Raw genomic sequence first — 62,324 nt, 5'->3', positions numbered from 1 at the left:
CAGGTGTCACATCCATATTAAAGAGGGGACAGAGCAAGGGTTCATTTGCCTGGCTCGAGGTGTGACCAGAATTCACCTCCAGGAGCACTTGTAAGCAGGGCTGTGAAGACCAATTAGTGAATCTGATCTCTCAGAGGGAAGGGCCTGGGTGGGGGGTGAAGACAGCAGGGCTGGGGGTCCTGAGCCATCCTGATTGTCCTTTAACAGAGCACCGTGCCTCTGCTTGTGCAAGAGCAGGGACTGTGCTTTCCCCAGGTCCGTTCGTGGGGAGGCACCTGAACTTGCCCGTCCCAGGGGGCAGTTGCTGACTGTGTGGGCCAATGAGCAGAGTGACTCTCACAGCTTCCGAGCTGACCAATTTCAAAGGTCCTTCTGCAAAGCCCAAGTCTTAAACTGAAATGTGAAGCCAAGGTTTGCCCCAAGTAGCAAAATCCTGGACCTCCAAGTGCAGGGTGCTCGCAGAGAAGCGAGAGCTGAGGAAGGCGTGCAGTAATGCGTGGGAACATTGCAAATGCAAACAATATTGTGTTAAACTAACAAGCAAACCCAAACAAAGCACCACAGGCCCAAAATGGCATCACTTAGGCCGAGTCCCTACACTGGGGCTTAATGTGTCATCAATTGCACTTTCGACCTCCCCCAGAAATATCGTCTTAGTAGGGATTTTCTGTAGTGTCGCCAATGATTCTTCCATGTGAGACTTCTCTGTCCGCCAAAGGAAGATGAGGTCATCTGCATGATAAGATCCCTGGCTTTTCCTGTTGCTCTTCTCTGCCAGGGAAAGTGGCCTTGCCTGGAACAATTCTCTTGCCAAAAACTTTCTTGCCCCACCCTCCTATAAGAACCTTCCCTTTTGTACAACTCCTGGGAGCTTCACTCTCCTAGCCTGGTGGCCTGAATTGTTTAATAAAGCCAATTAGACCTTCAGATTTACTCGGTTGAATTTTGTTCTTTAACACAGAAATGTACAAGGCGGTTGTTGTCTTCACCTGCAGTCCCTGCATGCAGAGGGAAGCACTGTTAAGGATTTGCTATCCTTCTAGACTTTTCCCTAGGCTATCACTTTTATAAAACTGAAACCATATGTATTTTTTTTTTTAAGAGATTTTCTTTATTTATTTGAGAGAGAGTGAGAGCACGAGAGTGGGGAAGATCAGAGGGAGAAGCGGACTCCCCACTGAGCGAGGAGCCTGATGTGGGAATTGATCCAGGGACTCTGGGATCATGACCTGAGCTTAACCAACTGAGCCGCTCAGGTACCCTCAATTGTTCTTCAATTTCAATAAACGGAACCTTACAGTACATACTATTTTGTGTCTAGCTTCTTTCAAAGACATCCCTCATTCCTTTTTTTTTCTTTTTTAAGATTTTATTTATTTTGCAGAGAGAGAGAGAGCACAAGCAGGGGGAGTGCCAGGCAGAGGGAGAGGGAGAAGCAGGCTTCCCCCACAAAGCAGGGAGCCTGATGTGGGACTTGATCCCAGGACCCTGAGATCATGACCTGAGCTGAAGGAAGCTGCTTAACTGACTGAGCCACCCAGGCACACCATCCGTCATTCTTTTCAAATGTCTACATAATATCTCACAGTACTTTTGTCCTAGAATATACTTTGCCAGTTCCTATAATTTGGATACAGATAATGCAGATTTGTGCTCGAGTTTGTATGGTATGGAGCCCCAGAAGTGGGATCTCAGGGTCACATGTATATTTTAAAAGGTGGTGGAGAGATGGGGCGCCTGGGTGTCTCAGTGGGTCAAAGCAGGAAGGAGCCTGCTTCCTCCTCTCTCTCTGCTTACTTGTGATCTCCGTCTGTCAAATAAATAAATAAAATCTTTAAAAAAAAAAGTTGGTGGAGTTGCCAGCTGTTTTGGACAGCCTGTTTAGCCAGTCTCTGTGGCAGCAAGAATGAGCAAGCAAAGAACACTTAGGGCCTCTAACAGCAGGGATCCTAGATAGGGCAGGAGGGGTGCTGGGAATTCCAGCACACAGCTGGACTTAAAGGGACTCGGGGGTGGGGCCCTACTCAGGAGCAGGTGGGGCCTGCAGTCATCTCCTCTCCCAGTTGCTCTGGGCCGCCATCCCTTCAGTCTCTGCCTTCTGGTAGTCCCGTGCCTCTGTCCATAGTGGTGACGATTTCACCACTAAGGAGGCGGTGCTTGTTAGAACACAGGACACCCAGGATCTCATGGGACAGATCCATCGCAGCCCTCAGAGACAGAGGGGTTCTGACCTTTGCTCCCAGCCTTTCCCCAGTGTCTGAACAGCAGACGCATCCTCTTCTCTTCAACCTCCCTCAGTGAATATGATTTCTCCACCCACATCAGCCTCCTCTGGACATGTTTCATCACCATCCTTTCAGATTGAGGCCCTGGCTTGATAATGTTTCAGCTCATATTAGATCATTCTCTTATCTCCTTGATCCTGAGCACTATGTTCCTAGTGATACAGCTCCAGATTCCACTAGTCCAGTAGTTCTTAACTCTGGCTGCACATTAGAATCGCTTTGGAAACTTTTTAAAATGCTGGTGCTTGGGCTCTATCCCTAGAAGTTCGGATGCAAAATATTTGATGTGTGTGACCCAGAGGCTCTAGCCTGGCTTATAAGTTAATGCAAAATAAGGCTCAGAGGGACAATCCTGAACAGAGACCTTTGAGACCAGGCACCAGAGACAAGCCAGCTGTTCTCAGTGATCACCGAATCAGACCGAGGGGTGTCTATTTTCTCACTAAAGGGAGTGCTGAAAATACAGGTGCAAAGAAGGTGGAGGAAATCTGGGATCCTATGTGCATGAAGAAGGGGGAGCCCTGTGTTGTGGGGCCCAGGGGAGAGCAGGAACCCCAAATTCTTGCCCTCAGTCAGACCAGGCACCCCGGCTCTAGGGGATTGAGGAAGGTTGGGGTGTCATGGATGATGGCTCAGACCCTTCAGCTCAGTGTAGGAAATGGGGCCCCTTCCCCCCTCTTCCCACTGCCTCCCTTTCTCCCTCTGTCTCTCTCCGGGTCGGTCGCCCCAGGCATCCAGATGTGCACAGCCACGTGGCTGGTTCTGGCTCCCTCCCTACCCCCCTCCAGCACTGTGTTCTGCACAGAGACAAAGACCATCTGTCCCGCTCCCTGCAGCCGTCAGTGTGCACGCATGAGCCAGGCTCAAAGAAGCAGCCTCATGCTCCTCCTGCTTCCTTCCCTTCATGTCTCAGACTTCCTTCTGCCCCAGGGTATCCCGAGCCCTTACTGTACTGCAGAGGAGCCAGTGACTGGAGGGTATGTAGTCTTCTTCCTATCCACTGCCCCTCGCTGTCCTCTTGTGGGGTTTCTGGCCTTGAGTCCTTCCTGAGTCTCTCTATCTGGTCCCATAATTTCCTGGGCCATCAGGATTTTGGGTCCGGGGGCGAGGGAGGCGTTGCTGTTGTCAGCACCCTGTTCTGCTCCCTTCCTGCTCTCACCTCTCAGTATCCTCTCTAAAATGTCTCTTGAAGAATGTGACCCCCACTCTTGGTGTGTTGGAGGAAGGCAACCAGAGAAGCATCTCTGCCAGTCGCTGACCTGACATTTTGCCTTATTTGCTAAGATAATGTAGTGTCATTTGTTGCTAATGAATGAACGTACTATTTTTTTCTTCCTAGAGCTTTCATAATTGCTTTGAAGTCCTGTGCTCACTGATGGCACCTTCAGAGAACCTTCCAGGAACCCGAAGGGGACCAGGCTGTGGATGGAGCTCAGCCTCCGCGGGTAACCATGCTAAAGGCCTGAGTGACATGGCTGGGGTGCTGATTTCCTCGGCATCTCTATCCACCCTGCCCTTCCTGGTGTCCGTCTGCCCACTGCAGCTGGGAGGATCTGGGTCAGCGCAACCAGAGAATGCTGGCAGCCAGGGATTCTAGACCTAGGGCATTTGTAGAATGGGCCCTACAGTGCTGAGAGAGGAGGGCATTTTGCCCTGTCTGGAGGATGCATGACGAGGGAGAAGGGGACAGAGATGACTGGCAGGGTGGCAGAAGCTGCACACACCACATTCTGTCCTATTTACAAGCTTCGCTCAAGCTCCCCCTAACTCCCACCGGATCTGTCCTCTGTCCCTTCCACCCGTGCCTCCCCCCACACCTCTGCCTACCCCTTGGTGCATCACTGCCAGGGGAAGGGACAAGCTCCTCCACTGTTCTCTGGGAGTTCACTTCCTTCTCAGCCCCGCAGGTCTGGATGCCCCGCCCAGTCCTGGGCACAGAGCAGACCCTGTGGGCGGCAGGGAGGTACCCAGACCCATGAACCCTGTCTCCAAAGGGCAGGGACTGAGCCTGAAGTTTGCTTCTGCACTATCCCTGAAAAAAAGAATTTCCTAGCGAATGAGTAATGTAAATGAGGCTGCCAAAGGGTGCTTAACCTATTTAAAGGAATAATCTATTTTAAAAATCTCTTAGAAGTACCTATTTACCCAGAAACAATTGATATGGTAATTGCAAGTCATTCTCTCTCTCTCTCTCTCTCTCTCTTTGTCTCTGTCTGTTATTTACCAGAAAAGGTTCCCTAAGCTCCCTTTGCCCACTCCCTAGGTCTGGGGTAGAAAACACTACCTGCTAGCCCTTGGGGAGCTGGGGAGGAAGTGGTCTGTGTCCTCGCAGGCTGTGTCTGTAAAATGGGGCCAAGAGTAGCACCCTCCTTCTCAGGTTGGCTGAGACAGAGATGTCCCACAGGTCCGAGGTTTTGTGGGGCCGCCTCACCTGCGCTCATGCAGCATGGGACGGTAAGTCTGAGCAGAGGGCGCTGGGCTCCATACAGACAAAGGAAATGGGACAGACCGACAGGGTGGGGGATGGGATCGGGGAGGACTGCTCACTGCTCAGCTGAAGATGGCAGTTGAAGGAGCTCCAGGTATAAGAGAGAAGCAGCCACAGCCCCCTGGGTACCAGCATTGCAGATCAATGTAATCCCTTGGCCTGCAGATCGATCCTGCTTTCTCGGGGTGTAATTGGCTTGTTGGTGTTGGCTTGGGGGAGAGAAAGAAGCTCTTTCCCAGGGAGAGGAGCTTCATCAGAGGCAGCCATGGTGCCCCCATTCCTGCCCACCACTGCCAGCAGGATGATGGGGCAGTAGGCATATACCATTCTTATCCCCTCCCCAGGCCCCAGCCAGGGCTCTCCCTGCCTACTGGAGTGGGGCGAGGCAAGCCAAGCCACTCCTGGGGGTAGTCTGACCCTGTGCACCTGCTCGGGCTCTGCTTCTCTTGGTCTGACTTGGCCCCCGCTGGTGGGGGTGGGGTGGAGGGGTGGAGGGAGAAGGAGATGAGGTAGGAGAGCAAAGGACAGCATCCACAATCTGGGTACATCAGCCTGCCCAGGAAGGGAGCCTCAGCCTCTTCTCCACTGTACTGTTGAGCTCAGAGGAGGGGAGCAATTGGCCAGCAACTGGAGCAGATCTCGGAGGAAAACCCAAGAGGCCTCTGCCCCCAGCTCAGGGCTGTGTCCACAGGACTCGGTTATATAGCCCTATGGGGTTTGATCTGAGGCTAGGGACATGGTTATCTAAGCAGCCACCTCCTGCAAGGGGTAGGGCTGCCCCACAGAACGCACTTCTCTTTGGAGCCCCCACAGACCTGCCCCTCCAAAGGAGTGTGTGTTTCATTGGTGGTGATGGCGGCAGAAGCCAAGACTTTGGGGGCATTTCTCCTCCCGGCCTCAGCAGCCTCCCTTCCACTCCTGTAGTTTTCCTAATAAACACCTTTAAAATGTTTATGAAGGCAACTTTAGTGAAGAAACACAATGTTGTCTTAAAATGACTTTCTTCTTATAGGTAGCTTTGGCAAGTCCCAAGTTCCGGAGGGGAGACCCATCAGGGTAAATGGCTCTCCTTTAATGAGCTAAGCAGTGGGGATCCCTTCCCTCTCTTGGGGGGCCTGACCTCGTGGCAGGTGTGGAGCTGTGACAGTTTGACAGGGCTCAGGACGGGAATGTGGAATATGGAGGAATGGGTTAAGGGAGGGAGCAGACCGGCAGAGGCTCTTGGGAGAACTGACAAGGGAAAAGCCTGAAACCTCAGTTTCTTTGGGACCTGGGCTGTGCTCCTGGGGTGTCTGAAAAGCCCCGAAGCTGATAGCTAGCAGTCCTGGATCTGTGCCCCACTTTATTGATAGGAATGGGGAAGGGCTATGCTCTAGAAGGAAGTGACGGATGCCATGGGTTGGTGGGTTGGGGTCAGGGGCGCCCTGGGCCCCAAACAGTTGGTGGCTGAACTCAGCGATGCCCCAGCAGCCCCAGGGGCGGGGGGAAGACAGGATATCAGCACTTGTTTGGACATGTTGGAGATGGGATTCAGCAGTTGGCCTCCAGATATTTCTGTCTGGCCTTCAAAACTCCAAGGGGCCCCCACCTACCCTCCTGTCTTGCACAAAGCCCTATGCTGCCTTCTCATGTCAGCTAGGGTGTCACCCTGTCCAACCTCCCCCCGTGCAGATAGGACATAGATGCCCCTCCCTCTGCCCCTGCCCTTCCCCAAACTAAAAGGAAAACCTCTGTCCATATCTATCTGGAAAGGAGGGGAGGCCCTGGCAGAGAAACGTGGAGAGAAGGGTTCTATCGTCACCCTGTTCACGCCCAGAAAAGTCTCTTTCTAACAAGAACTGTTTTCATCACCATCGCCTAAAGCCTGGAGCTGCTCTAATTACGTGTCAGGCTGGACTCTGACAGGAAGCATTTTAATTATTAATTTGAAGTGTGCTGAGTGTGGGGATGGAGGAGGCCCGGTTCCTTCAGCTCACTCACGCCCGGCTCCGTCTGTTGGGACCTCATTAGGGACACCTGAGGCCTTCCAGGCCTCTCTGCCCGGCCGGAGCCTCTTTCCTGCCGTGGCCCAGGGCCTGCATCTCCCATGCCTCTGCCCTTTCTGACCCCGTGCTTGGCGCAGCTCTTTCCGGTTTTCCTCGTTGACAGAGTCCTTCTGCACGGAGTCTACAGTTCCTGCTATACAGATCGAGGAGACCGAGGAGGGCGGGGCGGGGTGGGAGAGGCACTGCCCCCTTCCCCTCCACCAGTCGTCTCCCCCACCCCACCCCGCCGCCGCCCGGTCACAGCTTCACAGCTCCCAACAACCCGGGCGGGGCAGAGACTTTGGCTTTTCCAACCGGAGCTCTTGACTTCTTGCCTGCCAGCGGAGGTGGCCTTCCGCCAGGCTGTTCTTCCTCTGGTGGCTTATCTTCCTACTTACCTTATCTATGGCCGTGCACTGACTTCCCTTTGATTTGTTGTCTGCACCCGCCACCTTCAAGGACTATTTGCGGCCTCCATTTACACCCAGGCATGGGCGTAAAATTCTGGGGTCTGGGACTGGACTGCTGGTCCTGTTCCGGGGAAGGGAGAGTCAGGGCCTGCCGGGGACCTGGGACATCATCTGGCCTGTTGTTTCCTCTGCCCCCAGGGAAGGAAGCCTGGGCCTCTGCTCGCTGGTGATCTTCTAGATCTGACCTCCACGTCCTCCTGTGTATCAAGGCCTGATACTCCTATCACACATCATCGTTTCTGCATTTCTGGATTCAGAGCCCCAAAGTCCCAGCCCGGGCAGCAGGCCTAGAGTTGACAAATATACCATTTCACGTGTGTCTACCTGCTGACTTGCTTCTCTGTAGCTGAAAATACCATCTGTTGCTCCTCTGAGCCCAGGGGGCTTGTGAGGTCGAGACTGTGTTCCCATCCCTGGCTCTTCTCCTTGAGTTGCTGGCTGCCAGGGGAAGCCCGGCCCCACCCTGACTGATCCCTGTCCTCCCACGCCCTGCCTGCCTCTGCCTGCATCTCCAAGGCTGCCATTCAGGAAGCTGCTCTCAGCCAGTGGCCTCTGGTTGGTTTCTTTATACAGCCTTCCTTTCTGTTAGATTCCGGGAGGGGATGGAGAAGTCATGATCCACTAGGGGAGACAACATTTATACAAGCTTGAAGTAGGAGGAGCTGTGGGCCCCGGAGGAGTAACAGAAGACTTCCCAGAGAGGGTGACGTGTACTGAGTCTTGGAGTTTACGTGGTATTTGAGTCATGGTTGGGTGCAGGAAACAGAAGTGACTGTATTTTAGGCAGAAAGAGGTTGAATACAGGGTGCCGGGTATTTACAAAATCATTGGAAGGGGTGACGGAGCAGGCTTGAGGCTGGGTCTCCAGGAACGACTGCAAGAACACCGCAGAACTGGGGGGCCCGAGTGGCTCAGACGGTTAGCCGTCTGCCTTTGGCACAGGACATGATCCAGGGTCCTGGGATCAAGCCCCACATTGGGCTCCCTGCTGGGCGAGGAGTCTGCTTCTCCCTCTCCTTCTCCCCACGGTTCCCCTGCTTGTGCTCTCTCTAAATAAATAAGTAAATAATTAAATAAAATTAAATAAATTTAATTAAATAAATCAAACAAACATTTATTTATTTAATAATAATAAATATTAATTTATTTATAAAATAATAAATTAATTAAAATTAAATAAAATAATAAAAATAAATAAATAAATAAATAAAATCTTAAAAAGAAAAAAAAAAAAGAATACCGCAGAACTGACCAACCAGCACACTGGCGAAAATCGGAAAGGCACTGTGGTGGGCTGAATATCCCACCAGATTCCTGGAACCTGTGAGTGTTATTTTGTATGGCAAAGGGACACATTGTAGTTGTTATTAAGTGAAGAATCTTGAGATGGAAAGATTAGCCTGGATTATCCAGGTGGGCCCAGTATAATCACAAGGGTCCTTATATAAGAGGGAAGCAGGAAGCAAAGTCAGAAGAGGAATGGGAGGTCAGAAACAGAAGCTGGCTTGAAGATGGAGGAAGGGACCAGCGGCCAAGGAATGCAAACAGCCTAGAAATGGGTTCTTGTCCATGGCTCCAGAAGGAACGCAGGCCTGCCGACACTGATTTTGACCCAGTGAGATTGATTTTGGATCCTGACCTCCAAAGCTGTAAGAGAATAAATTTGTTATGTTAAGCCTCTGAACTGCGGTAATCAGTTACAGCAACAGAAGAATGTGGGGTGTGGGGGAGGAATCCTTGGAACCGGTGGGCTCAATGCTGCCATAGCCGGGTCCAGGGATCAAGGACCGTGCTGCTGCCTCCCCACATTCCTGAGTCCGAAGACTGGATGCTCAAATGCTACTGCATTTGCACAACTGGGCTGCTGGCCGAAAACAGCCCAGAGCAGCCATATACAGTCTCCTAATCTGCCTTCCGAGTCTTGCCAAAGTGCCTCTAATTGCTGGAACCTAGCTCACACACAGAGCCTCAGCTGCAAGGGGGCCCAAAAGTGTCATTTTTAGCTTTCCAGCCACAGACGTCCAGCAAGGCCACTAGGAAGGGGTAGGAACGGGATGTCGGGTATTGCACAAACATGCCAGCCAGTGGGGAATAATGAATGATGACAATGAGTAATATGCCTCAACACCTGTTTGTGGGTGCACTCTGAAAGCCTCCTCCTGGCCCATGCACGGGTGTCATTGAATTGTCCCCCATAATCTGAAGAAGCTAAGCTCTTTGCCCAAAGCCCCACAACAAGCATGCGCTAAGGGCAGGCTCTGAACCCAGCTGTGCTCTACTTTAGAGCCCGAATTTTAACAACTGCACAGGACAGAGGAGAAGCAGGGTCAGTCCATGAGGGGAAATGGCCCCAAATAACACAGAGGCATGACGGAATTGGGTACTGGAGGGACGGCACGCTGCTCGTCTACCCTCCATGAAGGATGGTAGGTGGGAGAGGCAAGGAGAGACGGTAGAGACCAGCCCATGGAGGGACTCAATGTCCTTCTGCGTAATCTTAAAGGCCACCAGGAGCCACTGAAGTTTCCTCTTCCTCTTCCTCCTCCTTCCTTTCACAAGAACTTATAAAGCAGGAAGGTGATAAGTTGTTTCACATTTTGTATGTAAAGAATGGCTTACACTAGAGATTGGGGAGCTGACTCAGAGAATACACGGAGCCCCGATTCTGGTCACACATGTGGAGTCTCGATCCTGGTCACACACTGAGCCCTGATCTTGGTCATATATGGAGCCCTAATCCTGGTCCCACATGGAGTCCCAACCCTAGTCACACATGGAGTCCTGACCCTGGTCACACACAGAGTCCTGATTCTGGTCACACAAGGAAGCCCAACCCTCGTCACACACGGAGTTCTGACCCTGGTCACACACTGAATCCTGATCCTGGTCACACACTGAACCCCAATGCTGTCACACACTGAGCCCTACCTTTAGACTAGACTGAGTCCTATCCCTGACCTCTTCCTGAGCCCTAATTCTGAATGTAGACTGAGCCTGTCCAGCAGCTGAGTCCTTATCTCATCCAATTATCCCAGGAATGCCCCTGATCACTGGGGCGCTCTCATGAAAGAACGGTTCACTCAGTACAGCCGTTCTCTACTGCTGTGTCCGTGGCCCAGAGCTCACATCTTTAAAAAGCAGAGAAGTGTCATCTTCCTGGTGAAGGATGACTGGACAAAGCTTGCTTTGCACCTGATGAATTGAGGAGAAACAGGGACAGGAAGAGGCAGGGGAAGAGAGGAAAGTGAGTTTCTAGAACAGTAAGCTGCTTTTTCTATAATGAAGGGAGCTCTCATTACAAACTGGGAGCTCCCTAATAACCAGAGGGGCTGGGGGGTGGGGAGAGCAGAGTGAAAACCAGGAGCTTGCTGTGCTCTGTGGGGCCTCTCAGAGAGGGCTCAGCCCCTCAGCCCTCCCCCAGCCACAGGCAGGCGGGCTCTTAATGAGAAGAGGTCTGAGGAGACCAGGTGAGCAGGGCCAGCCCAGCCCAGGTTTCACCGGTACCAGCGGGCAGGACACAGGCGACGCTGCGGCTGGGGGAGGCAGGAGGCTGGAAGTCGGAGGAGGCTCCTTCCAGAACTAGTGGATTGGTGGAATAAACACAAGCCCTATTTGATTTGAAGATTCCTTTATTAAGAAGAAGGAAATCACACTTCAGCCCTGTAATGATGCTCTGAATTAGAAAACAAACAAATCAAAACAAAACTGGGAGAGTGCCTTGGCACTTCCAGCGGAGGTCGGACACCCCAAAGAGCAGGAATGTCAGGCAAAGCGCCCTTCTTGTCCCTTTGTCCCCCCCCCAAGACCGGCATGACGCCCCCTCCTCTTGGAAAGATTTTAGGTGTCTTGGCCCCCACTCTGGATCTGGAAAGAGGTTTGAACCATGTGGGCAAAGAAGGGCTATTGAGGGCCTGAGCAAGGGTGAGAGACCTATCCATTCAGTGGATATCCACTGAGAACCTGTGCCAGCTCCCCGGAGCCGGCGAATTATTCCTGCCCTCAAGGGGCTTGCAGTCCGCAGGAGCAGACAGCTGCGTGGGGAAAACACAGGCCAGTGCAGTAGTGAGGGTGCATCTAAGGTATGTTCCGGAAGGGGCCTGATAAAAGATGAGCTGAAGGCAGGTGGGAGCCACAAAGGAATCTGACTTGCATACCCAAAGGAGTCACTGTAGATGACTGAGAACCTCTAGGGGAGTTCGTGGGAGGGGCAGAGTGTGGAGACTGGGGAATGCCCGCCCCACATGCGTGGGACACTCGCCCAGTAATGTCAGATTTTTTTTTTTTTTTAAATTTATTTGACAGACAGAGATCACAAGTAGACAGAGAGGCAGGCAGAGAGAGAGAGAGAGGAGGAAGCAGGCTCCCTGCCAAGCAGAGAGCCCGATGCGGGACTCCATCCCAGGACTCTGGGATCATGACCCGAGCCGAAGGCAGAGGCTTAACCCACTGAGCCACCCAGGCGCCCCCAGATTTTTTTTAAGACAATTTTTTTAGAGCAAAAGTGAGGGGATTTTTTCCCTCAAGAAACCTGACATCTGTATTTTTATGTAAAATCCTCTTCAAATTCTCTGTGGGGAGCAAAGCAAGTGTTCAGACCACCAACTTCCAACCTCCGCAGGAGAGGCAGAGAAATGCCCGGGGAAACTGGAGAGTGAGTAGGGTAGGTGGGGCCCGAGGGGAGTGCCTCTGGGCTAGATAAGTTCTCAGAGCGCCCCCTTCAGCTCAGGAGGTCCTCCTGCAGCTTCCCTGACCTGCGCCCAGCCTCCAGCCAGAGCCGGAGGAACTCTTCTTGAAGGAGGAAGCGGGAGGGCGGGCCTGAACTGGGTTTTCCTTTGAGGAGGCAGGAACCCAAGGAAGACCCATCCACTGAATGTGCAAGACGGTATTCCCTGTCTGGTGACCACCCTGAAAGATCTTTCCTCTTCTCTACGCAAGATCTGGGGTGAAGCCAATCCTGAGAGGTGAAGCCCCTCATTCAGGTACCAGGGACACTGCTGTGTGCCACCCATGAAAGGAGTGTTAGGCTGAGCACCCCTGGGGCCTGTCCTAGAGCCGTCTCTTCACCAGGCTGATCTCTGGCTTCACGCTCCTGGCTCCTTTCCCAGAGACCTCCTGTGTCTCCCCACCCCACCCCACCCCCACTCCACCCATGCCTCTGGGATCACAGGCTACACTCAACCCTCTTCACCCCACACAGGCCAAACGCTGGGCTCATCACTCCCGGGAATCATCCTTTCTTGTTTGTTAGTTTTATGGATTTAACTCTCCACTCTCACCCTGGGTGAGATTTACCTCCTCCCAACATTGTCCCTAGAGGGAGTGGTCATTGGTTGGCCAAAGGGGAGAGATGGTGCCAGTGTTCTCTCCTGCCCCCTGCACTCCTGGGTTGCCAGTGAGCTTATCTTCCCCATCTCTCCAAAGCGGACTTAGCATCCCAATTTCCTTTGGAATCCTTCCCATAATCAGTATATGGCTTGGCTGCCTCCCTACAAGTTCTCCTAGGAAGGCCCTACCACTGACCCTAGAGAACCCCACGGAAGTCAGGGTCCCCTGGCCTTTTTCCACTGTTCCTCTGCAGGCTGTGACCTATAGTGACCCCCGCCCTGTGTTGCCTTCTTGAGGGTGGAGGATGGGTGGGGTAGAGCAAATGGCAGGTGAGTTGGTCCTGGAGACTGGGATTCTGTGGCATTTGTAACATGGCAGGTGGCAGGGAGGATGCCCTTCAGGGTTTGCAGCCCTGTGTGGTTGCCCGCAGCAGGATGCTCCTCCCCTCTGCATGTTCCAGCAGAGATAGGAGAGAGGGGGAGCAGCCTGCACAGGGAACTGAGAGCCTCAGGCAGGTGTGTGAGCTTGAATGTTCCTGGCAGGGAGTCAGATCTGATCAGCATGGTGCCTGGGTGTAGACAGCGTTGGCCTGAGGTCACCCACCTTGGTCCCCTCGGCTGGCACGGCTGGGGCCAGGTGAAGTGGGAGAGGTGGGTGTTGACGGTGGTGTGCTCCTCCGTGCAGCTGGCTTTCAGGCCCGGCACGTGGGCAGAGTCAGGTCTCATCAGGATCTCTGGCTAGTCCGCCTGGAAGGGGGCAATGCAGCCCCCGTGTCCCAACCCCCACCCTGATGGGAAAGGAAGGTTCTGTGAGAATGCATTGCGGGAGTGCTGCTTAACCTGTTAAGATATAATGACTTTGGAGGGCTTTAGCAATGTGCTATTTTACTTAGCAATGTGCTAATCACGTGCTGTTCTTATCCATTCATTAAAGTTGGTTCCTGTCATGAGTGCTTCTTCTGGCTAATGCTTTATTGAGCTCTCTTAATCTATTCCCCCAGTCCCAGACTAGACAGGAAAGCTAGATTCCTTCCCCCGCAGTCAGGGGGATGCAGCGGCTCTGAGGAGGGTGGTGAGACTCTTAAGTCCCTTGCTGCTGGTGCTCCCATCTTTCCCAAATGGTGCCAACCCTCTGCTGTAGCGAGGTCTCTCTACTCTCCGCCGGACAGCCGTCCCAGCCATCTGTATAAGGTTCCGCCGGCCCCAAATACCCTTGGCACCATCTTCCAGCTGCCCAAATTCTACTCCATGGCAAATGCATTCCATTCCAAGTCCCGTTTCCTCCCAGAAGTCTTTCCCACACCCTGTAACTCCTAACAAATGCCAGTTCAGCCCGGACCAGAAAAGGGTGGGCATAGATGTGGCTGAAGCCCTTGTCTTCCAGGCTCTGCTGGAGATGCGAGAAGGGGAAAGCTTACTTTGGACCTGGAACGTGTGGGGGTCTCGATCCAGATCCTGTTTCTGTACTTAGGAGCTGGTTATTTGGGGCAGGATACTCTCCCTGTCTGTGTCTCAGTTTTCTCATCTATAAAATGGTAACGGTCTCAGTTACTTGGACGGGTGTTGTAGAGTAGGTGAGATCATTGACACACGGTGTCTAACACAATACCAAAGAGGAGGTACTCCATAAACATATAGAGTAAATAATACTAGCAATGTCAAGTTCCCGGCCCCCTCAATTTCTGACTGTGCGACTTTGAACAAATTCCTTGTGTCTTCATTTGCACTGTCATCTATGAAGTGAAGATTGTGTTTCATCCAAGGATTCAATAAATAATTACGGAGCAACTTACGACGTGCTGGGCATTACTAAACCTGTCATTTACTGGTAGTTCATACTAGGTAGTCAATAACTGTCAGTTTCCTTATATAAGTCACAGCTGGACAGTGGGAGATAGAGGGGTTGGCGCAGAGGAAGGGGACTCAGGAGTGGGAGGGCGGAAGGCTATGCCTGCCTCACTTTCCCAGCTTCCTTCCTACCCTTTCCCTCTTCTGTCAGTACAGCCTCACTTTGCCTCTGGGGGTGGGGGTGGGGGTGGATGGTGCTGGGATCTCTAAATGGTTTTCTGTCCTTTCTGCCTCTTGGTCCCATCAGACCGCCTGTATAGACTGGATCACCTGTCCGTTGCCTATAAAATGGCGATAGTGGTGCCTCTTTATTCTCAGGCACTGGGGCACTGCCACAATGTCCACCTCATTCAGAGTGGTCTCCTCACCAAGCTTTTCTGCAGCTTCATGCTCCTGCCTCCTCTCCGAGGGACCAGAGTCTGGACCCAACGTCACCCCTGGCTCCTTCATCCTGAGGCCCCACACCCTTTCCTTTTGTCTTTGCCCAGCCCCCAGCCACATCAGACCAGATCCCCACGGGGGCTTGTGTGTATGCGTGTGTGTAAGCAGCGTGAGACCAGACACATATGAGATCTACAATAAAATTGGATTGAATGAATCCATGATGAATGCCCCCTCTGCAAATGGGGCTCATTCGTGATCCATTTGGTGCCAAGCTCTGTGTCAAGGACCACAGCATCGATGTCACTAATTGCCAGTGTCATTCACACTCTCAACACCTCCCTGTTCTCACCAGGCCACCTGTCTCTCAGACCTCCAGCCCCCTCCCTCACCCCCAGAGCTCCCCCACCATGGATTTTAGCTGCCGCAGATGTTGGAATGACAAGTCACTGACTTTGGGGTCAAAGCTTGGGCCATCACTCACCCTGTGCCCTCAGGCAAGTTATTTAACTTCTCAGAGTTTCATGGCTCTCATCTGGAAGATAGGCATGCATCAAATTGCTTATCGCATGTTTGCTGTGGGGAATAAATGAGATACGGCATATGCTCAGAACACTGGCCGGGCACATAGTACATGCTCAGTGAACATGAGCTATTTATGATGGTTAGGACTCCTCCTGCTCACAAGCCTGCCTCCCTCCCCCTCTGCCACGAGCCTGAGCACACAGTTGGTGGTCGGTAAAATAAGATTTCCCAGAAATAGGGAGATCTGGTGGACATACTGGGTGAGGAGAGCCAGAAACTGCCAGATGTTCATAGAGGGAGAGGGACTTGCCCATGGAGGAGCAGGCAGGTCTGGAGGAGGATCTCAGGGACAGCTGTTTCTGTCTGAAGGACAGGGAGCTCGTGGCTCATGTCTTTCACAGCTCCACAGCTCTAACAGCCATAATTCTTTTCCTGGGTGACCACATTCTGCGTTTCAAGTCACAGCCATGAGGAGCCCACGCCACTCTAAGGGAGGCCCACGTGGGTATAGCATAATTATAAGAGGAGTCAATGACTTCTTTGGCCTTCCAGAACCTCTACGCATTTTCCTCTTCCAGGGCCCCCTTGCACTTTTGGCCCATTTGAGGCAAGCAGCCAGGCGGCGGGGCAGGGAACAGCTGACAGATGTCAGTCATGCCCATATGGACTCCCAGAGCCAGAGTGGATGGCTGAGTGTGTAGCGGTGGGGAGGGGGGTGCTTCTGGGAGAGGCCAATGCCTTGTCCAGGGCTCTCTCGGAGATCTCTGGCTCTGGGCCTCCATTTCTTCCTCAGTGAAATGGGGACCATTCTATAGGTTTCTTTACCCTGACTGTTGTTAAGACCAGAAACAATCTGGCCATCAGAGAGGAAAAACAAGTCTGGGAGGTAGAAGTGGATGTTTTTTCTCAAAGCTACGTGAGTCCAGACCTGGGAAGGGACTGCCTGGCCTGCCCTGTCCCCATGGTCCGACAGGGCAGGCCCCAGCTGGCTCCTTCCTCGAGGGAGCCCCTAGCATCCATCCTCTGAGCCACATCCTATTACTGAACTGCCCAAGAGTGGCCTTGGACTGACAGAGGGGCTCAGACCCCTAATCTCAGGCTGGCCCCAGCAGTTAGCATGCCCCAGCCCACCTATGGATTTCCACCCCAGAGGCTGCACCGTGGCTAGCTCTTCAGGGCTCTGACTCCTGACCTCAGCCCAGGCCTGAAGGGAGATCCCCACCCTGCAGTCCACACATCCTTGGCCCGGCCCGTGTCATGCCAATAACACCCCTGCCTCTGTTCCAGACCGGTCTGCACCATCTTTCTGTCTCCCCTCTGCTGGGCTCAGGCAGGGGCAGTCTCAACAAAGACCCCTCCCGATGGGTCCTGGTGGGCTGTAACTCTGCCTTAATTGAAATGGGCAGCAGGGAGGCCCCCCGAGGAATGACATCCTTGCTGTGCCTTGACCACCACTTCTCTGCTCCGAGAGAGGGTCGGTGCATGGAGCTGCAGCCGTCCCAGGCCTCAAGCTGCCTTGGTGGGGAGGGGGCAGGCAAGGCAAAGCAGTGACCCAGGGACAGCTCCCAGTTGGGGGTGTGTGTGGCTTCTTTCCCCACAGCCCTCAATGCTCCTCTCCCTGGAAAACACTGGAAACCAGGTTGGGAGTCACATTGACCACAGTGCATGTCCAGTCCCATTTCCTATCTTGTCAAAGGCCCACAGCAGCCAGTGAGGTAGGTGAAGACTAGCAGCCCCATTTTCTAGACCCTGTAGATAGGCTCAGAGTGGCAAATGGACTTGCTCAAGGTCACAAAGCTGCAAGAGAGCACAGCCAGGGTCAGCCTGGAAACCACACACTCACAGGAGGCGGGGTGGCACAGGCTCTGGATTTCCGGCCAGTTACTTAACATCTCTGAACCTCAGTCTTTTTATCTGGAAACTGGGGACAGTGAGAGTTCCTCTCCTACCGGGTTATTGGGAAGATCAAATGAGATAACGTTCTAAAACACACTCAGTATAGCAGCGGCAGAGACCTGCCCAATAACGGTGAGCAGGGATTGTGATTATTGGCTCAAGGATAGGTAGGTGCTGTCCCTGTGGAGGCCGCGCCCCAGATGAAGCCTTGTTATCTGTGGGTTCCCATCTTATCTCTGCTGGTGGCCCTCAAGACCTGTTAAAGTGGGTTCAGGTCCTTGTGTGAAGAAGCGGGGCCTTGTAAGGCCTTTGGATTCCTCTCTGGGTCTGCCTCCTTGGAGAAGTTCAGGTGCCTGCCATGAGCCCTCGTTCACAGCCCCCCAGTGGCTGCCGCCTGCTTTCTCACATGGGCCTCAGGTCTACACTGGGCCTACTCAGGCCACACAAGGCACTGGCTGGGGCTCTGCCCTGAGTCTTCTGTCCCTAGAGGACAAAGCTGAGGATGGGGGCTAGAAGGATTGGGGGTGGTCGAGTCTCCCCAAACAAGCCTCCACCTAACCTAGCCTGGTTTCCAGGGTCTGGGGAAGCCCAAGCTCCCCAGCAGGGAGTCCTGCCCATGGGAGCAGCTTGCTCCTGCTCTGTGTCCTGGGTAACCCTGAGATGGAAGGGGGTGGGGTAGGGTTATGGATCTCCAGGTAAGTTTGCCTTTGGAAAGGAGACGCAAAAGTCTGCCCTGGAGCAGAAAACATGGGGAGAGCTGGATGTAAATGATCTTGGGCCTGGCTGGGGTGACCCCACCACTAGGCCTTCAGTCCTGCCATCAGACCAATGGTTAACCCTGACCTTGGACTCTGGTCCTTGCGAGCTTGCCACCTGCTGGTAAATCCCCTCCAGGACAGGGCCAGCACCAGGGCCAGAGCCAGCAGCGAGCAGCCAGAGCCAGTATGCTCAGGAACCTGTGAGAGGAATCCCATCTGATTTACATACTTTTGAACAGCCCTTGCAGGAGCCCTGTGATGAGAAGGAAGGGAAGGCGCTTCTGGCCACACCTTCTGGGACCTAGATGGTGAGGAGGCACCTCTGTGTCTAAAGATGAGCTCCGAGAAAGCTCTGGGGCCTTTGGGGCTAGATACTTAGCATTTTAAAATTTTATTATGACTGCGTTTGTTTAAATATATATATATGTATATATATATATATTTATAGCTCTATGTACCCACCGCCCCCTGGACCCTTCCCCAGCCCCTAGTTTTTCCCCTTGGCTTTCTGTTTGGCAGCCGTGTAGGGCAGCAACGTCTGAGTGCTCTTGTCTGACACCGTTTGGGTGCTGCTGTTCCTTGTGACCCTTCGGGTCTGCTCGGCGGCCAAGGTGGGGCCTGGGCGGCGTCCAGTCAATGGAGAGCGCCTTGGCTTATAGGGAGCGGGGGAGGGCTTGAGGGGGCCCACATGGGCCTCTGGACGGGGTGGCTCTGGGGACAGGCCCACCTCCTCCTCCGCCACCGCCTCCTCGCCGTCCCCTTCCTCGTCGTCACAGCACAGAGCATGGTAGAGCACTTTGTCGCTGAACCGTACCCTCTCGCGCGTGCCCGGGGTCCGCTGGGGCAGCTGGCCCTTCGCAGGGCCAGCACCGAAGGCCTCCTCGCTGGAGGAGTCCGGGGTCTCCACCCGAGGCCCATTGGGGATGGGCGTGCCGCCATTCATGAGCCGGTAGTCAGGGCCAGCCCCGGGCCGGGTCAGCTCAGGGCCGTCCACGGAGTCTGAGGGTGTGGATGCGTCCAGGAAGGAGCAGAACTCCCAGCTGTCTGAAAGGATGTCTGCCGTCATGAAGTCCAGGTGCCCCACGTCGAAGGGGCCACCCACGCCCGCCTTGTCGCTGCTGGAGGTGCTGCTCACAGTGGCCGTGGTCCAGTCGTCTGGCTCCAGTTCGAAGTCGAAGTCTGAGGTTAGCTTATCGATCTGGCTCACCACCTGGCCGGGGAAGGAGAGAGGGGTGAGGGGGCCCAGCATCACATGGGTGCAAGCACGTCCCAGTCCCACCCTGCTAGACACCTGGCTGATGACCCCAGAGGATGGTCATGGGTTTGTCCACCTGTTGAGGACCCATGTTGGACCAGGGTGAGCAGGTTTGGGCCATTTCCCACTCCTCAGTCCCTCCTTCTGGCCCTGCACCCTCACACCCCTCTCCCCCAAAGCCAGCTGCTGCTTTAGGCACAGCCCTGGTGCTCAGAGCTCCATTTTCCTTAGATCGAGAGGCAACTGTTTACCCAGGGCTGAACCTCCAGGAAGGCCACTCAGTGAAGAGATGAGCAGACCACGCACCTTTGGAAAGGAAATGATATGGGGTGACCATGAGGAAGACTCTGCCCCCGTTTTCCAAACCATCCTGGACCAGCCTATGCTGCTGGTCAGAGACTGTCCCCGTGGGTCTCTACCACCGCAACCCCACAAACCCTGGAGCCTCCTCCCTCCTTCCCTGCCCTGTGCCCTGATGAGTGGAGATCAACCCTGGCTGTTGGGGAAGGAAAACACAAGCATCATTTGGTAAGCAGTAAGGAAACCCCCCTCTCAGGCCCAGAGCCGCTTGTTACAAGCACTCAGGGGGCAGCTTGCCTGCCAAGCTCATGGCACCCAACTCACTCCATGTGAAGGGACACCCTGCCTCCATCCAGGTGGCCTGCCTCAGGACGTCCCCTCGCCTAGGCCCTGCAGCACAGAAACTGGGTTGGAAACAGTGAGGGGAAAAGGGAGATTCCATCAGAGATGTCAGAAGAGGACCGAGTAAGAGAAGGAGAAATGATTCTGACCAAAACTGAAAACAGCCAAACAATAATAGCCAAGTAGAGAGACCAAGAGACCCAAATGACCCAAGGACAGGACATACACAGTGAGTCACTGAGCCCAGGATCCAGCCCCAGGCACTTCCCTGGGGCCTTTTCCCAGGGTCAGAGCAGTCTGCTACTGAACGAACTAAGGAAGTCCCTAGTCTAACGGATGTTTATGAGGATGACCGCTGCCCAGGGATGTGCTAGGTGGTCAGTGAGGGATGGGCTAGGGAGTCCCCCAATGTGCAAGATGAAAACAAAGCCAAAAGTCATGGGCTGAGGTATTTGGGGCCGCGGGAAGGTTACTTGGTCAGGAGTTGGGGCAGGGGAGCAGTTTCTGATGGTGACTTGTTCCATCATTTTCCCTCTGAGGCTCAGTTTCTCAATCTGCAAATGGGGAGGTTGGGTGAATGGTTTATTTCCAAGGTCCCTTCCATCTCTGACATTCTAGAACTCGGTGTTTATAGGGATGACTTAAGAAGCTGTTTTGGGGTGTCCATGCCTAGGGATATCCACTCCCCATGGCCCCAGGCCCCAGGGGTGGCAGGGACCCTTGGCTGAAACCTGCAGACTGGGGGAGTTAGGACACTTGGATTTCAGATTTAACTTAGACATCGTTCTGTGTGTCTTTGGGTTAGTCACATAACCTCTCTGGACCTCAGCCATTCAAGTGTGATGACCCCAGCCCTGCCCTCCTCACCAGGGCTTCATGTTGAGCAATGAGGAGGGTTGTGAAAAGTCTCCCTGGGGTACTGATGAGAACAGTGTCATCATCTCCCATCTCTGAGCACCTACTAAGTGTCAGACTTCCACCCATGAGATCATCCTCTCCTGAGCTTCTAGAAGACACACTACAGGCACAAGTAACTGGGGAGGGGGGCTGCAGTTCCCAGCCCCTCCTGCTGCTCCCCTGCAAGGTTGCACACCACTGTGAGGTGCTGCTGTGATTTCTGGGCTTGGGCAATGGGGACAGGGCCCCACTCTCCAATCTGGCCACCCTATCTTATGCCCCCCACCCCCGAGTGACTCCCTTTCCCTCAGAGAAGCCCGCATCCCCTAGAAGCCCTTGCTCAGCCCAAGCCCACTTGAGGGCTGGAAGCCCCGGCCCAGAGCAGGAGGCTTGCACGCTGGAGTGTGCTCCAGCCCACCCCCCAGAATTTCTGATTCAGTAGGTCCTGGGGTGGGGGAGGGGGACTTCAGAAGGCACATACCCAACGCACTTCCGGGGGCTAATCCAGGGGCATATTTTGAGAACCACCTGGCCTGGGGCCTGGGATGGCAAGGACACAGAACCTCAGAGTGCTGTCAGCCTGAGGGGAGGCCCTGTGTCTCTGGGACAGCCACACCCTCAAATGAGACCCTGACCAAATTGAGCCTGAGTCTGCTGTTGCACAGGGTGGGGACACACCTAATAAGAATCTGGTTGAGTGACAGGCTGTGACCACACAGGGTTGGTTGAGGCCAGGCTGGGCCCAGAAGCGGAGCTCCTAATGCCCTGTGAGGAAGACCACACAGGTCAGGGATCTCTAAAGCTGTCAGGCCTGGACACTCTCCTTCCCACCCAAGAAGTTCCTGCTGGCCACCTGCTCAGGCAGCCTTCCCACTCCGCCCCCTTCCCTTCTCCATCAGAACACCCTTCTCTGGTTTCATCCCCAGGGTGTGGAGGGATGGGACAGAGGGGGACTAGCAGTCACGACAAGGAGGCCATGTCTCAGCTAAGGCACTCAAAGCACGCGATTTTTCCCTCTCCAGTCTCTGTGTCCTCCCTGGAAAATGGGATGAAACTCCTCTCCTCACCAGGGTGACGGGGCCTCACTAGATATGGATGTGGTTTAAAACACACTCAGAATTGGAACCACCAAGCACTTAAGAACCTGGGCTCTGGAGTCAGACTTTGGGTCCGACCCTGGCCTCACCGCTGACAGGCTGTGTGACCTTAGCCAAGTTACCCAGTGTCCCTGTGCCTGAGTGTCTTCATGAAGGGGAATTTGAGTTGTACCTATTTGATAGGGCCGTTGGGAGAATTTAATGACATGACACACGGGAAGCAGATAGAACAACACAGACTAGATCAGTACCCACCGTGCGCCCGTGGGTGCTCCTACAGGACCAGGCGCCCGCACCAGGCCCAAGAGCGGATGGGAGTTTCCAGTGCCTGTGGCAGAATAATGGGACGTGTTGGGCATTTAAAATCCTAGCACATGGGGGGTACCTATGTTCCCTAAAGTAGGTCTGTCTCCAGACAGAGCAGAAGGAAGCAGAAGAGGGTCTTATGGCCAAGAGGTAATGAAGCTCAAAGGCAAATCTGGCCCCGAGCCTGAGGGACAGGCATAGCTACTTGCTGAATGACATAAGTGAGGATCAGAAAGGGGAGTGATGTGCCCAGTGTACCCCGACGGTAGGCAGGGCCCCTCTACCTCACTTCATGGGGTCCGTGGGGATGGCAGAGGGCGGGCAACCCCCACCTTACCTGCCTGTCTGCTTTGGATGCCTCGAAATCTGTGATTTCTCTCTGAGATTTAATGATCATTTTGCCTGCGTGTAATTTGGGATTGTCTTGGAGTGCAGGGAAATAATTATATATACAGAAGGACGGAGAGGGGGAGAAGAGAGAATGGAGAGAGAAATGACAACATAAAAATCAGAGAATCATGGAACCTCAAAGCCAGAGGGACCAGAAATGCTGCTGACTTCAGCCCCTCACTGTGCTTGCTGATGGGGACACTAAGGCAAGGCCCAGACACTGGAAGGAGCGGAGCGGAGACCACAAGTCAGGAGTCCTGGCACCTTAAGAACAAGACTTGCCGGATCTGGAGGGGAAGGGCAGGGCTGAGATCCATGACAAAGCTGCTGGGGGGTTCCAGGCCCCACCCTGAGGGCGTCCCCAACTGCTGTCCTGCTCACATTCTCAGCTCCCTCACCTGAACGACTGTCCCTGTCTCGTGGCAGCTTCCTGCCCCACTCCTGCTACATTTAAGGCACTTAGTAATCAGCCAACGGGACCATGTCACCCCTCCGCGTCCAGCACTTCCCGCTCCCCAGACTCCTGAGCCTCTGGAACGCAAACCCCCACCAACTCTGGCCTGGAGGGTCTTTGTCCTCCAGCAGGTGCTACCAGTCTGCCAGGTTTGCCCCCTCACTGGCTCTATACACTCCCCCGAGCCCACTTCTGCCTCTGGGCCTCACCTGGAATGCTCCCTCCTTTGCTACTCATCCATCTCACTTCTAGAAGGAAGTCTTCTCTGACGCTCCGTTGAGGACAGGTTCCCTATGACAGGCTCTCAAGGCACTCTGTGCCTTTTCCTAAAAATATTTTCTGGTATTTATCACTGCTACACTTCTATGGGCATGTATGTTATATGAGTGATGTCTCCCCCTCCCGCCCAGACAGTAAGCCCCCCGAGGGCTGGGACTGGGAACGTCTTGCCCACCATGGCAACCCCAGTCTGGCACAGAGATTGGCACACTGTTGGCAAATACAGCCATTGATGAGCAGATGAGGTGAGACAGAGGGCTTAAAAAAATTGCTGGGGGGAAAAAATAAAACCAAAAACAAACAAACAAAAAAATTGCTGGGGGCTGCTCTTCTGAGAAGGAGTTCCACCGTCCTATCTTGCCTGCCCCAGCCCTCTCTCCAGCTCTGGCTGAGTCTCCATGCCAAGGAAAGCACATCTGTGTTCCCTAAGGCCCCAGAGCCAGGGCTGAGGGCTCAGGACTCCCAGTGCCGGTATCTCCCTCACCTCTGGCCCCTTCACCTCCCTCGGCAAACTGCTACCTCCTCCCCTCCCTCCCAGCTCCCCAGGCAGCTGGTTACATAACTGGAGATCTGCATTATTTATGACCACTGATTATTTTTTAATTCTGTGATTATGTTATTTATTGTCTTGCGGGGGTGGGGGGGCTGTGGAGCTGGGGAGGGGGGAAAGAGTTGACTGTGATTCATGACTTTCATCCTGCCATTTGGCCTAATTGGCCAGAGAGCTTCATGAATCTGTCCAAAGGAAGAAAATGCAAAGGGAAAAGGGAGGAAAGGAAGGTGAGGAATAAATAAATAAATAAATAAATAAGAAGAAAAACTCCGCACAATTCTTGCTGAGCTGCGGGTGATGGAGCTGACCCACTTTGGCACAGCTCCGCGGTCCCCAGCCTCTCCTGCCCGAGCTGCTTCCTGGCCGGGCCACAACCATCTCGTGCCTGTACAGCCCCTGGTTCTCCATGCCACCCCAGAGGCAGTCCCTTGCCCAGGGGACTGCACAACTGCTAGCAGGCCTGTTCCCTGTGAAAATCAGGTGTGTGTGTGGGATCCTCCGTAGCCACCCCAGGTGGGCAGGCGTGCCAAGTTATGTCCCTCCATGGTGAACCTGAGGTTCATTTATAAGCCCCTATGCTGAGTGACATCTTGGGCAGGAAGAGGGGGAAGAACTCAGCATCGAGTGCAAGGATGAGGGCATTTGACCCTGACCTTCGGGGCCCCGCAGCTGGTGGGGAACCAGGAGAGCAGTGGGGAGGCAGATTCCCATCCAGAACCACAAGTAGGAGGTTGCTGGAGAGCATGCGGTGTTCTCACGGAGGGTATATCTGAATTTCATACCATGGTCTACAAGGTTCTGTGTAATTGGACTCCCTGCTCTCTCTCTTTGACCTTTCTTTCTTCCTGCTTTTCTCCTCCTGGTTCACCCCACTCCAGCTGTCCTGGCTTCCTTCTTGCTGATCTTGAACATGCCAAGTACACTTCCACACTTCCTCCTCAGGACCTTTGTATGAGCTGCACCCACTGCCCGGAAGGCTCTTCTGGATATCTGTTCGTCTTGTACCCTTTGGTTCTCTCTTCCAAAGGAGACCCCGTTTCCCCATCACTGTCACTCTGTATCCCTTTCCATGCCGGAAGAGGGTGGCACTGTCTATCACAAGAGAGGCTGAAGGGTACGAGCCAGGAGGCCAGGGGCCTGGCTCAGACCACTCCGATCATGGCTAAGAAGCTCACAGGACTCCAAAAGAACAAGGCCACACATGGAGTAAGGAGCCGGCGAGTGCCAGAATGTCTCATTAATAATATCGAAAAGATGTGGAGCTAGTTTTGTGTCCATCTCTGTGCTAAGTACTTTATACATGGTAGCACATTTAATTCTTACAACAAGCCTGGGGCTGGTCGCGGAGGCATAACATTCAGTATCCTCATTTGCCAGAAAACGGAAGCCCAGAAAGGTGAAGTAACTTGACCAAGTCCACACAGCTAGGAAGGGAGCAGGTTTGAACCAGAGACCTTTGGCTCCAAGAGCCAGATTTGAACCAGAGACCTTTGGTTCCAAGAGCCCGTGCTCTTAGCCTCTGGACTGCGCTGCATCTCTGAGTTAAGATACATAGAATTTTGTGTAGCTTCGAGAGCCTGCTGGGATTGGCCTGGCATCCTGGAGTATTGGGGAACCTAGGAGAATGAGGGCTAATTAATGATCGACTGTCACATCCCTCTGCGGCAGTTTCAGCTTTCAAAGCACTTTTGTATTCCTCACCTCTCTTAGTCCATTAAGGAACTTTACCCACCCATGGGACGGAGCTCACTTCCTATCACATGGGGGAGCCCAATGAGAGCTGGAGCAGCGGTCTGGCGGGGGGGGGGGGGCTTTGGGAGAGGGAACTCCAAAACCTTTAGGGCCGTGTTAGCCCCCTTTACCACATATCAAGCCCCAGAGAAATCCTTGTAAGAGCACCCTGAGATGGGGAAGATCAGCATCCCCATTTCAGAGATGAGGAGATGGAGGCACAGGGTCTGGGGGAGGAAGTGCTTCAGTGTCCGTTGTCTTTCTGTGAATTCCAGGCTGTATGCTCCAGGGGACAAGGAGAGTTTGCCCTGATCAGTGGTGTCTGGGGCTAAGGGAAGTGGAGCAGCAGGACGAAGAGGATGGACCTGCTCCTTCAATCAAGCATCCTGTGGTCTCCCCCAGCAATCTTGCATGCAAATCTTGCCTTTATATCTAAGTGTTTCGCTGTCCTGAGATGGGAACTCAGCTCAGTGAGCCCTGAGCTGGTCATGTCTGGGGAAGGGGGTATAATGAACAAACAAGCACCTGCCTCTGGGAAGAGCCAGGTAAGATCCCGCCCCCTTGGAGCCAGGTAAGCCCCCTTGGAGGATCAAGAACCAAGATCATATGTTCCAGGGAACAGAGGGCTGCAACCCCATACCCTAAACCAAGGCATGGCACCCCCATTGAGTAGCCCCATTCCTGGCAAATCCCATCCCATGGGAAGTCAGCTAGGGTGTCTCCTCTTCTGCCTGGGCCTCCTGGAGCCTCACCTGCCTTCCTCAACACTCACTTTGGCCCATCACCCCATGCCCAGACCCTGCCTGGGGGGTGGGGGAGTTCTGAGGCCTGCCCCCCTCCCAGCTGGGTGCCATTGGCAGCGGGCAGGCAGTGGCATACGGGGTAGATGCTGGTTGCCATAGCAACCTTCCAAAGTCTTGGGTGGAGGCACATGGCCTCCGGGCTATATAGGGGGGAGGGAACGCATCTCTCTCTGTCCTGGCTCAGGCCTTTGGGCTGCACAGCCTGTGGACCCGAGGCTCTGCTGTTCTAGACGTGGGGGTGGATGAGTGTATGTGCTGAGAAGAGAGAGAGGGAACATCTAAAAATCTGCAAATAAATCCTAGTACTTCTGGTGTCCCTGACTTGTCCCCAGAAGGGCGCCCCCCTCAGGGCATCATGGCATGAGCATAAGAGAGCATCTCTAGAAGACCCCATCAAAATGCAAAAAGGTCGCTGCTAGCCCACCTGCTCTAGCCTCAGAAGAGGCAACAGGAACCTGAGTTCTAGTTAGTTCTGTCCCTGGTAGGCTGTGTGAGCTTGGATAAGGCCCTAGCCCTCTCTGGGCCTCAGTTTCTTCAAAAAGAAAATGGACAGGGCTGGTATGGATGACCTGTGAGATGTCTTTAAGTTCTGGAGGACTATGCCTGGGGGGACGGGGAGGTGGATCTGGGAAGATGCTCAATTGAGAGTAGGTTCTGTGCTGTCTGATTTCCAGGCTTCGAGTCAGTTCTAGCTCTTTCCTGGCATAGGTCCCATACCCTTGCCCAAGACCGAGACTCTGGATGGTTCCCATGGCCCTGATGGACCCATAGAGGATCTAGAAAAAGATGGGCTAGAGAGGGACAAAGAGGGGTTTTGTTCTTTGCACTAGTGAGGTTGGGAGGGGAGGGGTCGCTTGGGGGCATCTGGCTTTGACCACAAGGCTGATTCTGGGCTGAGTGGCTGCCCTGCCCCACCTCAGGTCATGTCCCAGCCTCTCCACGGCATCTCTGCTCTGGATACAGCTCCCTTCAAACATCTCCTGCTCCTTGGCTCTCAGGCCAGGCTGCAGTTGGCACCTACCATCACCCCTTCTTCTCAATCCTCCTGGAGCCCCCATCCTCCCGCACAGCTGGCTGGGAAAGCAGGAACCCATAACTCCTGATAAATCACTTTCTCTGCCATCTCTGCAGGGGCCCTGGTTATAGGGAGGTGAAATTTGCCTAAAGCCCACCTGGCTGGCATAATGGCACCCAGTGGGCAAATTCAGGGCAGTGGCTCAGAACGCTGGTCATGCATTTTGGGCTTGAACACAGCCCAGGGGGCAGGGCTGAGGACATGTGTACCTCATTACCCCAGCGATGTGGGAAACAGTAATTAAACCGGGCTCCACTTAGAGATGCAGAGAGGGACACACGTCTCAGGATTTCTCAGTGACTTTTCAGCCTTGGCAGAAACATTCAGAACTCTGGACAGGGATGCACGTGTTTAGACAAGATTCCTGCCCCCAACCCCCCGTCAAAGTACACAGGAACCCTGGTACCCTCTAAGAGCCCCTTGGATGCATTCCCATCTCAGGGCAGGGAGCACGTAGCTGCTTCAACTTTTCCAGGATCAAGGGTTCTGAATAGCCCGAGTGTGACTTCTGGAGAATGCTCTGAGCTAGGCCTTCTCAGTACGGCCATCAACCCTCCCAGAGCCGCTTCTGAGCAGGTCAGAGTCTCGGAGGCAGATGGCGGGGTCAGAAGCCAGCTTGGACCTCAGGAGAGTGTTGCCCACTAAGAGGCTACGGTGGGATTTAGTCTATATTTATCACCTCAGCAGCCCGAGTGCTAATCACAGATCCCTGGGCCCATGACATGTTGCCCAAGCTGGCTCTGCCACCTGAGGGCCCGGCTAGTCCTGGAGTATGCTGAGGTCCCTAGCAAAGCAGATTTGGGGGAAAGGAGAACAAGGAAAAGGAAGTACCCAGCAAAGTGACACGTGTGCATGCAGCTTTGAGTACACACACACGCAAACTGAAACACATATGTGTGTTTTTGTGCCAGGCTCAGGAAAACCGGTCTGGGGGGCTGTCTGGCCCCTCACTCACCTCCCTTAGCTCCTTGGCCACCTCCTTGAGTTCCTGCAGGATGCCCTCAAGCTGCCCGATGACCATCTTCATGCGCTGTCGGATCCGCTCCCGCTGGCCACCACTGCTGGGGTCGTCACTGGGCTGCCCGAGGTCCGGGGCGCCCCGAATGTTCATCCTTTACCACGTCGCTGCAGGCCTGCCCATATTCCCCCCAGCCGGGCACACGCTGCGTCTGCCACCACGGAGCCCCCCTCGGCCAGGCAGAGCTCCACATCTTAACGGCCCCCCCAGCCCACCCTGGCCCTGGGTGGCCCTCACCCAGCCCCTGCCCCCTGCCACCCCGCCTCCTCTGCCTCTGGGTGGGAAATGGGACACCCAGAGGAAGACAGAGTCTGACGGAGGGGGTCAAGGTGAGGACACGGGAGGACAGGGGGAGGGGCCTTGGGTCTCAGGAGTGGCCGCCAGGACTTGGAGTGCCTGTGCCTGGGCTGAGCTGATCTCTGGCTGAGCCTGGACACCGAGGCAGGGGGATGACTCTGCAGGGACTAAGGGTAAGAGATGCCCTTGGGATGGGGGAAGGCAGCAGGAATCCCTCACAACTCCTAGGAGATTGCAAAGGCAGAGGTCTCCGGATGCAACTGACACCTGCAGAGGGACGGTGGCTGGGGTCTTCCAGATGTGGTTGTGGTGGGGGCTCCAGATGTGGGCAGCTCTGAAAAGGGAGCTGGATGGAGAAGGGCAGCCCCCTGCAGAGAGAGCAAGCCTGGCGTCAGCCCTCCCAGGCTGCACCACCAGCCAGCAGGCAATGCCGCTGCCTCCCTCCTCTCGCCAGCCTGCACCCTTCGTCGCTGGGGATTTTTTTTTCCTTTGTGGGGAGGGGTGACGGAGGCAGATTATCTACAGCATAGCCCTTCCTCTAGAAGGAAATGAAGGAGCCCCTGCTTTAAAGGCAGAAGTCAGTCTGCTACGGGGCACCCTGCCCCAGCTCCCCCAGTCCCCCGTGCCTCCACCCCTCAGCCAGGCCTGGTCCCGCTGGTTCACGAGAGGGCCTCTCCAGTCCTCCGTCCTCCCTCCCAGTGCCCCCAGGGTGCCCTCACTCCCAGCGGACCCTCCCTTCCCGAGCCCCGCCTTCCCTCTGAACCCCGCTCTGCTCCCGGACTCACCAATGGTGGGAGCACCGGCCTTCCTTCCCAGCAGCGTCGGGGGCCAAGCCCCAAGAGGAGGTTGGGGGGCCCCCAAGGCTCCCTAGGGCGGGCTTCTCTCTCTGGACCCTTCGGCCCCCGGCCTCAGGGAGGTCCTCAGAGCCGCCTTGGGAGACATCTGGACGGTGGGAGGGGGCGGGGCCTCCGCGCTCCAAGGAAGGGGGCAGGAAAAATTTCCCCCAACCCCCGCCCGGCTCCGGGTCGGGAACCAGAGAGGGTCCGGCGGGCTCGGGGCTCCGAGGCCACAGGTGACCCGGGCGCCGGGCGACCGAGGCGACGCCGGGCCGGTCCCAGCGTGTGAGCCAAAGTCGGAGGGATCGGAGGGCGCCGGGATCCCCTCAGCCCACGCCCGGGATACCCCGGGCTCGGCACAGTCCGAGATTTGCTCTGTCCAGTCCAGATGGGCCGGCTCCGGGCTCCGCCGGGGTCTGCCTGCCCTGCCCGGAGTGAGCGGGCACCGCTGGGCGCCCGGGGCGCGCTCAACCCGGACCCAGAAGGTCCGCACTCCGGCACCCGCGGCGTCCGGAGCGGCCGGGAGAGTCCGCTCAGCCCGGCCCCGCTGTCCGCCGGGGGCGAGAAGGCTCCCACCGCTCAGTCTGCGGTCGGAAAGGTCCGGAAGCCTTCGGGCCCGGGGGGAGGGGCGGCGGCGGCCGCGGGGACCGGGTCCCGGCAGGGCCGGGCGGAGAGCGCGCGAGGCAGGGGGCCAGGCGGGGCTGGGTTCGGCGGCCCGGGCGCGGGCGGGAGCGGCGCCGGGCGGAGCAGAGGAGGCGAGGAGAGCGAGAGGAGGAGGAGGCGAGGCGCAGGGAAGGGAGGGGAGGGGGCGCGCGCGGCGGGCCTGACCGGGCCCGGGCGCACGGGGCTCGCAGCTCCCGCTCCGCTCCCGCCGCCCGCCCGGCCCGCTCCCGCTCGGCTCGCCGCCTCGCCAGCCACCCGGCGCCGGGTCGCTGCCGGTGGGGCAGACCGGCGCGGGGTCTGGGCTGGGCCTCCCTCCGCTGCCTCGCCCTGCCCTGCCCCGCCGGGGCTCCGCGGGCCTGGGCCCGCTCCCGGAGCGCCGCGCCGCCGAGCCGCCCGCGCCCCGGCCGCCCCCGGCCCGCCCCGCCGCCCCCAGCCGGACTGGCCGCCCGGGCGGGCGCTGGCTCCCTCAAAGGCCGCCCGGCTCGCTCGGCTCGGCTCGCTCGGCGCTGTCAGAGAAGGGGCCGGCCCTGCGCGCCGGGAGGGAGCTTTTAAAGCGACACACACGCCGCCCAGCGCCGAGCGCCGAGCGCGCGAGCCGTGGGGCTTGACTGCGGGAGGACCGCGAGGGTCCTGTGCCTGCGGAGCTGGAGGCGCACTAGCCGGGCGGGGACTCCATTGGACCTCCGGGCGCGGCGGGACAGCGGTCTGGGCACTTAGTTCTTCCCGCCTTTCCAGGCACCCCTATCACCCCTTCCCCCACTGCGGTGCACCCCAAACCTCTCTTCTGGCGAAGTTTTCCTTGTCCAGACCTTTCCCATTTCTCCGCATCATATCTCAACCTCCCCCAGACCTTGCTTTGAAGCAGATTAATTCAGAAAATAGATACAGACAATCTTTACTGAGCACCTACTGTGTGCCAAGCTCTAAGGTAGGTAGAGCTGGGAGTTGGAGGCTCTGGTGACAGGTGTGCGTTAGACATAGATCATTTCTTCAGTTACTCGTCCATTTACTCAACATTTATTCAGCACCTTCTGTGTACCAGACCCCATGCTAGACTCTGGGGTCCTAGATAGGAAAGACAGCATTTCAGGAAGCTCACAGCTCCTGGAGAAGTTGGGGCGGTAAATTGCAGGACAAACGCAAGTTCTTTTAGAGACACTAAGGGATTGGGGAGGGCTGGGAGCAACCCAGGTCAGGGGCTGGCAGGCTCTCCCAGGAGGCAACCCCTGAGCTGCTTCTGGAAGAAGTAGGAGTTACCCAGGTGACTGTCAGTGTGGGGGAGGTGGGGATGAGCACTCCTGGGGGGTGGGGGGGAAGGGTTAGAGGAGCCGCTCAGAGGCAGAAGTGAGGGGAGAGGGAGTCTGAACCAACTGAGCTTTAGAAGGATACCTATTTGACAGCTCTGTGGAAAGTGGATTAGAGGGAGACCAGATCCCTGAGGGGCTTGGAGGTCACAGTTAGGCGCTAGGATTTTCTCCTGGGGCAGAGGGGTGGGATGATGTCAGAGGGGAACTTGGACTTGCTTGCTTTCTTGGGAGATTCCTCTGTGGCCTTGTGGATGGGGGAGCTGAGGGCTAGGCCACAGGGAGGAGACCAGTTAGGAGGCTGTTGTAAGAATCCAGCTGAGAGAGGGGGATGCCGGAGTGGGAACAGAGATGAAGAGGAGGGGAAGCTTTAAGAAAAAATTTAGGAAAATAGGATAGGACTTAGGGCTGAACTTTGAGAAAGGGGGAAGAGTCCAGGATGCCTCTTTGAGCTTATGGCTTATAGCTTGGGAGGCTGGGCGCATGGTTGTGCACACAGTTTTGCTGGAGAACCATGGGGAAGAATGGGTCTGGGGTGAAGATGAGGGGTTCAGTTTGGGACAGGGGGAGGTACCCTGAGGACAACTGATTATATGGTTCTATGGCTGGCCTTGAGAAATGTGTTGTGTTGTGTTTTAAATTGAATTGTCATTCGGGAGGATGAGATTAAGCAGGATGATTGTGCAGACTAGCACCCAAAGTGGGACATCGAGGCTGGAATTTTGGAAAAGAGTCCATGAGTGAGATGAAGCAGGGATGGTCAAGGAGGTAGGAAAGAACGGGGCATCTTGTGGGCCCAGGAGGACAGGGTTTGGAGGAAGGCATGCTCAGCCATGTCAAAGGCTGTGCAGAGCTGCTGGGAGAGAAGGAATGCAGAGTCCACTGGCCTTGGGACTTAGGAGGCCACAGGTGATGGGCTTTTTGGGGGGAGGGAGGAGAAGGAAGGTGGCAGGAGCCATATCATGGGGCATTGGGTGCTGCACGTTAGTGAGGAATAGAAGTGAGTCTAACTGACACTGTCAAAAATTCAGTTGACAGGGAGGTAGAGATCTGGAACTAGAGGCGAAGGAAGGGTCAAGGGAGATGGGGCTAGGTGGCGGTTTTGAGCCTGGCCCACGTGGGGGGACTGAATTCCGGGGCCACGGTGTGCTGAGGCCAGTAATGGCTTTATCAGTTCTCCAATCTCTCTCAGAGGGGTGTGTACAGGGGTCTTCCAGAGGCCCCGGGTCCTCCAGAAGCCGTAAGGGTGGGGACCCAATTGCCTCGGGTGGGGGGAGATATTCTCCTTGGGATGTGGTGAAACCAGAGGCCCCACCCATCATCATTTTTCAAAAAATTGTGGTAAGATGCACCTAAAATTTCCTTCTTCACCATTTTAAAGTGTGCAGTTCTGTAGTATTAAGTACATTCACAGTGTCAGGCAATCACCAACACCATCCGTCTCCAGAACTCTCTCAACCTTGAGAAACGGAAACTCTGAATCCAGCCAGTGACAGCTGCCCATTCTTCATCTCCCCCAGCCCTTGGCAAGCACCATTCTGTTTTCTGTGTCCGTGAATGTCACTACTCTAGGCACTTCATATAAGTGGATTCCTATAGTCTCACCAACCATTTCACGGAAGGTCTGATGCTAAGGCTAGCCAACATCAAAAATGGGCTGAGCCTGAGGAAATTGAAGGAGTTTCTCTCCTTGGGTCCACAGGACCATCTGTGCACGTGCAGGATGGGGGAGATGTGTTTGAACATGGGAGTTGTTAGGAGACAGTGAACTTGGTTTCAGAGGCTGAGATGGGCCTGCTTAATACTTACTTGATTTGGGGTCTCATTCATAGAAGTGAGTTACTTCTTCTGCTACCTATGTGGATCAAATGTCTGGGACCCCCATCCACTGGGTGGACACACAAGAGGGCATCCAGAATGGAAAAGCAGAGGGACTGGTGTATATGTCTTCTGAAGAAGGGGTAGGCTGATCAGAGCAGACTAGAGAAGAGCCTTGTCAGAAGATATCTCTGATTATACATCTCCAAAGGGCTACCACAGGTGAGAGGGAATAATTAGGTTCTGGGTGGTCCTCAGGCCTGCCTTCCTTAGTGCTTGGAGACTGACCCATTCTCTCTTCCCTTCGACTTCCCTGGGTACTTGCCCAGATGTCCTACCCTTCAGATCTCTGCTTAGATCCACATTCCCACCCTCTCCACCTCCAGACAGACTTCCCTAGTCCTTGGTTGGCAGAGAGAAACAGAAGAACTCTTTTGCCCCTTAACCAAATGTTTCCCAGGACGTTCATTTAATATGCTAGCTGTGTGACCTTGGGCAAGTCACTTAACCTCTCTGAGCCAGGATATCCTTATCCTTAGCCTATAAACATTTTTATTTTTCCCTATATTGGCTGCCTTTCCAAAAGGGGGAAGGGGAGTTATTTTCTAACGTCTCTTTGACTCAGAAAAATAGGGATGATAATAGTACCCACTTTCCAGGGTCATTGTGAGCTTGGAATAAAATAATGCATCTGGAAGTACTTGGCCCAATGCCTGGTACCTGGTAGATGCTCCATGGATGATAGCTGCTATCAGCTCTTATTAATGGCTTTGTGAGGCTCTGACCTCCCCAAGATGGTGTCCGTGTCGTGTCTGCCCCTGTCTCTTACATGGACCAATGTAATGGACTGTGACAGTTAGTGACTTTTATCTCTTTAGTCTGTTTTCCATCATCCCACTTCTGGCATCCCTTTCCTTTGGGAAACTCCTCCTGTTGTCACAGAGACCTAGTGGGTTGTCCATTGTCATGCTGACTTATCTTACCGAGTTGCCAGCAAGTGACCCGAAATGCACATATCATCAAACCTCATCCACTATCTAGCACCAGTGACTGGCCCAAGGCGTGGGCACACTACCCAAACAAAACCTGGATCTTTCCCTGGAATTGCTATGTGGACACTGTGGGGAGGGAAGCCTTCTTACTGGGCTGTGATGCTACTGACAGTCAGTTCTCCCACTAATTGGACAAGCCAATCAGGGCAACAGAGGGGAAAGGAGTTTAGAGGGCATGCTAGAGGCACTGAGACCCAATCTTGGCTCTTATGGCCTGGAAGTCTTTCTTTTAGTCCTGGGAGCAGCAACCACATCCTACCCACCTTGAAGAGCCAATAAATGCCCTTCTTGCTCCAACTTCTTTGGCTGGGTTTCTATCTCATACAACCAATAGGAGCCTGACAAATACGCTCAGGGAATATTAACAAACAGATGACTGAGTAAATGATTGAATTCTGGATAGGTTGGGGTGTCAAAGATCCTGAAACCCAAGGGTTGGGAGCTGCTGCCCTGTGGCCATGGGAGGGAGAGTGGATATTTGGGAAGTTATTACATCAGGCAGACTTGGGTTTCAGTCCCAACTCTGCCATTTCCTAGCTGTGTGATTTCACGCAAATTACCTACCCTCTCTGAACTTGAGGTTCCTTATCTTCAAAATGGTCAGTGCATAATGGAGACTGCATAGGGTCGCCTTGAGGATGCAATGGAATAAGAACATGTAGCACCAAGCCCTGTACCCTAGGAGGGGACATGGGAGACAAGAGCTCGATAAATGGTAGCCATTTTTCTTAGCACGCAATCCTTTGTGGCTGATAGTGTAGGACTGAGATTGGCAAGCTGGTCAGGAGAGAACCAGGATTCGATCTGCAAGCTGAATTCCCAGAAGGAGTGGGTCCTGGTACCAGGAAGTGGCACCAGGGCCAGAAAGAGCATGTTTGGAGAAAGGAGAGAGATAGCAGAGAAGCTAGCCCGGAGGCAGTGGAGTTGGAAGGCCCATATGCTGGTTTTTCTGCTAACCACGTGACTCTCTAAATCTTCCCAAACCTCAGTTTCCCTTCTTTGTCGATACTTTCTTGATAGATATCTTGAGGACTCAATCCATGCAAGATTGAGGGCACAGGGCTTAGTAGGTGTTCCATAAATATTACCTATTGTTACCGATGGTTGCCACTTAGGGAAATTTCTGAACACAAAGGTAGGATCAGTGGATAATGTTACCAGCAAACTTTCCATGAGAAAATCCTCAAGCAAAGGACCGTCTGTATCTGAATCTCCCAGGAAAGGCCATTCCAGAATGAGGAGGAGATGACATGTGTTTTTCTGTGACTGGACAGTTTTGGGGCTCATACGGGAGAAGCCATGTCCTGGAACATTTCTGTCATCTTCCTAATCCCTGTCATCTTCCCAGTTCAGGCAAGGTTTTCAAAGATTTTTCTCCAGTGGCTGCCTCTTCTTCCTCACTTCTGATCACTCCACAAACCTTATAACCTGGTTTCTGCTGTCATTACATTGTTGAAATCAATGCAATCAAGCAAATCAAGCAAAACCGTGTCCTTGCTATGACCTGCAGACACTTTTTCTCCCCTGTCCGAGGCGATCACTTTATGGTCCTGACCCTGAGATGTTGGTGCGCCCCCTGCTCTATGACAGTATAGCTAATTTTCTCCTGGTTCTCTTCCTACCTGAGTACTGCTTCTCAAGGATTCTTCTGGTCCCCAGGATGTTGGTGATCCATGGGAATTCTCACTTGGACTCTCTTCTCACTCCATACACCTCCCCCAAGAGAAGTCTTCCACGTCCCCTAAAGGTTCTTGATTTCCAATTTGCTATTTCCAGAAGTGACTGTTCCAAAACTTCAGACTTTATTGCTACCTGCCTGCTGGACGTTTCCATGAAGATGTCATGTAGGCACCTCGAACTCAGTGTGCCCCTGTCAGGACCCACTGTCTGCTCCCCTCCCAATGTAGCCCCTTTTATTATCCCCATCCCAGAGGATGGCCACACCCTCAGCCCTCCACGCAAGCTGGAGACTTGTGATCCCCTAGACTCGGGATTTCCCACATCCGTTTGGGCACTAAGTCCTGTTCATTCTATCCTTTTAACACTGTGTACACTAGTGTCTTCTCTCTACTGATGACCAGGCCCTGTCTCGGACCCACTGGCCCCTGCCTTAGCTGATGGCGAACTAATGGATGGCCCACTGGCCAACCTTCAGACTTATTCTGTGGAGTCCACTGTTGCTGGTATCAGTTTTCTGATCTACCTGTTTATGACCCTCCATGGCTCCCCATCCCTACAAGGCAAATCCCAGCTCCCTAGTTTGGTATTCACCTCTTTTCGGGAGCTTGCCCTTGTCTGTCTCTGCCAACCTCCTCTCTGCAGCCTCTTGCTTCCTTCCCTTCTGCGAGGGGGAGCTCCATGCAGGTCCTCATACACGACTCCCTTTATACCCTTTATACCTGCTCTCTTCTTTGCCTGGAAAGCTCCCCTGCTCGCCCTTTTCCTTGAGACCAACCGCCAAGAGCAACATGGAATAGTCTCGCCATGTGTAAGGTTCCTCCTCTGCACCACCGCAGCTCCCACGTCCTCTGCAAGTATGGCACTAGTCACATTACACGGTCATTATGAGTTTGACCCTCACAATGAGCTGCTGGCCAGCAGACACCTCCATGTTCTTGATGTCCCCCGGAGTCTGCTGTAGTCAAGTCCCAAGGTGTATTTTTGGAATATAAAATATATTTCCAAATATTTGGAACTTTCTAACATGCCTATTTGTCTCACATCTTGATTAAACAAAGTATCTTTAAGGTGGAAAAAGCTGGAGGGAAGTAGCAGGGCACATAGCTCAGGGGTTCCCCCGACATCACATCCCTCCTGTGAACCTCTGATCCTCAGACCCTGCCAACAGCATTAGTCTGCCAACAGCGTGGGCAAACTGTGTGATTGTCCCTTCCTGCCTTCTGGAAAATGTTATGCTATTCATTACCCTTCACTTTCTACCCTCCTACCGGTTAAATCTTTTTTTTTTTTTTTTAAAGATTTTATTTATTTATTTGACAGATAGAGATCACAAGTAGGGAGAGAGGCAGGCAGAGAGAGAGAGAGAGAGAGAGAGAGAGGAGGAAGCAGGCTCCCCGCCAAGCAGAGAGCCCGACGCGGGACTCGATCCCAGGACCCCGAGATCATGACCTGAGCTGAAGGCAGCAGCTTAAACCACTGAGCCACCCAGGCGCCCCCCTACCGGTTAAATCTTACCACCCCACCCCACCCCCACCCCGCTGCCCCACCACATCTTTCGCCCGGTCCTTTTCCATCAACGTTTAAACCTGCTTTCTAAACTCTTCAGCCTTAAAAGTAAGATCCCACGTCCCTCTCCAAGAATTGGCTCATCTTTCCTCTCTCCACAGCCAGACTTACCCCAAGAGTTGTCCCCACGCTCGGCCTCTTCTTCCCCAGCTCCCACTCATTCCTCTTCCCTTGGCAATCTGGCACCCGCCCTGACCAATCCTCTAGCAAATTGTTAAATGCTAAAGTCACCAGTGACCTCCAAGTCACCTCCACCCCCCAAGTCCTGACCTGACTTGTTGTCCCTCTGCATTTGGGACTTAACCACGTCTCTTGTCAGCTACCTCTCTTCCCTCGGCTTGGGGGGACACTGAGCCTTCCTGGATTCCTGCGGGCTGAGAATTCACCACTGGCTCCCAGCTTCCTCTGCCTGCTTTCTACTGTTGGAACACGGGAGTTACTCCGGGCTCAGCTCCAGGTCCTGTTCATGCTCACCCCTCTCTCTTCCCTCTCCATCCCCTCCCCCACCCACACCGCCACCTGTCTCATGGTTGCCGGTGCTTCCTACGTGGCTCCTCGTCCCCACACCGCATCTCCGGCCTAGATTCTCTCCAGGTTCCAGACTCGTGCCTCCTGGGGAGCTCAGATTCAAAACTGAACTCTGGATATTTCTGAAACAAGCCCTCCCCACCCCCATCCTCTATCTCAGCAGCTCTCACAGAAACTCTGGGAATCTTCTTTATACCTTCTTCTCCCCACCCCCCGCCCACATCAAATCCACCTCTGCTCGTTCTGCCTCCTGTGTATTTCCCCTGTCTCCATTCTCTGCTGCCACCCCCTGTGTCTGAGACACCATCATCTCTCCACCAGACAATGAAATCCACCCCCTACCACGTGCTCACTAGTCCTTTCATGGCATTAGCCCCACAGCAGCCACAGGGATCTCAAAAAACTCTGAGTTGGACATATCATTCCCCTGCATACAATGGTCATGGGTTTCATGTTTCCCTGAAGTCCCAAATTCACAGGAGACCCCAGGGGATCTGTCCCCTGCAGCTATCTCTGCCGCCCCCCCTGTCCTCACTTCCCATTGGTGACCTCTGCCCCTCAGCCACATTGACCTTCTTTCAGTGCCTGGGATGCACGTGTGTCTTGCATCTAGACTGTGGTACTTGCTGTTCCCTCTGCCCAATGGGCATTCTTCCGCCATCTTCTTCCAGCTAAATTCCATTCACCCTCGAGATCCAGGCTTGGCAAGCCTTCCCAGAACCCTTCGCAGAGTGGCCTCCACCCCTAGTTGTTTGTGATATTAGGACATCTGCATTCCCTGCTAGACTGGCCATCCCTTTGGGTGACTACAATGCAAGGGCTCAGCAAATCCTGACAGACAACTGAAGAAGTTCAGGGTGGTTAAGCAACTTGCTTAAAGTCGCACAGCTGATGAGTAGCAGGTCTCCTCTTAGCCCCCTTTAGACAGGTTAGGGTGCCTCTGCCATGGAACCCCACAGCACACGATTTCCTTGTATCCAAACAGTGGCCAGGCTTGTCAGAGCTGCCTGTCCAGTGGCGGAGCCGGGAGCACTGGGGCAGAGGCTCTGCTGTCCGGTGTGCATGTCCCTGCGTCCTGGTCCTCTCCCTGGGCGTCTGGCCATGCCGACGATGATGGCTGACTCTCTGTTGATGAGCCTTCAGAGAGCTTTCCTGATGCTGCCTTCCTACCCCAGCACCAGTTTCATTCTCCTGTGGGACTATGGGTCGAGACTTCTTTTCCTTCCCATCCTAAGTTAACTCTTCAACAGAAACTTTTACCAAAACAAAAAACAAACAAAAAAAAAATCATGAATCGGCAAGTAACCGTTGAGAGAAGGGCAAAAGGAAATAAGACAAATATAAAACACAAAATATAAAACACAAGAGCCGAGAGGTGGCTGAGGCGAAGACGTTCGGCTCTGTGTAGTCTGCGTGGGCTGAGCTCTTATGGGTCATTGCCCTCTTGGTCCTTGGGCCAGTCCTCCCACACTTATCCTGTAGTCTGGGCTCAGTCCCCGAGCACGCTCACTTCCTCTCCACACGCTGGCTGATGAATCTGTGGGCAACCCTTCTAAGGGGGTTGGAGTCTCCAGGGATGGGGAAACAAAAGCCCAGACAGAGTCAGGGGGGAGAGAAGAGTGGGCTTTGGGATTCGTGCCCTAGACCCAGATGACACCTGCATTGGGTTAGTGGGTCTCTACACCCTGGGCCCAAAGCAGGGGCTGGTGCTGGACTGCAGGGGTAAGAGCGCTGGGGGCCCAAGTGATGAGTGATGGAGGCAAGCTGGCAGGGCTGAGCCGGAACCTCTGGGTTGTGACAACCTCTGGGGTGTGAGGGGCAGGGAAGGGTGGGCTTTCGGAGCCCAGGCAGGACAGAGCATCAGGTTCTTGTCAAACACACAATTTAATTCTGAGACAGTATCCCTCATGCCTGAGAGATTTTCAGTTTGCAATAGTGTCATTTACAGATGGATTTGCAGCGGCGAATTACAAGTTTGTAAGCAACAGCTTCTCTGACGCCTCGAAGGAAAAAAAAACCTTATCCCTCTGCAAATTATAAATTCATAACTAACAGTGTTATCCAACTGAATGCAAAACAAATTCATTACCAACTACATTATTCCATTGAATACCAAGTGAATGAACTGCACGGGGTTTGTACGGATTGGGGGCCTATCAGGAGATGAGGGCAAGACAGCCCTTCCCCCAGGTCCTCTTCTTTGTGGTCCTTCAGGCCCACCTCAAGCTAACCCCAGTTGTCGGTAGAACCAGATGGAGGCACGCTGCTTGTGTAAAAAGCAGGCTGGAAGCGATGGTGGGGAGGGCGGTGAAGGTAGGATGCCTGTGGTGACATATGGAAACACAACCACCCTGGGCCGCGGGTCTGCATCTTTGCGTGATTACTGAAACTGTTGTGCTGTTATCTTAAGATGCTATCCTGTGGGGGCGCCTGGGTGGCTCAGTCAGTGAAGCATCTGTCTTTGGCTCAGGTCATGATCCTTGGGGTCCTGGGATCAAGTCCCGCCTCGGGCTCCCTGATCAGTGGGGAGCCTGCTTCTCCCTTTCCCACTGCTGCTCCCCCTGCTTGTGCTCTCTCTCTCTGTGTCAAATAAATAAATTTAAAAAATCTTTTTTTAAAAGAAGATACTATCTTTTGAATGCCGAAGTTGTTGTGAGTTGCAGGACCTCCCCTGTCAAAGGGGATCATTCCGATTGTCAGCTACGCAGGAAGATGTGGGTCCTCTGAGCAGATACCAGGCTGAGAAAATAGGCCTCAGCTTCGGCACGGGAGCAGGCGTTCCTCGTGTCTCTTGTGTGAATGTTCTCTCAAAACCCAGTTCCAAGTTGCTGAGCATCTGGATGGATGATCCCGGGTTGGGACACGTGGAGACCATGGCCACAACGTGCAAGTTCTGTGGAGGGAGGGGGCAGGCCATACTTTTTGACTCAAATGATATAATTCCTGACTCTATGGTGTATTCCCCAGGTCCAGTGCCTGAAACTAACCTTTCCCCTTTACACTTTATTTTAGAAAGTTGGAAAAGACGAATAAACAAAACTAAGATACATGTACTGCCCATAATATACCCCAGCAGAAACAACCACTTCGGGCTGTTTCATTCTGAATGAATGGAAAACTGTTCTTTCTGGATTCATTCAGAAACGTCTCATCAGGGGCACCTGGGTGGATCAGTGGGTTAAAGCCTCTGCTTTCAGCTCAGGTCATGATCCCAGGGTCCTGGGATAGAGCCCCGCATCGGGCTCTCTGCTCAGCGGGAGGCCTGCTTCTCTTCCTCTCTCTCTCTCTGCCTGCCTCTCTGCCTACTTGTGATCTCTGTCTGTCGAATGAATAAATGAAATCTTTAAAAAAAAAAAAAGAAACGTCTCATCACTTGGAAGCCTGGACTCTATATTGCATGTGAGAGACGAGGGGAAACGGCCCATACCGTAGATGTGCAAGCACAGATGGCGGTTCCCAGCTCCTGAACATCTTCCTCTACCCCCAAAAGGGCTGCAGAGTTTTCCTGGCCTCCATGTCTTATCTCAGCTTCTCCTCCAGACCAACTTCCCTGTCTCCCTCTCTTCTCTGATCATGGCGCCTCTCTCCGCCTCCTGTTCAGGAGCCAAAAGGCTCCTTCTCCTTGTCTCATCTTGAGTGGTTTGCAAACGTCATCTGACTAAACAGTTGGCCAAGGTTTTTTTTTGTTTTTTGTTTTTTTTTCCTAAACAAAGACCATTTCCTAAGAAGAATTTCTGGTACCAAATGGGAATATAAAAGATCTTCACCTTGTTTCATGAACACATTTATATATATTTTTAAGATTTTATTTATTTATTTGACAGGGAGAGAGAGAGAGAGAGAGAGAGAGATTACCAGTAGACAGAGAGGCAGGGAGAGAAAGAAGGGGAAGCAGGCTCCCCGCTGAGCAGAGAGCCCAATGCAAGGCTCCATCCCAGGACCCTGATACCATGACCTGAGCTGAAGGCGGAGGCTTAACACACTGAGCCACCCAGGCGCCCCAAACACATTTATATTTTTTAGAAAGAGGGGGTTATTCTGCAAATGCTGATATCAACCTGCTTTTTTGTTCATTAACAATGCAGGCTCCGCGTTTTTGTGTGCGCATCAATAAATCTATATTTGCTGCTTTCATGGCTACATATTAGTCATGTGATTTTTTAAAATGGTCCTCCCCCCCTTTTTTTACCTATACATTTAGGCCATTTCCAGTTTTTGCTATTATAACATGTCATGCTTGCACATTTATCTAATTATTTCCATAGGTTAGGTTCTTTGAAGAAAAATTTCTGAGAATGCACTTTCCAAAGGCTTTTGTCGTAGCCTCGAACTACTCTTCAGAAAGTTGGTGCCGATCTACAGTCCCAACAGCAGTTTGTCTTACTGCCTCCTCTTACTGTTCTAGCTTTGTCTCAGTTATGCCCTGACGTGCTGCAGAAAGAGCCCCCGGGGATGCTTTGGTGACAACATGACAACAAATGAGTGATTCCCTGAAAGATAAAGAAAACCAGAGAGCAAGAATGGGGAGAAATCTCATGGTGCTGGGTGCTGGGGAGGGTCTTGAAAGAGACAAGAGAAATTTGGACCCCAGGAGGGCAGCAGAGAAACTTTTCGGATCCTGGGAGGAAGATGAGCCAGAGCTGAGTTGCCTGCAGGACCCAGAGGAGAATCTGAAGAGCTGAGCTGTCAGTCCCACTGCTGACCTCGAAGGGGAACAGCGGTGGACTGAGCCCCACGGAGTGCCAGTGAGCATCCCGGGTCTGCCGGCAGCATGCAGGAGAAAGGGGTGAAGGGTCCGTGGCACCAGATCCAACTCACAGGCGGGAAGGGCCCCCAACCCCTGCTGCTCCTATGCCAGCCCCGCCCAGCAATCCCCACTCTCACCTGTGGTGGAGGGAGGGAAATGTCTAGAACAGTGGTTCTGGCTCCTCCTCTCTTCTCCCACAGCAGCTCCCCACAGCTACCCTGAGTCCGACAGGGGAGCGTTTGCTCAGCAGCATTGCCTGGGAAGAGACCTTTCCTGCTTCTCTGGGTGTAGCATGAAGCCTGCTTTGACATGTGTGCCCAGCTGCAGGATTCTTTCTTTCTGGGCAAGGACACCTGAAAAATCTCAGGGAAGCAGGAGCCTTGTGTCTGAGCAGCCAGCATCCTGGGGATCAAGAGGTTAATCCACCCCGAGGGTGGATAGGGCCCATTCTCTCCCCTCACACTGCCTGCTCTCCTCCTCAATCCTACACAGAAACCCCTGGAGCCACGGGGGTGCTCTCTTTGGGAGAGGGAGAAACATTTTTTGCCTCCCCTTTTAATGATACCGGTGACCTCATAAGGTTTCCATGGTGACAAGACCAAGGAGCCAGGGGGACATGGTGAATTAGGCCAAACACCCCCCCCACCCCCCAGAATCTTCTTCCTGATGCTGGGCTTCAGGAGTGGACTCTAGATAATCAATGAGATTGCAGAAGGTGTTGTGGTAGTGGAGTGGGGTGCAGAGACAGAGCTTGCGGAAGTAATCTGGGTCCTCCTTCCCTTTCTGTGCCCCTCCCCTCGTCCCCTGCCTGAACAGCTCCCTTCCTGGAGAGCCTGGTGCTGAGTGTGGCCCCTCACAGCGAGCCCTGGGTGGTCACAGAGCACCTATAGCAAGGCAGTTCTGATCCCAAGTGTAGGAAGCATTCATGAGGTAATCCTGGGCACCAAGGCAGGGAGGTGACTTGAGAGAGGTAGGAAAGAGAGCAGAGCTGGGGGAGGGGGTTGCAAGGAGGAGGAGGGGAGCACCTGGTGAGGAACTGGGGGCTTGCCATCTAAAGCTTGGTTTTCTAAGGAGCAGTTCAGGGGTCAGTGCCTAAGAACACTGTGCCTAAGAACACTGGCTGCGGATGTTCTACGGTTGTAGATTTCATGGGCCGTCACAGTTAAAGCCCCTAGCAGGTGCTTGATATACACTTGTTTTCTCTCTCCTGCCCTTTCCTTCCTCCCAACCATGGGGCCACTGCAGCTTCCTGAAGGGTTCGAAGCACCACATTGCCCCTCATTAATTTCCAGCTTTCAGGCATTGAATAATTCAGTGCAGTGACTAAGATGCCCCTATCTGTTGTCCTGGTGCCGAAAATTCCAGTACGGAAGCTCCACTGCTTTGCACCAAACCTCCCTGGGAGGTGACTGTCTTATTCTTGGTCCCTGGACATGGGCAATGTTTCAGGGGATGGAGTCAGTGGGCTTTTTTCTTTTTTTAAGTGCAGATGGAGCCTGTGAATGAGGGCAAAAGAGAAAGAGAAAGCAAACAAGAGAGTTTGCTATCCTGAAATGTTGGCCAGCAGTCATGCCTTTGGCTGTGGGATTTCTCTGAGGGCAAGTGATAGAAAACCCTGAGATTACCCCACATCTGAGAGGAGCCATACATGGATATCATGCCATACTCACACCCTGAGAAATGGAAGAGAAATGTATAAGCTTTGCTTTCTAAGAATAGGTCCTAGAGGCGAGAGGCCTGGGCCTGTGCACCTGCAGCTCTGCTGGGTGCCTCCAGGGGAATCATGCCACCTCAAGCAAGACAGGGCCCCCTTGCTAGGAGTCTGGAGGCAGAGAGCTGGGGAGTGAGCCCCTGGCCTCAGCGTGGACCTGGGAGTTTGGCTGGGTATGTCTCTTTGCCTCGACAGCTCCTCTTGGGAAGTCAGCTTTAATGAATCCTGAAGAACAAATTGTAATCAGCCCATCAAATGTTCAGAAACACTCTTTCAGCTAGAATCTCACTTGCTGGGAGTCTGGGGCCCGTGGGGGCTGTAGATTTTCCATTGGTATCGGCAGTTCCCCCCTCCCCCGCAACCCCCGTATCCGGGGCAGCCTGGATCTCCCAGTGGGCAAGTCCTGCCCCTCTGTGAGTCCAGGCTCGCTGCAGCACTGGGAAGTAGCTGGGTCTCATTGTCCCGAGTTGCTGTCTGCCCAGGGCTGTCAGGAATAGGGCCCAAAGTCCTGGGTCATCTGCAAACAGGCAGCTTCGAGACCAAGCCCAACAGTTGCCAGCCCTCGGTGCTCTATGACACCTCTTCCTCCTCCTTTCTCTGCTCTCTCCAGCTCCAACCTGTGCCCCATCTTCCCTTCCTCTCCCACCAGGGCCCTGGTGCTCGGAGCTTGTTCTTGAACTTGGAGTGGTCTTTGGGCTACTTTCTCACTCCATTTGCTCAGGGCATGGGGAATCACTAAAGAAGTCATACTGGGTGGGAGTGGTGGGGTGAAACAGGTGAAGGGGATTAAGAGTACACTTGACTTGATGAGCACTGAGTAACATGGAACTGTTGACTGATATCATCAATCACGATATTGAAATGAGTATAACACTGTTACTTATACTCGAATGAAAAAAAAACACCTTATGTTGGGAATTTTTTTTTCTTTTCTCTTTTCGCTAGTGTGTTTATTGATCCTGACCATCTTACCGACCTCCTTTACAGTATCTCTGTAGTTTTTCAGTTTGTTCTCCAGAGTGTTCCGGATAAACAATCATATCGTGAACAAATAATGATAGCAATTTCTCCTCCTTCCTGAACGTTATGCTTCTTTTTATTTGCATTTTTTTAATTTTTAAATTTTTTTGTTAATGTACAATGTATTATGAGCCCCAGGGGTACAGGTCTGTGAATCTTCAGGTTTACACACTTCACAGCACTCACCATAGCACATACCCTCCCCAATGTCCATAACCCTGCAACCCTCAGTTTGTTTTGTGAGATTAAGAGTCTCTTTATTTGCATTTTTAATGTACTATTGCATTAGCTACAACTTCCAGAACAAGGCAAACTAATTGTGGTAATAGCAGGCATTCTGTTCCCACTCTGACAAAAATATGAACACCTCTCCTTGGTGTTTTATTGCTAAGAATGTTGTTGGCTGTTGGTCATGGGTAGGTATTTTTTATTATGTTGAGGCAATGTTCTTTGATTTTTATTTCACTCAGAGTTTTCATCCAAATGGATGTTCAGTTCCATCGAATGCATTTTTGGTTTTTGTTAAGACTGTCACGTAACTTTTCCCTTTCTGGTAATTGACATGATTAATTACACAGCCTGATTTTCTGATATGTAATCATCCTCACCCCGCTGCATTTCTAACATAGCCATCTGTGAAATGGGGAGGAGATCTGTTGCCCAAGAGGAGTCTGGTTGAATAGCAGCTCTGCATCATGCTCTGAGTCCCACAGCTGTGAGCGTGCTTTGCCCCCATCCCCAATTCCTAATCCAGGATGTAATCTCAGGCAGGCTCCTGTGATATCTAGGGGGTCTGAGCGGAGATCTCGGTGGATTTAGAGGACTCCACTGGCTCCCCATTGCCTTCAGCAGAAATCCCCAGCTTCTAGGCACACTGTCCAGGCCTCGTATAACTGGCCTTTGTCCAACACCACCCCAGCTGCCTGCCATTTCCCCACCTTCTCCCCTCTAACCATGTGGAAATCCTGGCAGGGGACAAACCTGGGTCAACTTCTGGGCCCCTGGGCCATTTACACATGCTGTTCGCTTGAGGGAGGGCTCATTGTTCACTCCAGGGAGCCTTCCTGAGCCCACCTGCTGGGTCAGGAGTCCCTCTCCAGGTGCCACGGTCAAGGTGTTCACTACCTGTTCAGTGCTTTCTGGGCAGAAGGGAGTTCTCATTTGTCCGCAGGAGCTCCAAGGGGCCAACCGAGGGTCCCTGTCCCAGCCCAGGGCTTGCCCTACGACAAGTGTTGCTCTGCCAGACCTGGGTCAGTCACACTCTGGATACACCCATGAATACCTTCAGGTGTCCATATGCATGAAGGCGCCCTGTGGGAGCGCCCCACCCTGCCTAAGCCCCCCCAGGGCTTATGGTCCCCACTCCAACAGTTGTGGGGAGAGGCTCAGGGGCGGCTACAGCTCCCTGGAGCCTCTTTTAAAAATGCAGCCAGGCTTGTTTCCTCCTCGTAAACAACGACTTAGCACTGTGGAGGGCCCCACAGGACCTCATTCCCCCTCAAAGCTGCTGCGTTGGAGATGAAGGAGACGAAGGAGGGGGAGGCCAAGTGGGCCCATGGGGGACTGGATGACTGGGCATAGATGCGAGGGAGCAGGCAAGAGGGGCTCGGTTGGGCTGCACACCCTCTGGGTTCCCTGCGCAGCTGGAGGCTGGCCCCTAATCTGCGCCTCATCTCGGTAACAGCTCTGCCTCTTACTCTCCACGGGGGTCCCCAGGCTCATCCCTGCTTCCCCCTGGGGTGTCCTCAGCCCCTCTGGAGAGGCTCCATTTTCAACTCCCTGGGCCACCAGGTGGCCAGTTAGAGTTCTCACCTCTGGTAACAACAGGGTGATGTCAAAGGGAGAGCTGCTAAGCCTGGGGCAAGGTAGGGATAGGTCACACCTGCCCCCCTCTTTTGCCCCCCACCCCCCCACCCCCGCAATCCTGAGCTACACAGCACATTGCTGGACAAGCATCTAATGAGAGATCAGGTGACGTGGCCTAAAGGGCGTTGGAGTCAGGCCGTGGAGTCAGGCCGACCTGGGTTCAAATGCCAGCTTTGCACCTGGCTTGCTCTGTGATCTTAGGCACACAGCTTAACCTCTCTGGGCCTCGATCTCTTTATCTGTGGAATGGTCCCTGCCTACGGAGCTGTGCTGAGGATGAAATGAAGCGACTGACTGACAGCAAAGCGCTCAGCACTGCGTCTGACACACAGGAGGAGATCAGTTCACGCCAGCCCATCGGATGTTAGACCTTGCAGGTCAGAGCGGGCCGGGCATAGTTGTCCCCTCACATAGCCGTGTCCCCCGTGGTGGGGAGTGGGAGAGGAAAGTGAGGCCCAGAAAGGAGCAGGACAACAAGCTGCTCAAACCCCTCAGCCTGGGCTTGTGTCTATGGAGATCTTCGCAAGGAGCCACAGTTTCCGTCACAAAGGTCTTGACATCTACAGTCTTGGATCCTCGGTGCTACAGATGTCTTGGCGGTCTTGCTAATTTAACAAACTTTTGCACTGTGCTAAGTGCCCTGTAGAGTTCAAGCCCCTTATGTATATTCACTTTTTGCTATTATTGTCCCCATTTTATGGAGGAGGAAACTGACCCATCCAGTGAGTGGGTGGGAGGGACACACCCTCAAGCCAGTTCCCACCCTCAGGTGAGCACAGAACGGGCTGGGGGCGGGGGGTATCTCAAAGGGTACTCAGGGCGTCCGAAGCCTGTCCTGGGGCTGGGCTTGAGCATAATGGGAACATCAGCTTTGCCCTACAAATGCCCATCACCGGATGCCACATCTCAGGCCATAGCAGGTATGTCCCTGGAGAGAGGAGAGTGAAAACTTGGAACAAGAGAGCTCTTTATTATTCAGAATAACCACACTATTTAATTTACTATTAATAATAGCTCTTGAGTCAACCTTCCCTTGAACAGAAACAGGAACTGAAAGGATGTCCCTCTCTTCTCTCCCCCCTAGCCCCCCCTCCTCTCCTGCCTCCTCTCCTTAGAATACTAGGAACTCAGTGGCAAATGATGGTGTTGTTTGGGGGGTTGGAGTGGGAGGAATTGAGGCCCAGCAGTGAACCCATTACCCTTTCTCCCTGTACAGCCATGCTCGGTTATTCCTCTGTGGGTCTAAGGAGGTCAGACCCCTGGAGAGAGAGTATGGCTTCTGTGCTCTTAGGCTGAGCCTAGGACAGAGGCCAGGGGGCTGTGTTCCAGCAGAAGCAAAGGGAAATGTGGACCAGCAAACTTTGTGGATTGAGTCTAAGCACTGATGGGGGCTGTAGTAGGAAGGAGGGATCAGTGATGCCAAGGTCCCTTCTGGGGCTCCATCCTCCGCCTTCTGTGTCCAGTGGGGGTGCAGTGTCAGAAGGGGCACATCCAAGGAGGAGCAGAGCCAGGGAAGAGCCTGGAACCTGTGCCAGGGGAGTTCAGAAGACCCAGGAGGACCTAAGAACTGTCTTCAAGGAACTAGAGGGATTTGTTTTCTCGACCACCCGTCTTCACCGAGGGCTCCTCTGCCAGGTGCTGGGAGTGTGTGGCCCCAGTCTCTGTGGGGCTCCCAGACTGGCAGAGACGGTGGGCAGGAAGGTAACTAAGGCTGGGCAGAGAGCACTCGGGGGTAGAGCCGTGGAGTTCTGATGGGACTTGTGAGAGATGATGGATTTGCCTGATTGGGAGCGAGATGGGTTTCCTGACTCCCAGAAGCAAGAGTGCAAAGACTCTCCTCGGGAGTGAAGTTTGGGCCTTCCCTGTTTGATTGCTTATTTGTTTAATTTTTTTGAAAGAGAGAGAGAGAGTGCGAGCGAGTGCGAGAGCTGGGAGAAGGGCAAAGGGAGGGAGAGAACCTCAAGCAGGCTCCAGGCTCAGCACAGAGCCTGATGCAGGGCTCTATCTCAGGACCCTGAGATCATGACCTGAGCCGAAATCAAGACGGAGCCACCATGAACCCTGGTCCTTTGATGCTTATTCAAGATGGCACCCAGGTTCCTGGGCAGCCATTGTTCTTGACTGCTTCCTATATTAGGGCCTCTGTGTGATTTTGGGTGAGTTAGGTGGCCCACTGGGTTCACCTCCCAGAAGACAGAGGTCATGTACTCCCTTTCTTCTAACTACCCTACTACCCGGAGCTGGAAGAACCATGGTGGACCCCTTGGGCTGTGGGATGAAGAAGGTTCCAGGCAGCAACTGGCCTTCTGCCCCCCTTCCCTGGGAGTTGGCCACCAGCCTCCTCTCCTGTCCACCTCTCCATGTGGGCTGAATCCTAGACATCTTTTGGTGATTGAAGACTGCTTTGCAATACTGCCATGGGGTGGATTGAGAATGGTTGATGTGATATGAGCTTTCTTAGTCTGCCAGAGCCGAGTTCTACATACCTGCACACACACACACACACATACAGTCCTAAACACGCACACACTCTGGCTTTCACTGTGAGGGCCCCACTCTTTATTCAAGGAGCGGTCTCGGGTGTCTGAATGGATGCTTGAAGACTCCCTCTTTGCAATTAACACGCCGCTGCAGTATTATTAGCCTCTGATAGGCAGGCCTGCCTTTGCCAGAGACTATAAATATGTGGGGCCAATGACTCAGCAAATCTGTTGCTATTTTTCTTACAGATCTGTGTGGATCTGTGTCTGTGTACACCATGGCCCCATCTCCCAGCAGCTCCCATGGCTTGTATCCATGGAAACGCAATCCTCCCCGACTACAGTGCTCAGGCTCACAATCGCTGGGAGCCTCCCCAGCCCCCTACCCACTTTGGAGAGGAAGGAAGGGTCAGGAGGACTCCCAGCCATCAAGAAGATGGCTTGATGGAGGACATGCCACTTTCTCAGTTGTTTTGAAGGTCTAGGCAAGGCCAGGCTCCAACCCCTTCCCTCTTCCCTTTCTCCCTCCCTACCCCTATCTGTGGATCTGTGGTCAAGGCTTTGTCACCTGTTCAAGGCAAGTGGCCCAGTGAGGGAGCCTTTTCTGAGGGCCCTCATGGGAGTGAGGTTGGCAGGGCAGTTGCTGAGAGCTATAGGCCGTATGGCAGGGGAGGTGGGGAGGGCCTGCAGCCCTTGGTAGTGGGGGACACTAGCCACTGGGAGAGGGAGACCGGGAAGTAGGGGAAGGGGCAGTTGTTATGGGGGCAGGGATCATATTTGGAACCCTGTCTCCTGACCTTGACTCTACCAAAAGAACCTGTGGGATGGATGAAAGCAGGAGCTCTGAAGTCCTCCCTCCAACCCTTCTTTCCACAGACATTCACATCTGCTGACTCAGGGCAGGATCTGTGCAGGGCATGGGAGTGCAGAGATGAATGGGAATCAGACCCTTCTTCGTGAGGGCTACGCTCTGGGAGGAGCAGACAGACTCAACATCTGGTCAGGCTGAGGTGGAGAGCCCCAGCCGGGAGGGCAGAGCCAGCTGCGGGCCGGGAACGCTTCCTCCAGGAGCTGCGGGCCGTGGAACGTGCCAGGAGGATGAAGCAGCTGGCGGGAGGTGGGCTAGGAGGCAGAGTGGGCATTCCATGCAGAACGGCAAGAGTCGGCGGTGAGACACACACAGAGCTCTAACTCTGGCTCCTATTCTTGGTGTTCCCTTGAGAAGGAGTCCTGAGCTTTCTGTCCCATGAAATAGGAAGCCACAGTAACTACCTCACGGGGCTCGGTGAGAATTAACGCACGTATCTGTCGCCAGGCCTACAGACGTTTATTGTGCTAACCATATTCCAGAACTGTCCACATGGCAGTTATTTTCTTCCTTTCGGGGCCTGTTTCTCTGTGTCCAATGAGGAGGCTGGACCAGATGATGTCTAGAGACCCAGATGCCCTGAATTTCCCTGTCCTCAGTTTCCTCATTTTTCAAATAGGAAGAAGAAGGTTCTGATAGATTTCAGAGGTGAAAGAACAGATCATGAAACTATTCAAAGAACATGACCAGGTATTTATTAAGCTCAGCCCACTTCTCTTCCTGCTTAGGGAAAACAAGGCAGGCTGGTGTCACAGCTCTACGCCCACCCGAGCGCGATATACAGAAAAGCAGGAGACTTCCTCCCCTCCCCTACCTCCAGAACATCTGAGACATCTGGAGGGGCAGGGAGAACTCATGACCCTGGAATCCTGGCTCTAAGGACCATCTGGCCCACCTCTGGCCTCCAGATCCTTGTTCTCAAAGAGCCAGGGAGGCTGGGGAGCAGATATAATTGAACACCCTCTTTGTTGGGCTCATAGCAGAGTCGCACTGACTTTGTGAGTTAACTACCGTAATTAGAGACTTTAAGGACTGGCCCCAGGTCACCCAGATGCAGGTGGCAGAGCTGGGGCATCAATCCAGGTCAGCATCACCCTCCCGCCCACATTCCCTCCACCGCTCTGCACCCCACCCTCTGGAACTCTGATAAACCTCCTCAAATCCTTTGGGAAGCAGAAGAGATATAAATAGCATGTGGGATTGTGAAGTGTGGAAAGCAAGTTGCTGAACAATATAGACAGGATGATTGCAGTCATGCAGAAACCAACCCGGAACCGATATGTGTACATATGGAAATGCATCCAAGCCTAAATGCACTCTGGGAGTACATCTGGAAGGGGGTCTGCTCTGTTGTTGGGACAGTGCTCATCCCTGAGTAGAAGAGTAGAGTGGAGATGGGGTGGAGGGTTCGTGTTCTCTTATGATGTGATGAATCTCTGAACTGGTTAACTTTATCACGAGAAGAAAGCATTCATGTCTTACTTGCACAATGAAAACATTGTATCCCGGACAGTGACCTATCTCCCCCGTCATGAGTGGTGCCATGTAAGGGTTGGGACATGCAGGGTCTTGGGGCAGAGGAAGGACCTAGTTTGGCGAGGGTAAGTCTGACGGCTCTGGTGTGCTGATCCATGGGAACTTTTTAGTTGGACATGGAAGGAGTTTGCCGGGAGAATTCATGTGCTTTGTCTGTCTTTCAAACAAATAAGAGAGCAGCTCATTCAACCATTTTTTGGATGAGGACCCTTAAGTCCATAGACAGCTTAGCCCAAGGTCAGTGCTTGGTTTGGTTGGTTAGTACACTGCCTGTGCTGTGGTTTGGTTGGTTAGTACACCTGCCTAACTTGCCTAACTTGCAAGGCTCAGAGAATCTTGAGCTTTATCTTCAGACAGGCCTAGCTTTGACTTCACACAGTGCCGTAGATTCCCTGAGCCTCAGCTGTCCTGTCTATAAAATGTGATTGATACACCTATCTTGAAGCATTTTTGTGAGGGTTGAATGAGGTCAAGTTTAATGGTGGCCCTGTTCATGGTTGTTGTGAAGTGATCTCCTTTCTTTGTATAAGGGATGTTGTTCTGGACTCATCATGGGGCAAGAAAGATATAGGCTGTGTCTTGGCTTGGCCTTATAGAAATAATTATCATACATTGAGCATGTGCTAGGTACCAGTGATTGTGCCAAGAGTTATATGTATAAGTCTTTTAATCCTAATTCTGCTCCATATGTCTGAGATAGGTGCTACCTGTCCCCACTTTACAGATGTGGGAATTGACATGGTAAAATGACCTGGTAAAAGTGACTTAGAAAGAAATTCAACTTTTCCTGTTTTGGGGAAGACTTCATGTAATAAGGTATATTTATTTTTCTTAAATATTAGGTAGAATTTACCAGGAAAATCGTTGGGCCTGGAGTTTTATGAAAAGAGTTTTGATTATACATTCAAGTCCTTTGAGAGTTTTAGCATTCAAATCTTTTGAGAGTTTCTATTTCTTCTTGTGTCAGTTTTGGCAACTTTGCGGCTGTAACTGTATGAGGGTAGTAGGAATTCCTGCCAGGCAGAGTTATTTGGCAAAGTGACAGAGCTTACTTATGTGTGTGTTGTAAGAGAGTGGTAGACCACTCTAAACCTGGAGCACACTAGGTCTCCCGACATTGTATTTGAGCATGCTGATGTCCCCCCTACCCTCCGTCAGAGCAGGAGGGTCAGGATGGGAGCCAAGCCTCCATCTTTGGGTATGGGGCCTGAGCTTTTTCTCAAATGCTAGAAAGACTTGGGTCAGGGACAAAAGTCCCTGAAAGGTTGGCACATTAGACCAGAGGGGCTGTCCAAGGCAAGACAACTTGGAGGGTCAGTGAAAGCAGGGCACACAGGACCTGCACATCAATGGGCCCAGCAGCTCCGGCTTTGAAATGCTGAGTCCCCAGCTGGTACTCAGGTCATGCTTATGGAGAGAGAGAGAAAGGGAACCAGGAGCAGGGGCAGTGCAGAGGAAATGTTTCTTGGTTGAGAGGAGAAAGTGGGGTAAACGCCTACTGATAGGAGGGGGGGAGACACATCAGTGTGTCCTTAAGGTCTTCCCTCTCCAGTAAGACTTTGGGACTAGATGGGTGCAATCAGAGGGGATGTCCTTTGTCCATGCCTTTGCCCATACTTTCCAAATCTGAGTCCTGGAGGGGGTGATTATAATCACAAGCCCTCCAAGATAACCCCATGGCCAGTCCTCTAGCTCTAGCACCTAGGCAATGTGAAGTCTGCATATGACTCGCCTCAACACTTGGCCTTGACTCTCCTTTCTCCCTGAATAGCAGGAATGAGTGACCAGAATGAGATTCTATTTTGTTATGTTGGCTCTGTGCTTATATCCCCTCCCTGTCCTGTGAGGCTAGAAGGAGCTAGGCCTGGGCTGGGAGTACCAGTCCCTGAGTCCAGCCTTTGGGGACTGTTCCCAGGGATCCTTTATGCAAGGATGTTCTGGGCCCTGTGACACCTGGACATGGCAGAGCTGCTCCACATAGCGCTGGGATCTTTCAGAGAGCTCAATATCCTTGCAACGAATGAATGAGCAAATTATCAATCGATTCACTGCACGTGTACCACACATACGAGCACATTAAGGTAAAATGCCTAGTCTGGTGAAGGAGGCTGACACACACACGCAGCATTATACCTTTGGGTTATAAACACCGTGCTCGAAGTGGGGGCACAGAGGAGGAAGGTCTACTACACACTGGAGGATTGCAGGGAAGGGGGAAGCAATGATTTCTTGGAAGAGGTGGCATAGACTGAGTCTTGAAGGATAACTAGGAGTCTGCTGGTAGGCTGGTAGAGCAGGGACAGATGACAGGGAATAAGAAACACACCTACCTCCACAGGGGAGTGATCATTCTGATCTCAGTCTATTAGTGAAGTTACCTATGTTCAATACTCGGCCTTATTTCCAGGGCATATCCTGCTCCAAGAGGACCCTAACTCACAGCGCATTGGAAGTTCAGTGTCCGGACCTGCCCTGCAAATACCAAGGTCAGGGGAAGGAAATCCTTTTCTACCTAGGCTCAGCATTTCTAACTGGGGTTGTGTGGTATAACAATTAAGGATGCATATGACTGTAAGAGACAACCTACAAAACAGTGTCCTAACACATAAAAGGGGCGGGTGTGTATCTTTCATACAGCAAACAGTTCAAGAGTAGGCAGTCCATGGCTAGTGTGGAAGCTCCAGGCCCCAGTTCCCCTCCGCTATCTTAGTGTGAAATCCTATGTCTTCATGTTTCTTGCCTCATGATAGCAAGATGGCTGCAGCAACTCCAGACGTCTGTCTACATTCCAGGCAGAAAGAAGATGGAAAGGAATGCCAGTTCTGCGCCTTTTCAAAAGAGCACCCTGAAGCCCCACCCAGTACTTCACTTGTGTCTCCTTGACCAGAGGTGGGTCACAAGGCTATCCCCACCACAGTCACTGAAGGTGCGTGGGGAGAAAGCAGTGATGAAGGGGCTTGGGTCAACCAGCCAGCAGTGTCTGCTACAGGTGTGCATTCACAACAGAACACATAGCCCTCAGCCCCCAGACATGGGCACAGCCAAGCCAGAAATGGCCTCCTCCGAGCAGTCATTCAACTGACATTAATGATTCTCCAGCTGTGCCCAGCTGAGCCCTGGAGCCCAGTGGGGAACAAGCTTCAATCCAAGGCCAGGCAGAAAGGAGGGCAAGAGATGGAAGAGAGCCCTTCCTGGAGGGAAGGGAGTGCTGGAGGAGAAGCAGGGGGTCCTGCTCCCTGGACATCAATAGGTCACGAGCCTGTAAAAACCCTGTCTTGCCTTTGACTAAAAGGCATTTATACGAGACTACCCTCAAAATCCCAGTAGAGGGGATCTGGCCTCTTCATCTGACCACTTAAGAAGTGGTTTCTGTTGGAGGTGGGAGAAGGCAGGCAGACAAGTGCGGGTAGCGGAGTTACCCACGAATGGGGTGTGACATGGGGGAGGTCACTGATCTCCCAGCCATGTCAGCCTCTCACAGCACCAGAGAGACCAGGCCTGTCCCCACCACCCCCACTAGGGTCTCCTCTTCCCCTTGATGTTATCTGACAACTCCTTACCCTTTGTCCTTTGTAGCCCTGAGCCCAAGAAGCTACCTTCTGACATTATAGCAGCGAAAGCCTGCAGATCCTCATGGCCTCCCCACCCGACCTTCAGATGGAGAGTAGATCCATTTTGGGGCTGCCAAGAGGTGCCCAGGACTGGGCATCAGAAGGCCTGTGTGACCTTGGGCAAGTCAGTCAACCTCTCTGGGCCTTTAGTGACACCTTGTGGCAGCACCTGCTTGAAACCACGGTGCTTGGATGAAAAAATAAAAACACCGAAAAACCCTGTATTTCCTGCCCCTGTGTCCCTTCTGGCACCTCTAGGCCTGTCTCACCTCAGAACAGAAGGGCAGACTTCCAACACCTCTGATGCAGCCCTTCCCGGTCTCCCGTCCTGCCAGTCATGTGACTTAGCCCCACTAAAGTGAGCTGACTTCCCCAGGGCAGCAGTCCCAGCTCGGTCCTCTAAGTCTGGAGTTGCAGGTCTCAGCGCTCTCCCCTGTGTGATACTTGCATCAGCCCTAGGAGGAGGATGTGGGGGCCATGGGCTGATCACGTGAAGTCAGTACATCTCCCCATTTTCCAGAAAGAGCAAGTGAGTCCATAGCCAAGTGAGGTTACCGCCTGGGTGACCAGCCTCAGCTCCCACTCTCTGTCTCTTTTCTGATGTGCACAGGATCTTGCCCAGAAGTAGCCAAGCAGGGTTCCCTGCTTGGTGTGTGTTGCCACACACCTAAGGAATTTCCTCCTGGAGCACTTGCAATGGCACAGATTCAAAACCCAGATCCCTGTGAGGCAGGACCCTGGTGTCTGGCTTTTGAGATGAGGCTCGGCCCAGGTGGGGCAGCGCTCCACGTTCTCAGCTTCCCTTCCTGCTCCATGAGACCACTCCCCTCTGCTGCGATCCCCGCCTTCCAAACCTGTTCCAATCCAGAGACGTGTCGGTTAGGGGGCGCCTGGGTGGCTCAGTGGGTTAAAGCCTCTGCCTTCAGCTCAGGTCATGATCCCAGAGATGTGTCGGTTAGAAGGGATCGAACAAAACCGCTCCTAGAGGCAGTTGCTCCTGGCTAATAAGGGAGCCCGGAGGGGACTGACAGGTAGAGAAGGGCCTCCCAGGCCCAGAGCCAAGTGGTAATGGTGTAATTTCAAACCAGGTTTCCGCAGCCCAAAAGATTTTCTCTTGCAACCTGTCAGGCTGACTCACTGGCTCAAGGAGGCAGTTTGGGCAAGAGGGAGAAGCTGTCCTGCGCTAGCCATACCCCCGCCCAGTCCCGGGGAGTGTAGGAAGGGGGTCTGGGGTTGGACAGCCAGGAGATGGGGCTCAGGGGCTTGGTCTGGAGCTCTGTGATGTCTGGCCCCAACTCCATATCATCGAGAAGACTGAAGGTAATTGAGTGACTGCTCTGGGCAAGGCGCTTACTGCTTGGAAGCTGGAGGTTGTCCCAACGCTTTCCCATTCAGTATGCTCATCCCCAGGATTAGAGAGCCCCTCAAATGGCAGGGAGCCCCTCTGGACTTTCTATTGCTGGCAGAAGCCTATGGCATCCTTGAACAGGGCTGTCCTGACACCCACATGATGTCCCTTACCCCTCTGCAGCCTGTGCAGTGGGCATGATCTTTACTCCATTTCACAGATGGGGAGCCCAAGCTCAGAGAGGTGCGGCTGATTCCTATGGTACCATGCTGAGCGTCAGGCAGCTTACTGCTGGAGGTCAGGTGGTGTAGAGAGTGACATCGCCAAAGATGTGGCACACAGGCCTCATCCCTGGTGAGGTGCCCACAGGCTGGGCTCCAGAAACCACCAGTAATGTGGGCTTTGGAGGTCTAAGACCAAACCAGTTCCCGGCATTGTCATACACTGCCCCCCCCCATGACAGGATTCCCATCACTTTCTGCTCCTTAACGTTCAGTGGCTCCCCATCACTCCTAGGACCTGCTGTCACCTCCCCTTTGCCCAGGACAAGGCAGCTCCCTCTTTTGGCCATCAGGAGAGCTGGGCTTTCCCTGGCAGCTCTCGGAGCACTAACAGGAGACCTTCAAAGTGGCCTCCTGAATGTGTGTAATGGCGGTGGGGGCACAGACTGTGCCGGGAGCCTCCCCCCTCCCTGGGCTTCTGAGAGCACTCATGATCACCCTTCCATGTGAGGTTCGCCTTGGGATGAACCCAGCCCTTAGCCTTGGAAGAGAGGAAGACTCAATTACCTTTTCTGGCAGAGGAAAAGCCTGGAAAGTCTGCTCCTGCCCCAGACCGCCTCCCCGCCAGCACCCAGCCTGCCCCCATCCCCGGCTCAGCCTTTCTGGGCTCAGGTGAAGACTTTGTACCCTGCGGGACCCTGGCAGCCATGGCCCTCATAGGGAGCATAGACCCCATGAGCACTTCCTGTTAGGATCACCCTGGTGCTCCTCTCTGATGTGGAAGGAGTGGTCAGGATCTCCTAGACCACACTGGGATCCTGGGACCCCGCGGATGAGGAAGGGATGGTGTCAGACATGCGGGCTTCCAGTTTGCACGATGGAACCCCGATGGGAGGGAAGCAAAGCACAGCTTTCGCAGAGAAGCTGGGGATCCTGGCCTTGCCTCCCAGGGTGCCTGGCAGGGGCCTGCCACTTTCCACAGTCCCTCTGTCTGTTGGCCCCAGCCCACACTCCTGTGTTCTTGGCTCTCACCCAGCAGGGAGGAGGGCAGGGGGAGGAGGGCAGGGGGAGGAGGAAGAGGAGGAGGGGCCGAGAGTGTCTGAGCAGGAACACAGGGGAGAGGGAAAAGAAGCCAGGCAGACAGATAGAGAGCATCCTCCCAGGGCAGACCTGGCACCCAAGAGTCTTCCTTGTTGTACCTTGAGTTGGGGGCGCTTCTCTGCCCTCTGCCAGGAAGTGTCATCAAACTCAGCCCAGCGTGGAGACCCGAACCATGGGCTCTGAGCCCCAGCGCCGGCCACCTGGCTCCGAGGGCGCTATTAGCCTGATGCCAGACAGTCCTCTCTGGCAGCAGGCACGTCTAGGGCGGGATTAGCAGAGAGGAGCCTAATGGGTCCCCTGACCTAGAGCCCACCCCCCTTCTGGTGCCCAACCGCCCAGTGCCCTCTTAGTGCTACTCCTTTCCAGTGAGTCGGGGGTTGGGGGGTGGGGGCTGCTTGGGTTCTGTGGTCCCTTCTGCCACTGACTAGTTTTATGATCCTTGGCAAGTCACCTTCCTCTTCTCTGCCTTTTGTTGTCTCCTCTGTGAAATGGGATTGTAACAGTAAAGTGTTGTTATGAGGTGTTAAAAAAATATAATGTATAGTAAGCAGCTTAGCATAACACTCCCAACTGTCAGCCATTATTATGGTGATTATTATTAATCCCCTTGGGCGGTGTTTCTCAGCTTTAAAGAATTCCAGGCTCCCTTGTGATAGACATACAGACCTCAAACTCCGCCCTTTAATGGTACAGGATTAAAATGTCAAAGAAATCAATGTCAAGGCCAAAAACAAATCAAAGTACTTATTATATGGAATATGCTTTTTCAAACCAAAGAGCACCTCCCCCCCGCCCCATGTACACACAACTGAGGCTCACTGTGGGGGGCTGGAGAGAAGAATAGTTTGGGCTGGATTTTGTGGGACCCTCCAGCCAAGCGGAGAGAGGCCAGCCTGGCAGGGGCCTGGGGACAGAGGACAGGCACCTCTTTCCCGTTCCCCTCAGTGGCCTCTGGATCCCAGTCCAGCCTCCCAGTTCTTATAGCAATGACTTTGAGGGTACAGAGAGGGCTCTTTAGAATACAAATACCGGGGCGCCTGGGTGGCTCAGTGGGTTAAAGCCTCTGCCCCAGGGTCTTGGGATCGAGCCCCACGTCGGGCTCCCTGCTCGGCGGGGAGCCTGTTTCCTCCTCTCTCTCTGCCTGCCTCTCTGCCTACTTGTGATCTCTGTCTGTCAAATAAATAAATAAAATCTTAAAAAAAAAAAAAAAGAATACAAATACCTTTGGACCCTCCTGATCTCAAGATCTTGTGCTCACGCAGAGAGTTTGGGAGAAGAATTTGCGATGGTAAGAAATCTACCCCCAGACTGGGCCCTGGTGACAGGGACAGGGTGTCTGGGGTCCTTACCAGGCTGACATCCTAGAACCCAGCACTGGGTTCCAGCCCCACACCCAGCAGTCCTGGTAAGTACCCTGGTGGGCTGAGTAGGTCCACAGCCCAAAGGGTCCATTGAACTTGATAGCTGCCCCTTCCCAGTCTCGCCCCCATCCCCAAGTAACAATCTGCTTGATGGTAACACCTGCCTCACTCCTCCTGGGCCAAAGGTACGCCTGTAAGCCTCAGCATGCCACCTGTGGAAATGAGGCTCACAGAGGATGGCATTTTGCCCCAGACCCTGCAGCCTTGCCATGAGGATCCAAGTCCAGGTGTGAGCACCCCAGGTCTCCAGCTCCTAGGCCTTTTGGCTCCGTCCTAAGTTCATGGAGCTGGTGGCATTACAGACCCAGTGAGACGCAGGGTGGCACCAGGGAGGCCTGGTAGGTGAGGGAGGTGGGGTTTGACATAGGCCGAGATGGAGGTCCTGGGAGGTCCAGGTATGGCGGGATCCAGGTGTCTGAGAAGGACCCAGGGATGTGGCTTGGGTCCAAGTGGCCTCCTCCAGGGCTGAATCTGAGTTCCCAGCCCAGGTTGCACTGGGGTAGAGGAGCAGACAGGATCAGGCAGGAGCTCTTAAAGGAGCCGACATGGATTTTTGTCAGGTGATCAGCTGACTGCTTAAGAGGTGCTGTGGGCAGGCCCCACACCTAGACAACCTTTGCCTACCTCTCAGCTTGCTAAACTCCTACTCAGGCCCAATTCAAATACCACCTCCCCTGGGAAGTCCTCCCTGACTCCTCCAAGCTAATTCCCTCCCTTGCGCTTCCACTTCCCAAGCCTCTGGCATTGCTTAGATGAAGTTCCACCTTCTCCCCTAGCCTGGGAAGCCTCTGCAGGAAGGATCGGTGCCTGATTCTCATCCATGACTCCATTAGCCCGCACAGGGCCTGGCATTCAGTATGTCTTCAGAAATGTTTATAGAATGAATGAGTGATGGCATGGGATGGTTCCAATTGAGAAAACCTGTGATCTCTACTCTTGGAGCATCTCTAACAAAATGAAGCCACTTAAACCTAAGCAAACAGGCAATACCCGGTATTGGGGAATCTGTCCACGATCAGCACAACATCTTCTCTGCTTTTTTCTGGTTTCCACCAGAGCTGCGGTGCATGGTTCTGGGTAAGCTTGTCCCGGAAGCTTCTTCAAGCCCACCCCTGAGAGAGTGTACTTTCTGGCTCAGGGCCTTGTCCAAGGCCAGGGAAGCCTGCTTGGCCCATGAACAAATGCACGCTAAAAGCACAAGGGGATAACACCCCATAACACCCCTCAGCCAGTGGGGGACAGAGGCCCGCAAGTAACTGGCTCCTGTGTGCTTCTCAGAGGTCAAGGCACAGGGACCTTGAGGCTACCCCGTATGTGGGCCGGCCCCCTTTCCCCGCTTGCTCTTCTGCTCTCAAGTCCTGGTCTAAGGTTCTGTTTTGGAGAAAAACTTTATGAAGACAGTGAGCTACACAGAAGAAATTTCTTGACGGAAGACTCCTTCTCTTGCTGGCTCTGACCCTGATTCCTGAGGCTTTCTGTCCAACAAAACCCCACCTTAGCTTCCAAAGGATCTCTGGGGTGTGTGAGAAGCTCTGTAGAGGAGAGTTATTCAGGGAATTATTTCCTGAAATTAAACTCCAAGGTCCCTGAGGGAAGGAGGGAATGGGGCCCAGGGATGCTGGGGTGGGGTGGGAAGTTGTTGGGGATTTGATGGGAAAGCCATTTTGCCTTAATTGTATTGTGCACATTAAACCAACAACTACGGGAGCCAAGGCGGGGGGCGGGGTGGTGGGAGGAGGCAGAGTGGAAACATGGCTGGAATGAGCTGGCAGGGGTGGGGGGCAGGGGGTCCTGAGGATTCAGGGGCATAAAGGATTGGGGTTTAGAGATCCCTTGGCCAGGCAAGGACACCCCACCCCACCTCTTACCAAATGGAGTGTAGAGAAGGTAGTAGGTGAAGGGTAGGGGCTGGAAGTGTGCTGAATTGACCTTCTAGTAAGGCCAGGCACTGTACCAGGATCCTTGCCAGCTGCCACTCCTATATAAGCTGCTTTCTATGCACCGCCAGATGTATCTCTCGAGGCAAGCCTGTGAGGTGAGCGCTACTGCTGTTCTGATTTCCCATGAGACAACCACACAGACAGGCAAGCCACTTGCTCAAGGTCACACAACCCATCCCCTCCAGCTGGGGATGGAGCCCGATCTCTACAG

General features: G+C 53.5%; 1 protein-coding gene and 1 long non-coding RNA gene across 4 annotated transcripts; one reads left to right on the top strand and one right to left on the bottom strand.

Annotated features, from left to right (window-relative positions):
- Window positions 1-3,148: 3,148 nt before the first annotated feature.
- Window positions 3,149-8,249, top strand: LOC123944659. The gene is made up of 3 exons (XR_006818825.1): window positions 3,149-3,262; window positions 3,625-3,730; window positions 7,406-8,249. It is a non-coding gene; the product is annotated as an uncharacterized LOC123944659 (long non-coding RNA).
- A 10,142-nt stretch (window positions 8,250-18,391) lies between these two features.
- INSYN1 (inhibitory synaptic factor 1) lies at window positions 18,392-30,275 on the bottom strand. 3 transcript variants are annotated; one of them, XM_046007116.1, is made up of 4 exons: window positions 28,437-28,569; window positions 22,146-22,218; window positions 19,506-19,560; window positions 18,392-19,209 (listed from the first exon to the last, which is right to left on the bottom strand). In XM_046007116.1, the coding sequence occupies exon 4, from the start codon at window positions 19,063-19,065 to the stop codon at window positions 18,487-18,489; it is 579 nt and encodes a 192-aa protein (XP_045863072.1). In that variant the 5' UTR covers window positions 19,066-19,209; window positions 19,506-19,560; window positions 22,146-22,218; window positions 28,437-28,569; the 3' UTR covers window positions 18,392-18,486. The 3 variants fall into 3 exon arrangements, with proteins under 3 accessions (XP_045863072.1, XP_045863071.1, XP_045863073.1); XM_046007115.1 differs by lacking the exons at window positions 19,506-19,560; window positions 22,146-22,218 and adding an exon at window positions 29,582-30,275 and having other exon boundaries at window positions 28,437-29,164; XM_046007117.1 differs by lacking the exons at window positions 22,146-22,218; window positions 28,437-28,569 and having other exon boundaries at window positions 19,506-19,584.
- Between the last annotated feature and the right edge of the window lie 32,049 nt (window positions 30,276-62,324).

Source organism: Meles meles, chromosome 6 (genome assembly GCF_922984935.1).
Source record: "Meles meles chromosome 6, mMelMel3.1 paternal haplotype, whole genome shotgun sequence".
In the NCBI taxonomy this organism is placed as follows: domain Eukaryota; kingdom Metazoa; phylum Chordata; class Mammalia; order Carnivora; family Mustelidae; genus Meles; species Meles meles.
This window is presented reverse-complemented; position numbering and strand designations above follow the sequence as displayed.

What these genes read in the sequence shown, in the direction of transcription:
- INSYN1 (XM_046007115.1), bottom strand. Translation starts at nt 28,592, where the DNA reads ATGAACATTCGGGGCGCCCCGGACCTCGGGCAGCCCAGTGACGACCCC. An exon ending in TGGCCAAGGAGCTAAGGGAG is followed by an intron (nt 19,210 to 28,436) that starts GTGAGTGAGGGG and finishes TTCCCCGGCCAG; the next exon opens with GTGGTGAGCCAGATCGATAA.